This window comes from Lactuca virosa, chromosome 7 (genome assembly GCF_052849685.1).
Source record: "Lactuca virosa cultivar CGN04683 chromosome 7, Lactuca_virosa_CGN04683_v6, whole genome shotgun sequence".
NCBI lineage: Eukaryota > Viridiplantae > Streptophyta > Magnoliopsida > Asterales > Asteraceae > Lactuca > Lactuca virosa.
Genome location: NC_136432.1, coordinates 14,726,985 through 14,799,073, shown reverse-complemented (window position 1 = coordinate 14,799,073; position 72,089 = coordinate 14,726,985). Strand labels below are relative to the sequence as shown.

The window sequence follows — 72,089 nt, the reverse complement described above, 5'->3', positions numbered from 1 at the left end:
CTTTCCATCAAATCTTGGTGCATTTCGAAGGGCCAGAAGTCCTCATAGGACTTTTGAAGCTCAGCAGTCATGGTTGCAATCATTATACATGACACCTTTGTCGCGTCTCTCTCATGAACCCTGTATTCCTTGATTTGTTCGGGAGTAGCAGTTTGTTCATCAATCTCCTTCAGCTCTTTATCCAGGACATATTCTTTGTCCTCATAGCGAAGGGCCATACGAATGTTTGTTATCCAATCGTTAAATTTTGACCCATCGAAGATAGTTCTCCCAACCAAATTCATGAGGGAGAATGAGCCAGAAGGGTTGGAGCCTGAAGCATTGTTTGGGATAGACATCTGAAAAGAAAAAGAACAAATTTTAGATTAGATGAGAATCCTTAATACAACACCCAAATGAAATATTAAGGCTAGGAACCAACACAATATTTTACAATTTGGAAGAGGGATGCCGTAATCCAATTGCAAAATATTTGAAGGTAGGTAAATGACGATTTACCAATTTCCACCATGAAAAACGAAATTGATTATTAAGTTTTAATTGGATTGAAATTCCTAGATTCTTTGAGATTCATTGAACTTTTCAATGGCATGTTTAAATCTCAATTGTGCCCTTCAAGTTTGTGACTGGGATGCCGAGGATCACAAACAAGGTGTGAATAACCATGCAAATGTGCTTGGTACTCTTAATGTTACAAATCACCTAATCAATGTGCCGGTTAACCACACACTGTAGCACCTGGTTCCTGGTATGTATTTTATTTAAGTGAGTTTGCATTTTTGGCCTGGGACTCGGCGAGTTGAAGGCCCAACTCGCCGAGTAGAAGCGGGATGAGTCGCGGGATTTAAGTGATGGACTCGTCGAGTCGAGTCTCGGACTCGACGAGTAGGCCCTGTTGGGACAAAAACCCTAGATGAGGGTTTGCACCCTATTTAAACCACTTATTCAGCCTCCTTTTCGTCCCCAATGCTTCCAGAACTCCCCATAAGCAAACCCTAGCCGTTTTTTAGAAGAGCTAAAGCATTTTATTGGATCTTGCTAATTGGGACCATAAGGAGGAAGGGAAAGGGTTGAGGAAACAAGTGAAGACCAGGGGAAACCGAGTTTGTGCATCTTCTACAGTCCATTGGAGGTATAAAGCTGTAACCTTGCTCTTTCATTTGATAGATCCCTTTTTGGGGAGATTTAGGGCTTTTATAAGCCATTTTGGTAACCAACCATGATTGCAAACATGGTTGGGGGTCAAGGCTTCGGATCTAGCACTTGGGAAGAGTCACAAGGCAGATTTGGGTTGCTTTTGCACCCAAGAAAGGTCCCATGCATCATAAGAGCTTATTTTATGTCCTTTTGAGCTCAAAGTCCCATGCATGCACGTAAAGTTTGTAACTTTACGTGCTAGAACGATTGAAGGAGCTTAGATCTATCTTTTGGTCAAGGGTTGTACATCAGAAATCGAGGATTTTGGTAGTGGACGTTATCGACTCGGCGAGTCCGTTCTTGGGACTCGACGAGTCCAAGGCTTTGAGTCCCATATCTGTTGAGGGTCAAAAGGACTCAGTTGGGTGTTAGAAGGGTTGTAGCAGGACAGAAAGAGTGACCCAACGCATTGGACTTAATTTTAGATCTGGAGTTCATGGGACTCGACGAGTGCTAGAACAGACTCGGCGAGTCCAAGGCAATCTCCTTATGTTTGAAGATGAACTCGACGAGTTGTTCATACAACTCGGCGAGTCGAGGTCAGGACATGTTCATCAGTTGAAGGTAAACTCGACGAGTGTTCATACGACTCGGCAAGTCGGATGAAGGTTCATTGATGTTCGTAAGGAAGGGGAACTCGTCGAGTCGTTGCCAAACTCGACGAGTCGAGTCGTGGATAAGGACGAGTAAAGGGAAGGGACTTGACGAGTTGACGGCCCAACTCGGCGAGTCGGGTCAACTGGAAGTTGACTTTGACTTGGACTTGGTTGGGGGTAAAATAGTCATTTTACCCTAAGAGTAGATATCAGATTCTGACTGAGTGTTTTGTGGGGATTGTAGCCGGAGGATTTCCGGAGCAGCAGCAGACAGAGGTTTCCCACCCGGAGTATCAGCAGCTACTCGTACGAGGTGAGTTACCTTCCAGTAAGGGTGGGTCTAAGGCCACAATGCCGGCCCACCAAAGAGGAGTATTTAGAAGATGATTCTCTTTGCGATAAATATCTTGGTCTGGTTACATGCTTTGGCCATGAGTTTTATTTGTATGACATGTTACGTGTATGATAGGGATTGGTTTCCCTGATAGCGGTCCTTAGGACCGAAGGGTAGGTCAGTACCCAGATATGCCTGAATGTATGCTTATATCTTGTTGTTGTATGCTAGTGGTAGGGGGTGGAATAGTCCCCAGTTACCGGTTGAAAGATACTGATGATGATTACCGGTTGAAAGATACCGATGATGATTACCGGTTGAAAGATACCGATGATGATTACCGGTTGAAAGATACCGACGATGATTATCGGTTGAAAGATACCGAGGATATTGTGTGGTATGTGGTATGATGGGGAAACTCACTAAGCTTTGTGCTTACGGTTTCGGTTTTGGTTTCAGGTACCTCTTTGTCTAAGGGGAAGGAGCCGGCGGCGCAGCATCGCATCACACACACACATGATTTCTGCATGGAGCTTTCTGGGATTGTACTCTGATATGTATTATTTTATGACTTGGGTTTTCAGACATGATGCTTTGTTTTATGAGATGGCGTGTTTTCACAGTATTTCTTATGAATGTTTTTTTATGAGTCAGTTAATCAAAAAGAAATTTTTGGACTCGAAAATTGGGTCGTTACACACACGCTCCATTGATCTATGATTAACATCAAGCTACCCTTTGCCACCCTTGTTAGTCCCAGATTAGTGTGCCGGTTAACCACACACGCTCCACTAACAACTTAGCAAGGTGCAAAGTGCAATTTCATGGAATAGCACCATTTTCACATTTTTCCTAAAGTAACTAAGATTGGGAATTTAATAAAAGTTTAGTTACTTTATAATTATCATTATACTTTTAACGAGAATTAATGTCCTATCCTACCCGTTCGGCTAACGACCCTCCACCAGTCAAGGAAGCGGTGGGTGAGAGTGGACACCCATTAAATCACCATTTTATAGGCAGTAACCTTATACCCCCCTTATAGACTGGCTTCGTAAATGAGGCCTACTAACGGTAAGACTGACTTGTCTTATATATATATATATATATATATATATATATATATATATATATATATATATATATATATATATATATATATATATATATATATTAAACTTTTAATATTATAATCGTAGAAAGGTTGAATTTTAAGCTTTTAAAATTCTAAGGTTTGGAATTAAATGTTTCATTAGTGAGATTTTACAAATTCCAAAACTTGAGGGAAAGTTTTGTAACTTTCAAAACTTTTGGTTTCCATAACTTATGAAAACTTATGAGTTTTTAATGTTCATGAATGAGACTCTTCATATAACTTGAGGACAAGTTACAAAAACTCACTTCAAGAACAACTTAGATCAATTTTAACTAATCAAATTATCAAATAATACAAATAATTACTTAATTAACTTAAAATTTGACAATTGTCCTTTAATTGGATGAGGATCATCATTACCAAATCAGAAAATACATTTTTATGATTACAAAACAGTTTGTGGTAATGATCCTAGTCCAATTCTAGCCAAAACTCGAAATTCTGCAACCAGAAGCATCTACTCGACTAGTGCATGAACTGGCTCGTCGATTTGACCTTTTACTGAGTGGACTCGTCGAGTCAGTCAGTGGACTCGGCGAGTTCATCAGTCAGAGGCCAGAAAATCGATTTTTTTCCAGCTTTGAAAATAAACAAGCATCAAATATAATAGAAAACAATCCTAGGCTCTGATACCACTGTTGATTTTTAAGCACTATAACACTCCTATGGTGCACATGCAACCCTAGATGCTTTGGATCTATGTTTTATCTAATTATACATGCATTTTCAATTTTTCAAAGCATACATCCTAACTAGCATACAATGGATGATATACAATACAAAACTCATAGTTAGATGAATACCTCTTGATGTAGTTGTAGTTCTTGGCCTTGGAAAGCTTTAGCACCTCAAGTGTGATGCCTCTAATGTGTCACAAACACCAAATGCAAGAGGAGACTTAAGAGAATAGGCTAGTTAGCACAAAATCGATTATCACTCTCTTAGAATGAATGGGACAACCGATTTTGGCTCTAGGGGTGTGCTTTTATAATGTTACAAAGGCTAGGGTTTCATCGATGCAAAACCTAATGCACCATGACCCTTCATATTACTTAGGCTACATGGGTTAAACCTCCATGGACTATCCATGTTGGTTTAGCCCATCCTAATTAACCATGGATCTTTGGCCCACACTATAAGAATCATTGATTTACTTAATCAGTCCTCGTATATTTAATTAGTCTGTTTTGATCACTAAATTAATTCCAAATTAATTCTTGATCAATACTAATTAAATAATATGATTTCTCAATTAATATATTATATTTTATAATATATTAATAAATCACAAATAACCTTATTCTCAAAAGTCCATCCTATCAAATTGCACCGATGAAGGCAACCCAAAAGGACCATGATACAATCGGGTGAAGTACATCCTAGTTATAGTTATGGCCTTAGACACTAAATCCAACAATGACTTTTCAGGAAGTCAAGTGTGTATTTAAAGTTTTGGGGACAATTTTCGGATTTGGGGTTCGGTGAAATTCGCAATCGGGATGTCTTGAGTATTCTTTATGCATGGTTTGGTGGTGTTCCTTCAACATTGACAATTGAAGATCTCAACTTTCATCTACTTTTAGACCTTTGTAAGTTATAAAGTCCCAAGCTTTATTGAATTTCAACTTTGGATCTATGTGTATTTGGTGTTTTGGTCCATTTTAATGAGTTCTGAGTGAGAGTGGGGAATAAAGTTTGCAACATTATTACGCTCCAAGGTCCCAATAACATTTTATATTTCAGATCTGGACTCCAACACCTTTTGATTAGTTTAGATTGTTTTCTTGGACCTCTTGCACTAGGAAATTTTTGATCTTTTGCCTTCCCTTTCAGCGATGCAAGTTATCTTGGTCATTTAGGTCATTTTGGGTTATTAAAGTTTAGATCTTGAAAGTGTGAGACATTATTATGGATAAATCTGGAAACTTTATCCATCTATATATCATGTTGATTCAGATCTGAAGGTTGAAGACTTGGACTTAATAGATTTAGCTGAGAAAGATGCATTCTTGGTTCCCTTGGGACTTAAAGACTAGATCTTGTTGTTAGGACCATCCTAATGGATAAAGTTGGAAACTTTATCCATTATGAAGATATTTAGCAACTAGATGTGAGGTTATGGGCCTTTGTATGAAAAGATTAAGCACTTAATGAAAATTCTAACCTTCTGACCAAAAGTCACGATGAGACATAGGATGTGTCACGATGTGACGATGTCCAGAATCCAGATTGTTTTGTCATTGCATTCTCACGATTTGACCAACGAATGGTTACGACGTGACGTTGACTTTGACTAAGTTGAGCGTTGACCTTGTGCACTTAGACCGTTGACTTTTTGACCACTTTGACTTTTGGTCAAACTTGCTTAGAATTGAGTATGACTAGGGATTGGTATCGGTTTGGTTTTAGGAAGTTTGGGTTGGATGTTCAGATGCTGAGGTAGATATTGGGCTTCTATCGAGTGGTTTAGGTGACTCTTTCTCGCTGTACTTGTGGGTCGAAGGCACTAATGTCGGCCCACTGGATTATTTGTCATGGTATATTGGATGATGTTCTGTTGGTAATATGATAGACTGGTAGATGTATATGATTACTGGATTATGTATCATGGTATATCGGATGATGTTATACTGGTTATATGATAGACTGGTATATGTGTATGATCAACTGTACTTATCGGTTATTGATTATTATTGTATATGTCGACATATTATGATTTTTTGGGTTGAGGCGGTCCTGCTTTTTGATGAAGGACAGGACAACTGGGGCGGTCCGGATAGGCTATAGGCCCTACACGGCGGTCCAGTCAGGCCAAAGGCCCGGAGAGCGATCCAAATAGGTTGTAGGCCCTACGAGGCGGTCTAGTCAGGTCGAAGGCTTGTAGAGCGGTCCAGATAGGTTGTAGGCCCTGCGAGGCGGTACATTCATGCTGAAGGCTTATGTATGCATGTTGTTATATGTTTGGTGGTGTGGGGTACTTTGGGGGAACTCGCTAAGCTTTGACTTACAGTTTGATTTTATGGTTTCAGGTACATGAGTGGGCAGGGGCATGGCGAAAGCATGATTGTGCACATCATCCTGGATTTTTATATGACTTATGAGTTTGGGATACTCTGATTTATGTTTAAGGTTTTGAGAAACTATGTTTTTATATAAATTATGGATTTTAGAATGGTTTTAAATTGAAAAAATATTGGTCATGAGTTCGGGATGTTACACCAAATCAACACAACTTCACCTCTTCCTCTCACTATTTCTCTCGCTCATAAACTATTTATTGTTAGGAAGAAAACAACACCAAAGAAAAAGATGTGGCAAATTTTCTAGGGTGGAAGGCGGAAATTGCAAAGTCGGTGTTAATGTAACGAAGAGAAACGAACGTATGATCGTTCCTCCTAATTGATGATGAGTTATTAATAAAACATACGACTTCGGTCCCTAAGAATTTCCGTAAAAGACATATTAAACCTCAAAACACCAAAAGCACTAAATGCAATACTTTTAAGAATAGCAATTCAACCCCTCGATTTTACTTTTACCTTAAATGGATTTTATTTATTTTAAGAATAGCAATTAAACTATGTAAGATATTAATTAATACAATGAATGTGATATATATATATATATATATATATATATATATATATATATATATATATATATATATATATATGGAATACGATCTTTTCATTAATTACTTTTTTGAATTCTATATTAACATGTTTATTCCTTGAGTAATTTAGTCACTCTAAAATCCATAGTTGGTTATTATTGTAGGAGCAATAATGGAGTAAGACTAATATGAATTCGATTGGTTGACAAAGCGTTGTAACCGGGTTCATATGTACTTGCTAGAGAACAAGTATTGGATTGACAAGTTCAAGATCATTTCATAGATCGTTATCATAAATGATACTTCATAAAGATAAAATATTTTTACCCTTGACAATTGAGATACATAGTATTTACTACTTGAGTGTGGAAAATATTCTGCTTTAATGTAGTCAATGTTGTTCTTTAACAAGCATGGTGTTTTTTGCTTGTTCTGACTTCTTTGATCTTACAATGTCTTACTTCTAAGACTTGATTTAATTTAATGAAAACATGGGTTTTCAGTAGTGTGTAAGAGTATATAATAAGAGACAGAGGGGGGGGGGGGGGTGAATAATCTAGTTATTCTTCTTCTTTCTTTTTTAATCAAAAGTTGAGAGCAAGAAAGGGATCTCCCTTCTCCTCTCATTTGCAAGTTAGTTGCTATTTTGGTGCTGGAGTTTTTTCTCATTTTAAATCATTATTTTATATAAGTCTTAAAGGCTTAAGATCAAGTCTATACAAGTGAACGACTATCATTCTTTAGTGAATTTAGTGACTTGTTGGGTGGATACATATACAGAGCTCCTTGCTTGGATCATTTCCTTTTTCATTAACTATCAACCCTCCCTTTGAGGAGTCAAAGGACTTCAAAGTTTGTTCATCTTTTAACTCATGTATGCATGTTATTTTTCTTTCCAATCTTGCAAGATGATCCTTTGGTGAGAATAAAACTAGTTTTATGTTGTTCAAAATTGTAGTCTTCTGTTGCTAATCTTGTGTTTTTGAACCAATTTTTGAATAAAATGCCAACACCTGCAGTTTTTACATATGGAATCCATGAGCAATGGACTTTTTTTGTATTTCCTTGAATCGCCTACACCAACGAAACATTGGATGCTTATGCATGAAGCAGTTATTCTGATTGCCAACATGTTTAGTGTTGTCCTAACTCTCTTAACCAAGCATGGTTCCATAACTTTATTTCCTCTTTGAAATGGCCTGAAAGAATTTTGTACCATCAGATTATTATTATTTCACTAGTACATGATAATCATAATATAATGGTACAATTAGATCTTGATTGTCTGATGTCTGCCATTTCGGCTTGTTGGATCTACCACAGAGCCCGACTTACAAAGTATAAAGATCAAGAAACATGAAGAAAAGTTCAAAAGCTACAAATATTCAAGATTCAAGTTAAAGACAGTGAAGAATAAGAAAAAAATTAAGAAAAGTCAAAGGTGTATTATTCAAAGTTGTAATTTTTCTTTCTAGGTTATTTTACCATCTGTATGCTTGGGAGCGTAACCAAAAATTACCTTGAGGTTAAGGAAGTTTTATGGGAATGGATTCGGAGGGATGCATAAAATGAATGGCGTTCAAAATAAGTGGGAAGTGTTTATGAGGACCGTAAGTATTTAGGGCTTGGGAAGTATTTAGGATATTTAGACACAAATACATGCATTGAGGTGATGCGTAATTAGTGGGTTCAATTTAGATTGTTTTGTGTGATATTGGTGGACAAGGTTCTATGTGATATATTAGAATAAGTTTTACTTTAGGGAAAGTAATAGGCTAGTGTGGGGTATTTTGATATTGTCATATTTATACATATATTTAGGAGTTATATTACTACAATTAAGCTCTATTTTGGTGAAATGCAACGATATTTGGTACTTATAAGGTTAAACTGTATTTTGCAGCCAAAAAGGACATTCTTGAGGAAAATGAGCTGAAATTGACGAAAGTTGGATGCTTGGAGGACTGAAGCAGAAACTCGGAGCTTAAAGAAGATGAAATCGAACATTATACACTTCCCATGAGCGTAGACAACAACATGTCACGGCATGGCATTCAGAAGATTCTCAATCCCAGCATTAAAACCATCTTCACGGTGTGACATATTGCCTTTCACGTCGTGACGATGTGTCATTAGAAGACTGTTATACAGACATGCATAGTTTCCTTGGCATATATGGGATATACATGACTCCCAGGATGTCGCAGCTATTTTCCACGACGTGGTGACCATATGTTGGAAACTATATATATATATATATATATATATATATATATATATATATATATATATATGCGTGTGTGTGTGTTGTGTGTGTATATATATATATATATATATATATATATATATATATATATATATCGTTTATTTTATCAAAATCAGAATGTTGGAAGCAGAGACTTGCGATTGAAGAGAAAAAAATAACCTTATAAGAACCCTTGGAAGGTAGAAGAAGATTGGAAATCAAGAGATCAAGTGATTGAAGAAAGGAATTCACACCAGTCATTCGGTTGCTTAGATTTAATCATGTCTAGCTTTGTTTTCTATATGATTGTCTGTTTATTTTCTTCAATTATTAGTTAAATCATTGGACTTTCATTTATTAATGATGAACCCTAATACTATGTGTTAGTTTCTCTTTTCATGGATTTTATGAAGTTGGTTTAGCTTGTGTTTGATATATATCAAAGCCTAGTATGTTAAATTTTAGTCTTTGTTTCTTAGATTCCAAGTTTTGTGTAGTTGAATGATCACTTTAATTGCATGGATTTGTTACCTAGTTGTTTATGAATCTTAAATTGCTAGAGCTAGTGATTGACTAAATCTTAGAATAAGTAATAAAGATAGCTACTTTAACTATGATAGAGAACATAATTAAATCAGAATAGTGTGTTGTTTATTTGTCTAGATCATAGATTTATCATTTATAGCCCTATAATCTTAATAATCAATTTAGAGTCCCACTTGTGTAACACCATTGCATAGTAGTTCATAAATTGGTGAAAATGTTAGGAGATCAGACCGAGATTTATAATAACTTTTATATTGGTAACCAACTAAAATAAATCCATGTGTTGAAACTAACCATAGAAAAAACGGTGATTCAAAGCTAAACGGAAGTGTTTTTATTCTCTTGGTTTACAATCCTCTTTAGTTATTTGCTTGCTTTACTTTATTTTAGTTGACTGAGTAATTAAATTTATCTTAACTTGTAGACTCAGATAAAACCCTCACATTTAGTTGTTTTCTTAGTTTAGCTTTTAGTAGTTATTTTATTAATTAAATATTGTTCCCTATATTCGACACCCGACTTACTTTTCTATACTATAATTGGACTAGGTACATTGCCTAGGTGCATTTAGCTTGTTAAGTTGGTTAGGTTTATAAATTTAAAACTAGTAGGTATAATTGTGCATATCATGCTTTTGGCGCTATTGACGAGGACCGTCTTATTTAGTTTTTAGGTTAATTGCTTAAGGTTAATTGATCCCTTTTGTAGGGTAAAAACCGCAAAAAGTTAATTTTCTATATTATTTTATTTTTCTGTTTCATCAGAGTTCACGACGTGACAGTCTTCCTGTCACGACGTGAGAACTGGGTTTTTCAGTTTTTGTTTAATTCATTTTAGTTTGTTTTTACGGTTTTCGTTTGTGTTGTTTCAGTAATATATGACCAGTGGATCAAATTTCCGATCGTGCCACCACATGAAGATCCAAAATTTGCATTCTAGAAGAACAAGGATAAAAAGGTCGGCGAATCGAATAGCAAGTTTCAATCGGACAAAGTCGAAAGCTTTGATAAAACTCCCGACAAGAAAGGCACCAGATATGAACAAGAAACCAAAAGTGATTTAGAAGAAGAAGTCAAAAGCAAAGTAGAAGAGATGGCGGACATCACGACAATGACCATAGAGGAATATAATCGGCAAATGTGTTATGATAATGGGTTGAGTATCGTACCACCATCTATTCCATCTTATACAAACTTTGAGCTCAAGGGACATATCCTCACTATGCTCAAGGATATTCCACTTTTGGGGAAGGATCATGAAGACGCGTATTGAAATATTGACGAGGTCTTGGACATTGCAAACTACTTTAATGTTCCAAATGTTTCGCGAGATGTAGTGTTACTAAGGATGCTTCCAGTAACGTTTACATGAGTTGCTAATGATTGGTTGAAGTCACTCTCACCTTGTTCAATCACTACATGGACCAACCTCCGTGAAAAGCTCATCCAACAATTCAGCCCTCCTTTGAAGATAGAAAAATTAAAGAAGAATATCCAAAATCTTCAACAATTGGATGGCGAATCTCTACACGAAGCATGGGAGAGATAGAAAGGTTTACTTCAAAATTGCCCACAACATGATCTCAATGTTCAACAAGAAATCTCCATTTTTAGGATGAGATTAATGTGAGCACTCACCAACTCCTTAACTCTCAAGGATCAATGAAAAAGAAGGATCCATCGATGAACAAAGCTCTAATCGTAGAATTTGCCAAACATTCATGAGAATATCATAACCTAAGAGAAGATGTGACGAGAGGAAAAGTAAATGGAGACGCATGAAACGAGAACTTAGCGGCGCTGATGGAAAAGCTTGATAATACGGATAGTAGGATTATCAAGATGGGTTAATTCATATACACCATACAGGTGGGTTGTGACAGCTGTAGCGGGCCACATTTGAAAAAAGATTGTGACTTGGACGAGAACGGGAATTAGAAAGTGCATGTCTGCTACTCTGGTGGTAACTGATATGATGAAGATGGGAGGAAGCCAAAGAAAGAGTGGTTTCCATATGATGAATACAAGAAGGCGAAAGAAGAAACATATAGGAAAACAGGTCGAGGATATTACCAAAAGAACAACCACCGCCTGAGAAGAAACCCAATTTTGAGTCAATGTTGAATAGGTTCAAGGAATCTAGTAAGAAGAGTCATGATGCTACTGATGCCTCATTGAGAAACCAAGAAGCCTCCATAGTAAATATAGAGACTCAATTTGGGTAATTAACCAAACTTGTGCATGAAACATTAATTCTTAGCAAAACTAATCCAAAACCACAACCTCATGTAATGGCAATACCTGTTGAAGACTACATTATTCTTGAACCTTTAGTGATCCTTGATGCAGCCACAAAGTAGCCCAATCCACAGCCGAGAGAAGTAAAGTACGAAAAAGAAAACTCTTTTGCCCAGTATGCATAACGTGCAGAGCATCATGTCATGCCCTCGCCTGAGTAGAACAACACTAAGACTTCTTTAGTTCAGTTGTATCATCCCCCATTACCTTATCCTTCTCGAGCCAACCAACATCCATTAGAACAGGAGCATAAAAGATTGATTGAACAAGTGAATGAAATTCCAATTAACATACCTTTCATTGAATCCATGGCAAAAATGCCTGAATATGCAAACTTTCTTCAAGACCTACTCAACACTAGTCAAGAATTAGAAAATATGTGAAAATTTGTTCTTAATGAACAATGTTCAATGGTTGTAACAGGAGGAATACCGACCAAGATGGGAGATCCAGGACGCCTCACTTTATCATGTGAGTTTTGGAAATGCAACAAAGACTTATGCTTTGGCTGATTCAGGAGCAAGTATCAACTTGATGCCATATTCATTCTACCAAAAGCTTCACTTTCCAGAATTGAAGAACATGAGAATGGCGATTCATATGGTAAATCGTTCGGTTACTTATCCTAGGGGATTGTCGAATATTTATTGGTTAAAATTGAATTTTTTTTTCCAATTGATTTTGTTGTTTTAGATATGAAAGAGGATGAATAGGTGCCTATTATTCTTGGTTGTCCAGTACTTAATACCGCAAGAGCTTTAGTCGATATTCACGAGTCTAGGCTTACATTACGAGTAGGAAAAGAAGTAATAACTATCGGGGTCGACAAAAAGATCACACATTCACCTAATAATGATGTATTTTTCATGGAGGAAGTGAGTGAGGAAAACCATGAAGATGATAATGAGCATGAAGAGTTGGTTAAATTAATTGAAGAGGAGTTATGAGTTTAGGAGAACCCTAAAATGCAAAAAATATGTGAAGCTTACAAAGCCTAGAGCATCAATTTCAATCACCTTTGAAGTGTTTGCATTCACTACTCAAAGTGTGGAATCCAAGGAAGAGCTTAGTAATAAGAAGATGTAACAAGATAGCAAAGAGACCATAGTTTGCAAGATGGAAGTGGATATCATACAACCCGATAAGTAGAATAAGAAGAGCAAAGTGGCTGAAAAATCTCAAGGAGTCAAACACAAACAAGATCCAAGTGACAACCCAAAGAAAAAGGAAAACACGAAGAAAGCTTGTAGAAGATGGGTTACAGCTTATAAAATCAAAACGACTTGAGATGAAGGAGAAGAGGGATATTCTGCTCCCAACCGGCACAACATAGATCGGGAAGGAGCTCGGCTCAAGACTCCATCAAAAGAAGCGCTTCTCGGGAGGCAACCCGAGTTTGGTTTGCATTTTTCATACCTTTTCATTTTATTTTTATTGTTTCATTTTCGATTTTACTTCTTAGGATTAGTCGCTCGTTCATTTTCTATTTTAAACCAAGTATGGGGTCACATGAGTGTTCTAGCGAATTTTTTTTTATAGTTTTTGAAGAAAATTTTGGTTTACACAGTACTCACGGCTTGGCCATTTATTTTCATGGCGTGGGGTTCAAAGAGAGTCCCGATGAAAGTTTTCAACTCTTACGACATGAGCCATACTTGGTCACGATGTAAGAAAAGGTGGACCATATCAGTTTTACCCCTAAACTAAAGCATTTGATTATTTCTTTGTCAAAAACACTTACGATGTGAACACTCCACTATTTAGTCCCCATTTCTATTTTTGGATATTTCATTTACTTTTTTCTTCACATTTTCTTGCTAAAATTAACATCCAAGGTACGACTTACCTGCTTAATACCTTTAATTTTTCTTGTTAGTGCCTCTTAAAACTTAGGGCTCGATTTCAGCATTTTATTTGTCAAAATCATGAATTTTTATTGAGCAATAAGGCTTGCATGTTTAATTACTAGGTTTAGAACTGCAATTAGACAAAAACCCTATTCATGCTTTTTGGTTAATTTCTTCAAAACATGGACCAATTTCAGAATGCTGCCAAATTGTCCTCATGACGTGAAGCCCTTAGGCTCATAGCATGAACACTAGAAAAACAACTTGATTCTTTTCTGTTTTAACTTGATTGCTATTCCTTTCTTTTTTGTTGTGTTTGTTCTTTATTTTTGCATTATCATGGGACCAAGGAAAGCTCCACAACAAGCCCAAGGAGATTTTTCCAGCCTCCACCCGTTTTATCGGTTTCCAAACAACATTTCACACGATGTTTTGAAAAACTAAGATAACTGATTGGGATGGTCACACAAACTTGAATTTGCTATTTTAGAAACTATCGATTGGGCAAACTTACATGACATCGGAATCTTGGAAAGGCTCAACCCATACCTTACAAAGTTATATGTTGCGAATGGAATTTCAATTACTTGCAATGGTTGGAGAAACCTATTTTCCATTAAAGAACTGATCTATAAGGAGCTTTGTGTCGAATTCTTTGCTACGATGTGTTTTAAGGAAAATACGTAGGATCCTCAATATGAAAAAGCGCTTGTGTTTCGGCTTGGAGGTCAATACCTGGAGTGTAGCTTGGTTGATTTGGCCTAAAGGATGGGTTTATACGAACATCATGAAGCTTTTTGCCTCAATTTTTTACATTCTTATGGACCATAGCTAGAGATTATTCTAAAGGTGTCAATAATTATGGGTTTTAGTATACTATTGCAAAAGGTAACTACAACTCGAGTATCTCACAAGAGAGTCAAACTCGTTGTCCAATTCACAACCTTATCCACCGCCTTGTTACTTTTAGTATTAATAATAATAACCATGGCGGTAAGGTTACTAGCCTCAATCTTTTTTATCTATGGACCATCTTGGCACCGGGTGTTTTCCGCAATATCCTCCACTTTCTTGCTAAATTTTTGGGGGAGAAAATAGTTAATTCATGAGCAGGAAGCCCAATTGCGGGTGGGCATTTCGTGACGTGCTTGGCAAAATCATATGGTATATATATTCCAGGCTTGGTTCGTACGTTAACATGCATTGAAGGTAGCAATCTTACCATGAACTACTTAGAGTCAATGAGGGTGGTGGTGAACATAGAAGGAATTTATTGAATACCCCGGATGACGAGGAGTTGTGAATAGAACGCGTGGAAGAGTAAATAATGAGAGGAAGGAGAAATGTGCGAGCATGAGGAGAAGGAAGAGCACCACCACTCCCATAATAGAGGGTGTGGAGTTTCAAAGGACCTGTTTCAAAGCGGGTTGGTTTATATTTGGATAATCTTCGTGGGGGCATGAACTATCATTGTCAATCGATTGACATATTATTTTCACATTTCCACATAGATCGCCCGGAGCATATGCCGCCTCAATTGCTATACATTCCTACTTGGGGATAATTATGAACTATCGGTGATTTTGGGGCAGGAACGAGTGGTGCTAGAGACGAGGATGACGAGTGAATTTTATCCTTTTTATTTTTATTTATGGTTTTATTTGTGTTTGTTTTAATTTGTTTTATTTTGGTGTGTTTGATTTGTTTTAAAACCTTGTAATCGAATGTTTGTTTTTGTTTCCTTGTTTCAATCATAGGATTTCTTTTTATTTTTGTTGATCGCAAAAATTATTTCATTGTCGAGAAAAGTCGTAAGAGTTGAAAGTTAACAATCGAAGATCACAACTTTTCATAAGTTTGTGGTGCTTATCAAGTGAAGAAGAGATTAAGAGAGTTTTTACAGAAAAATGGAGTCTAAAAATAGCTTAGGGTCATTATGAAGTCAAGTAAAGTTTTACCAACACATGCCTTTTGGCAGAAAAAATGGAGTCTAAAAACGACGTGACTCCCATTATGTCACGATGTGATGGTTTATTCAAATTGATCTTGGATTTGAAGATTACTTTCTCACGACGTGGTGACTTTACCGTCACGTTGTGAAGCACCAGATGATAGTGATTCAAAATTTCTCACATTCGACCTCACGACGTGTTCTCTACTATTTCGCGTCGTGACTAAAGTTAATTACCTTAATTTGATTATTTTCGCAATACATTTTTCAAAGTTAAAGTTTTTGGTTTCTTTATCGGGCATATTCATGAGAAGCAGTAGGAGTCCAGTTCCAACAATTTATTTGAGATGTTGAAGCTTTCCCACCACAATTGTATTCGATCTTGCCACTACTACCCCATGAGAGTCTATTCATTTTTCCCCCGTTTATTTATTTTTATGTGCTTTTAATTTTTTTTATGCATAAAATGAGGGCATTGTATGAAATAAGTGTGGGGTAGGGGGTCGTAGAACGATTTTGAAGCATAAAAGTTATTACAAAAGTGCTAGAATTTTAAAAGAAAAATTAATTATATAGACTTGCAAATTTTGTCTGATAAATCTACTCATTTTTAAAAATTTTATATTATTGCATTTGGGTTGGTTTGCTAGTGTTATGCAGGATGATTCAATGTGAACTCTAAGATTTAGTTGAGCCAATATGTTTTAGTGTATTTATCGCTTCCCAATCCTAGTGAAATCATGAGACAAAAACGCAACCTTGGGTAGTTTAAGGGACATAAAAAGTTTAGCATCATGTACTAGAAACGTATGCATGAAAGCTTATATAGTCATTGCATTTTAGACTAATACCTTTAACCAATGAGGGTTGAAGTTAAGTTCCCTTGCTTAAGCATATATTTTTCTTTTAGGTTTTTAGTTCTGATTGAAAAAAGTGAGTTGTGAAAAAAGAAAAAAAAAGTAGCAGAAAGTTTGTTGAGCATGAAGATCAAGAAGTATGCAGAAAAGTTCAAAAGTTACAAATATTGAAGATTCAAATTGAAGAAAGTGAAGAATAAGGAAAATTTGTCAAAAGTCAAATGTGTATTATTCAAAGTTGTAGTTTTTCTTTCTAGGTTATTTTACCACACGTATTTTGGGAGCTTAACCAAAAATTACCTTGAGGTTAAGAAAGTTTTATGGGGATGGATTTGGAGGGATATATAAAATGAATCTTGTTAAAAATAAGTGGGAAGCGTTTATAAGGATCGTAAATATTTATAGCTTGGGAAGTATTTAGGATGTTTAGACACAAATGCATGCATTGAGGTGATACGTAATTAGTGGGTTCAATTCAGATTGGTTTGTGTGATATTGGTGGGCAAGGTTCTGCGTGATGTATTAAAATAAGTTTTGCTTGAGGGCAAACAAAAGACAAGTGTGGGGTATTTTGATATTTTCTTATATATACATATACATAGGCATTATTTTAATACAATTAAGCTATATTTTGGTGAAATGCAAAGATTTTTAGTACTTATAAGGTAAAATTGTATTTTGCAGCCAAAAAGAAAATTTTCAAGGAAAAGGAGATGAAATTAACGAAAGTTTGATACTTGGAGGACTGAAGGTGAAACTAGGAGCTTAAAGTAGAAGAAATCAAGCATTATACACTTCCCATGATGTGGACAACAACATGTCATAGTGTGGCATTCATAAGATTATCGATCCCAACATAATAACCATCTTCACGAGATGACATATTGCCTTTCACGTCGTGCCCACGTGTCATCAGAAGACTCCTATACGGACATGCACTGTTTCCTTGGCGCATACGGGATATACATGAATCGCATACGTGGTGACCATATTTTGGAAACTATATATATCGAGTATAATATCGAAATCAGAAGTTTAGGAGTAGAGAGTTGCGATTAAAGAGTAAAAAAATAACCTTCTAAGAACCCTTGGAAGGTAGAAGAAGATTTGAAATCAAGCGATCAAATGATTGAAGCAAGGAATTCTCATTAATCATTCGGTTTGCTTAGATTTTATCATGTCTAGCTTAGTTTTCTGTATGATTGTGTGTTTCTTTTCTACAATTATGAGCTAAATAATTAGACTTTCGTTTAGAAATGACGAACCCTAATACTATGTGTTAGTTTCGGTTTTCATGGATTTTATGAAGTTAGTTTAGCTTGTGTTTGATATATATATATATATATATATATATATATATATATATATATATATATATATATATATATATATATATATATATATATCAAAGCCTAGTATGTTAAAAGTTTCAATCTTTGTTGCTTAGATTCCAAGTTTTGTGTAGTTGATTGATCACTTTAATTTCTTCAACTTGTTACCTAGTTGTTTATGAATCTTAAATTGCTAGAGCTAATGATTGACCAAATCCTACAATAGGCAATAAAGATAGTTGCTTTCACTGTGCTACAGAACATAATTAAATCATAACTAGGTTTTACCCGCCGCGCGTTGCAGCGGCAGTAACAGGTTTAAGTTGAATTTTGACGATTGTATTGATAAAAGTTACACACTGTGGCATCTGTTGGTAGATTAATATAGAATATCGGTACCACTAAATAACTCCATTTTATACTGTCGAATGAAAATGTATTATATGCGACCGAAATCATAGGTAGGAAACGTACATAAAAATAATCACAAAAATGTACACAAAATTTACATCAAAACGTAAAGAAACTTGAATTTATATGAACGTATATATAAAAATAAGCAAGTAAGATTATTTTATTAAGTCAACGCATAGAAGTTCAAACAATAAAAAACCTAGTATATGTGATCGATTGATATGTAGGAGAAATATATAAAAATAAGCATGAAAACATTAAAAAAATTACTTTGAAATATAGATAAACTCGAATTTGTACCAATACATACATAAAAAAACAAATATATTTTTTTTAATTGACGAATGAAAGTTCTAAATATTGACAACCTCGAATTTATACCGAGTCATACATTAATATAAGCACATTAAAAATTAATTTTTTTCAGTTAACGAATAGAAGTTAATAAGAAAAATTAGATTATACAAAATTCAAAATCGATGGTCAAAGCGACATTTTACATAGTTTAAATCCAAATGAATGAAGACGCACTTTACAAAGTTTAAAGCTAAGGGGGACAAAGTGAAATTTGACAAAGTTGAGGGTGGTAATTATAGGAAAATCATATTATATATACTACAGAAAAAAAACACAAAAAACTTAGGGCAAAAGTGACAATATACAAAGTGCAAAATCGATGGGTTAAATGAGATTTTATAAAGTAGAGGGGTGTAAAATGTCATTTTATAAAATAGGGGTCAATAGCAAAAGAAACATAGAAGAAAAGGGTTTAAAATGCAAAAGTAAAGAAAATGAAAGGGATGAAAACCAAAAGAATGAACCACCAACATTAGTTTTTAGAAGATATATAATTAGTGTTTTGGTTGTTTGTCTAGATCATAGATAATTAACCTTAGATTTATCATTCATAGCCCAATAATCTTAATAATCAATTTAGTGTCCCGCTTGTGTAATACCATCGCATAGTATTGGTGAAAACGTTAGGAGATCGGACTAAGACTTATAATAACTTTATATTGGTAACCAACTAAAATAAATCCATGTCTTGAAACTAACCATAGAAAAAAAGGGCGATTCAAAGCTAAATGGAAGTGTTTTTATTCTCTTGGCTTACAATCGTGTTTAGTTATTTGCTTGCTTTAGTTTATTTTAGTTGATTGAGTAATTAAGCTAATCTGAACTTATAATGTAACATTGCAAAAACATGAGAATATTTTTCATTTTTCAAACCATTTCAAAATTCGTTAGTTACATAAAACATAGTTTCTCAAAACCATAAACATGAATCAAAGTATCCGAAAATAAAAAGTCATATAAAAATCCATGATGATGTGGATAATCAAGCGTTCACCTTCCCCTGTCCTCTGAAAGTAGCTGAAACCAAAACATCAAACTGTAAGGCAAAGCTTAGTGAGTTCCCCCAAAATACCACACACACACACAACTAATCAGATAACAACATGCATATATGAGCCTTCAGTCTGACTGGGCCGCCTCGCAGGGCCTACAACCTATCTGGACCGCTCTTCGGGCCTTTAGCCTGACTGGACAGCCTCGCATGGATGTACAGCCTATCCGGACCACCCCATGTATCTTGTCCTTTAGCACAAAGCAGGACCGCCTGAACCTGACCAAACAATAACATGTCGACATATAGAGTAACATTCAATAGCAAGCAACTACACGTAATCATATAGATCTACCAATATAACAGTTCACTACAACATTGCAACATCCTATATATACCAGGATATATAACACAACCTAGTGGGTTAGTATTGGTAACTTCGACCCACGAGTACAGTAAAGAAAACTCACCTTAATGTTAGAAAAATATTTTAACTGAATGTTGCTCCAAATACTGGCTCTACAGGTCACCTACATAACACACATGGACCAAGCCTCAATCTACTACTCAAAATATCCCAAATCACCTAAAGTCAAACTTGGTCAAAGTCAACGGTCAAAAGTCAACTACAGTTGGTCGCCACGCTGTGGCCATCCCTGGCCACGTTGTGGCTGCTAAACGACAAGTAAGACAAGTTTCTACCTAGCCGCCACGTTGTGGGGATTGGTTTGGACGGTTTAATCCATTAAGCCACTTTCCCACAACTTCTTGAGCTCTAAAGCCCATATCTGGTTCTCCCTATGGTCTTGATGGATAAAGTGTCACACCCCAAAACCGGAACGGCGGAAACGTTCTGGGGTGGAGGACGTCATGTCAAGTATCACAACATATGCAGTATAGTAATCAAAGTACAACAACCATTGCATTAATAGTAATAATTTTACATAAGTTACATTTAGCAACAACATCAAAAGTAAATACAGAGAATAACATAAACTGCAGCTTGGTACTAGGCTGACTTCGCAAAAGTTCCCGGAGTGTACCTGTCTATCAATGACCTGAGAATACAAGTTATTTTGAAAGGGAGTATCAGCATTTTAATGCTGGTGAGTTCATAAGTATTTAATGGCATTGATATAAATACATGATTTTCTTCAAAATAATCTTATAAAAGATAGTGATTTAGAATTTACAGAGTATTAGAATTTCTCCCAGAAAATCCTATATTTTCTAATAAAAGTAGTTTTCTACCAAAACTCGACTGCTCTATGTTTAAGTGCATGAGTTTCTCTACTGAAAGCAGCCTTCTACCAAGACCCAACTGTTTATTGTCTAAGGAGTATTTTCCCCTAAAAGTACTATCATTATCAAAAATAGTTTATACTTTAAGGAATATGTGAGAATATGCCAAATAAAAGTAAATAGGGAAAATAATACTTTTCTTCAGCAATGACGTTGCGGTTTTATAAAGAAATAAAATACAGACTCCAGGTGGTATTGAATGAACAACACGCCTCGGAGAGTCTAAAGAATGAAGTACAGACTTCAGGTGGTATTGAATGAACAACACGCCTCGAAAAGCCTAAATGAATGAAGTGTAGACTCCAGGTGGTATCGAATGAACAATACGCCTCGAAAAGCCTAAATGAATGAAGTGTAGACTCCAGGTGGTATCGAATGAACAATACGCCTCGAAAAGCCTAAATGAATGAAGTTTAGACTCCAGGTGGTATCGAATGAACAATACGCCTCGAAAAGCCTAAATGAATGAAGTGTAGACTCCAGGTGGTATCGAATGATCAATACGCCTCGAAAAGCCTAAATGAATGAAGTGTAGACTCTAGGTGGTATCGAATGAACAATACGCCTCGAAAAGCCTAAATGAATGAAGTGTAGACTCCAGGTGGTATCGAATGAACAATACGCCTCGAAAAGCCTAAATGAATGAAGTGTAGACTCCAGGTGGTATCGAATGAACAATACGCCTCGAAAAGCCAAAATGAATGAAGTGTAGACTCCAGGTGGTATCGAATGATCAATACGCCTCGAAAATCCTAAATGAATGAAGTGTAGACTCCAGGTGGTATCGAATGATCAATACACCTCGAAAAGCCTAAATGAATGAAGCGTATCTTTATATAGCATATAATGTATTCGTATAGACTCACGAATGAAATGACTCTTGTGTAATTCTTCGTACTAGAAATAGTAAATAGTATATCCTAACTATACCCATAATAGTTACTAGTATTTTATGTATATGAATAATGGAAGGATGCCTTTGCTACCCAAAGGTACTGAACTGACTTATAGAACTTTTATGACCATATAGGTATACATGATATATAACTAATATTTAAACGACCTTCAGACGGATAACCGATACCCTAAAGCCACATCCAAACAAGGAAAAGGAATTAAAGCGAGCTAGTCTTCCTAAGTCCTTTAAATATTTCTTATATAACTATACATATATAGGCGTGCATTTTACAATATAAAAGCATAAAAGATGTTTTGGTAAAACCTTTGAAAAAGCTTTAATAATCTAACAAGTGGTTTTCATACTTTAAAAGAGATTTGGAAACAAGACTTGAAAACCTTTAGCTGGATAAAACAGTTTAACATGCAAAAATCTATTTGCTATACGGTTATTAATCATATGTGATTGATATAATAACCTTATAGTTCAACTTGTATTCCCCCCCCCCATAAAAGCATTTAAAATCATTTAAAAGGTTGATTTAGGGGTATGAACTCACCTGACGTGGGTGATTCGGATGAACGGATGGTATAGCATGCTATGTGTCAAGTGAGGACTTGAACACACACTCGGATCGATCTAGGAGCTTGAATGGTCGGTTTTGGCCAAGAACACTAGTGTGTGTTCTTGGTGTTCTTGGTGAAACTTGAAGATCTACACAATGGAATGATTTCACGGATGAAATCATGTAAGATCACTAGCTTAAGTAAGTTATCAACTAGTTGGGACAAGAAACTTACGAGTTTTGAAGATCGGGGACGAAGATCGGGATGATAGTTGAGAGGATTCCAGCCAAAGGAAGGGAAGGAATGAACAAATGGCCAACATTCCACCATATAAGGTGGAGTTTACGGCCCACATGGAGTTTACGGCCGTAAACTCCCATGTGGTAGCCGTGAACTCCAGGTCAATGTGTTTTAGGCCCGTTCGTCGTACTATAGCTTGGGCAGATAAACCCCAACACTTATTCCTTAAGTATATTGGGCTCAGAACGCTCGAACAGACTCTAAATTGTGCTAAATGATAGCAGGAATAAGTCTGACACTAATTTGGTTTGACTGGCTGAGCTTTCAAGGCAATAGAAAATTTCGGGTTGTCACATCATCCCCCTGTTAGAGGGAATTTTGTCCCGAAATTTGAATTTAGGCAAGGAAGTAGGTATGAATAATCGAGTAAAGAGATGAGGATACTTCCTATTCGATTGGTCCTCGCGCTCCCAAGTGAACTCCGGTCCACACTTGGCGTTCCAGCGAACCTTCACGATTGGGATGTGGATTCGTTTCGTTCGCTTGACCTCTCGGTCCATGATTTCTACAGATTCTTCCACGAAGTTGAGGCTCTCATTGATTTCGATTTCGTCGAGTGGGATTACAAGAGCCTCGTCGGACAATCACTTTTTTCAAGTTTGAGACGTGGATAGATTTGGGGCGGAAATTATGGAATCCCTAAAGTAGTTGAGGTCTGGCGGATGCTGGACCAATTCAAATCAAGAATCTCTGATGGTCCTTAGCTCTTGGGAAGATAGAGCTTTTCAGTACTTAGAACATAATGTACTTCTATGGTTAGATCATCACTTGGCGTGATCGCCATTTTGAAGTTCTAAAAGTTCTCTCCTACTGGAGTGTAGTCCTCTGAGTTGGTTCTTAGAAGGCTCAGGTCGTTTTCGGATTCGCATTTCCTACTGATTGGCTTTCGGAGGTTTTCTGGATCATTGGGGGTATTGGTTATATGCTGGCCTCTATTGGTTATGTGACATTTATCTCGACCTAGTGCAAAATGGACCTGCACTTCTAACTCTTGAGGTGTTTCTAACGGAAACTCTCAAAGTTGGTGTGATAGGGGGGGTTTTACCAGACGATGCTTTCACAGTATGATCCCTAACTGGAAAGAATCATTCTCTTACTCGCTTCGCTGTTTCATGGATAACAGTCTCTGGTCAGGGCTAACTTCGTCCTTAGGGATTTTTTAAATGGTTGGCTATTTCAGGAGGTGGTTCTACTATCTCTTTAGAGATAGTATTCTTTGGAACACCTAGTAGCCCAACAAATCTCTAAGACATGCCCCATTCTCTAAGGTGTCGGCTCCCTCCAGCTCGTAGGAAGCGCGTGTTCTTGTATAACCCATCGACTAACACCTAGACCGGTGTCGAGTCTAAAATCTCTTTACGACCTGGGTTATATAGCTTGACACAACTTATCACCTACTTTCCTCAAGTATTCTTGGTCGCGAAGGTTATCCTGTGGCCCTTGGCATTCTAGTATTAACTTCGATGAATGCGGTCGATCGTCTATAGGGTGACGGTGATTTTTTCTCGCATGAGGAGGCGTTGTGTCCTAGGCACTACTTGTCTGTAACGGGATGGACGAAGTGCCTGAGTAGTGCGAGTATCCTTTGCAACTACTCTTCCTGTGTTACCGAGTTTTCTCTATCTGGATCAAATCTAGATAGCGTAAGATTCTGCTACTTAGAACCTCTGATTCCCTCATCCATTCTTCTCAGAGTTTAACCTGTCACAGCTTTCAGGTTTCTGGGCCTACTGTTGAGATGCTTAATTTGTGGGATCAAGCATGAATGGATGGTCGTAGTCAATGTTTTTGACTCTTACGACTTGAGTTACTTTTCTAACTGAGGGTGTTGGCTGCTACATTGGCTTAAACGGGATGACAACAAATTTCGAATTTGTGGTCATTTGAGTAGCTCAACCCACAGTGGTTCTCTTAACTCCAGCTCCTTTTCTATGGGAGAAAGGATGAAGGGTCTTATTATATGGTTCGTCGTAGACCTCATACTCAGCTTAATCACTAATACTCGGTGTATGCAAGTCGTATATAATTGAGATCGCCGGGATGTTCAGATGTGTGGCCCCACCCCAGACCCACAACCAAATGAGGAACAGGGAGTAGGGAGGAAGCACACATCTTAAATCTTATTGATCTAAATTATATACCACTCTAATGCATATACTCAGTAGTAGTAAGTTAATCCCATGAGTTCTTTCTCTTGATTCACGAACCTGATTGTGCGGTGCGGATGGCCTTTTTGGAGGACCTATGGGGTAGGCCTCGGGCAGTTACTGTCTTCTGAGATACCTGCAGTGCCTTTCGCTTCTGGTTCTAACTGTCTAAGGAGGGGTTGGTTAGCAGCACGTGGTACCTTTCTCCTGGGTACTTCGGAAGGTTTGGATAAGAGAGACGACTGACGGTTCGCATTAGGTTTTCTTATTAGGTTCGGAAGAACCTTTATTTGACGCATAGGCTATGGTGAAAGTTCTCTTTACACAGCACTAGGAATTTTCACATGCTCGCATCAAGTCGAACCATGATTGACTGCAGTGTCGAATTTAACAAACATCGACATGATATGGAATGAAGATCGATAGGACCATGCGCTGAACAGGGCACACAAGTTCTTAGCGTCTCGGGTTTCGTCCATGGTATCACCATCGCGGATACTTGGACTGATAGAATTGACACGAAACTCTAGGGGTCCTGATGTTTTTGGGATAATGTACTTTTCATGAATGGATTTCTCACGAGGTCTCTCTATAACCGCCTAGTATACACTAGTCATATATAATTAATATTAAAAGGACTGTTGACTGAGCAATTCCGCCCTAAATCCACAACCAAACGAGGAACAGGAGATAAGGCAGCATCACTCACTCGAGGTCTATCAATCTTAATTATAAATGGCCTTAACGTATATACTAAGCCATCATACCTTTACCTGATGGGTTTTCAAGTGTTACTACAGTGCTGCGACTTTCGCCTTAACGACGGAGTAATTACAATTAGAATTGATTTATTAAAGTTCTCAGTTAGCTACTTAGGATTGAGAGACGTACCAAAATTCTACTGGGTTCTTTGATGCTTCTCCTAGGCATTAGGGTTAAACTCCTCCTGCGTCTTTGTCATTTCTTTCAGTTGGGCAGTCCCTCTTGAAGTGCCCAATTTCACCACATAAGTGGCATACTGGACTGGTCCCCACATTGGTGGTTGATGTAGTGAACTCAATCGGGGTTCTACAGAAGCGAGCGGTATGCCCCTTCATGTTGCACCTAACGCAAAAGAGTTCTCGACAGATACCATGATGATGGTAGTTACACTTGCTGCAGCAGGGGAGGTTTCCTAGGTATGGTCTTCCAGGTGTCGAGGCAGAAGGGTTGACAGGGGTATTGACTACCTCAGCTCGTTGCCCTTTGGAAGGTCCTTGAGTTGAGGTACTTCCCTCCTCGTTCTTAAACTTTCTTTTCAGTGGATTTGGTTGGGGTTCTTGGGTGGCTTTATGTTGGGTTTTGAGCATTCTAACACTCCTATAGTGTACATGCAACCCTATAAACCTTGGATCTATGTTTTCTCTATTATACATGCAAATATTAACTATTCCAAGGTTTCATCCTAACTAGCATATTATGAAGCACCTATACTACAAAGTTCTAGTTAGATGACATACCTTTTGATGTAGCTTGATGTCTTCAAGCTTTAAGAGCTTAGCCCCAATAGTGTGGAAGCCTCAAATGGAATCACAAATCACCAAAACACCTTGGAAGAACTTGAGAGAATATGTATGCACACTAAAATCGGCGCACTCTTATTTTCACACACTTGTCCCAATTTTGTGAGCCAAGGACCCCTTTATATATTATGGAGGATTAGGGTTACATCCATGTAAACCCTAATACCCATGACCTTTCATTTACATAGCATCCATGGGTTAAAAGCTCCATGGACCATCCATGAAAGCTTAGCCCAACCTAAATGAACTTGGCCCATTCCATATATATAAGAGTCCATATTTAATTAGTTCTTTTTTATCACTTAATTAATTCTAAATTAATTCTTGATCAATACTAATTAAATAATATGATTCCATATTAATATATTAGAACTTATAATATATTAATATAAATCATAAATATACTATTCTCAAAAGACTATCCATATAAATTGTGCCGGTGAAGTGCAACCCAAATGGACCATGCCGGGTCGGGTCAAGTACATACCAAATATAGTTATGGACTTAGACATTAATCCAACAGTCTCCCACTTGGATAAGTCTAAAACTATTATTGAGTATGACTTCAAAACCTAACTGGCAATCGTAGCTCTTAAAGTCGATGTCGAACTCTGACCTTGTCAATGACTTGTCCATTAGATAAGGGATCATATATTCCTCCATTGTAGATATCATATGGACTGAGACATGGATTATAATCATTCTCTCTGTGCATTTGTTGTTTCCTAATTTTTGATTTATGATGACTGACTGATTGAACAAATCAAATCAGTCATGGCTTGGCCAAGCACTCACATGTATCATCGCTAAATCATCGAGGGGCCCACAGATATCGCTTTTATCCCGAAGGTAAAAGGAATGGATAAACTACGACTCATATGGCTTGTTCTACTACTTGTTGAATCATACACAAAGGCACGTTTTATAACATCGAGTTACCAAATGCGTTTTCATGCAATCAATGTATAACCAACTCATAGTAACAACTCATATCTCTAGGTTTGAAGAATATAAGATATTATCGTCTCATGATCACTCGTGATAAAATCCATGAAGTGATTCAAATGAGCGCGGGTTGAATCCAATACTCAGAACTTATGAGCACTCATGAGTGTTGTAGCACCACTTTGTCCACCAACTTGGACCTCTACAAACCAACCCATGACAGTCTTGATTCATATCTACTTCCAACATATGACCGACTGTGGATGGTTTGAATAACTTAATCATTCAGGAAGAGCGACTTAGTTATTCTGGAAGTCAAAACATGCAAAGTGAAACACAAGAATAAATGAATCAAATATGGTATCAAACCCTATGAATATAAATAAACACTTTTATTTATCACCATACTGATTACTCATTATTCATTGTTTCGGTTTTATCAACTTTATACTTGAATTAAAAACACTAGTTGTCCCATGCTCCAAGCATGTACACTATGTTTTTCTTAAACAATAGCTTTGCCATACACCAAGTATGCACTCTATGTTTGTCTATGATCCTTACTTTGTGAAATAAACCAATTGAACATAATTTCAATGATTCTAATTTCACACTCCCAAATCCTTATCGAAAAATGTGAGAATTTCAAATTCCTATCATTTATCGAAATCTGTTTAGATTTTAAACTTATATGCACTGACCCTCCTGTAATGAATATGTACAAAGTCACAAAGACTTGTCAACAGTCATTATACAGTATTCCAATGGAGATCAACTCCATGGAAACTAAGTCTCATATTCAAAGTACATTGCTTTGGACATGCTTCTTGCATTAAGTTTTCTAATCTTACACAGATAACTTCCACCTATGGAGACAACTCCATATTCTCATTTTGACTATCACTTCTGAATAAGAGATGCCTCTTTTCAGAATATGTCAATATGGTCCTTCTAAAATTAGCACTATACTTCCAACTGTCCCTGAGCAACCAATCTTTGGTAAACCTCAGATTGTCCTCGACAATTGCTTAATCATTTTAGTCATATCCAATTCTAGACCTTTTCCCTTCTTAATGCCTTTGGGCATTTGGAAAAATTTAGAAATGACAAATATTATAGCACATGCAATCGATCCTGTACCCAAAGCAAATGGTACACGATTCATGATGTCTCACATAAAGACATGATTCTAGACCAGTCTTTTGCTACAATAGTTTTATTTGCCATGTTTTCAAAATTTGACTATGAAGAGGGATGTCGTAATCATAATCGAATTTTGAGAACGCAATATATAGAATTTCCTTAAGTTGAACCAATCCAACATGAAATTCATATATATATTCTTGACTAAAGATGATTAAGGTCTCAATCTAAGCCTTTAGAACTGAAATGAAGTATATCCTCTCCCTTAATTATAGCAAAACAACTTTTTCAATCCCTGCAGCCTCACGAATTGAAACTTTTGTTTTCTATAATTAACATTGCTAACTTGCAACACTAACAATAGTTATCATGCTCCCACTAACATGATGATTATTAGCATAACACTTATGCTCCCACTAGCTTTGACATGTACTCAGAAATCAGCTGGACTTCTAGAAATCAATACTTTATTGACTTTCTTACCAAAGTTCAGATTTCTGATACGAGATGCTTTGATAAAACTTTATCAAAATCATACACCTTTCCTTAGATAGCATGCATGTGTGTCTAAATAATTTCAGAACTATGAAAAGGGATGCCGTAATCATAGTCTCAATTGTTTAGACCTTTTGCCATCTGCTTCAAATCTACTTGGTGGAAGTGTTTCTTCACCATCATTTTCATGAATCGGAGAGAAACCTTATGACCCTTAGATTTTATGGTGTATGTGTTCTTATCCATGTGAATCGTCAAAACCATAGTCACAAGACAAGAATAATGACAAATCCAAACTCATATGGACTGAACTTATGCAATCTTAACTTCTTGTCACCTGGCAGTACAGGGCCTGCCATTGCTTCCAAGTTGTTATGCAACCAATTGAGAACTTTCAGAACTCCTATGCAAAGCCAACTTTAACTGGAATGGGCACAGAATATGTCAACACGATAGGTTATAAACCTCAAGTCGTGTGCTAGTGAAGAACCTCAGGTTTTATTCTTGATTAGTTCTTGAAATTCTTTTTAGGATCTTTAAGACTCCCACTATCCTCTTGACATATAACACTATCTTGCCAAATATTCAAGAGATAGTGCGGATTCTTTATCAAGACAAACACTTCACATAATTGGCCTTAGTTGGTCTTTGTTTTATCCAAAACATCACAACTTACCAATTTCAAATGTACAAGAGTAGGACACTTTTACTCTTACATTTGACAAGTGTTTTAAACCTTTCTTTAAGATATGTCACTCAAGTTACAATCTTGGAGTATGACTCTAAGAATTGTTTTGGAACGAAGTATGACTCATCTTCCTGATCTAACCATTTCAACAATTCATGACTCCTCTTCTTAGTCATAAGAATGCACTAAGATGACCTTTAAAAGCTCCATGGACCATCCATGAAAGCTTAGCCCAACCTAAATGAACTTGGCCCATTCCATATATATAAGAGTCCATATTTAATTAGTTCTTTTTGATCACTTAATTAATTCTAAATTAATTCTTGATCAATACTAATTAAATAATATGATTCCATATTAATATATTAGAACTTATAATATATTAATATAAATCATAAATATACTATTCTCAAAAGACTATCCATATAAATTGTGCCGGTGAAGTGCAACCCAAATGGACCATGTCGGGTCGGGTCAAGTACATACCAAATATAGTTATGGACTTAGACATTAATCCAACACTTTACACATCGGTGCTGGTTGCTGCGGTCCATTGCTTTGATCGGGATTCCCGATAGGGCTCCTGCTAACATTGGCATTGTTAGCATTCAGGTGAGCCATGACAGCTGCTACGGCTGCTGAAACTGCAGCTCGGAACGTAGCTTCATCGAATTGAAGGACCGGTGTCTTACTAACGGGTTGGTTACGTCTCTTCGGAGGCATGGTTTTTCCTACACGAAAAGGAACACAGGCTGATGAGAGACGATGGTTAACCCTAGACGTATCTTTCTTTACTATGATAGGCGTAAATTTTTCCCGCGCCTTGATTTATGGTTATCTGAGCGTCGACCTACATCCCTATGATGCAGTCTGGGTAACAGGGTAGGAGTAAGTGTATCGGAAAGCCATAAAATGGGTGTCGTTCCTACTAAGTTATCTTTACATTAGAGAGGTTCACTCTCCGGCCTTGAAAAGATTTGAGAGGAGTTCGGAACGAAGATCATAGAAGAAAAGGCTCATGAAAACTTATGGCTAAACACTCTCAATCGAGGTTTTGAGATCCGATCTATTCGTATTAATTGCGACGGGAAAGACGATTTGCCTAACACATAGTGTGAGCAGTGTAATCACTAACTCACTAAATTGTATTACTTTATGGATTTATTAGTGTGACGATAACGAGGAAAAGACACTTCTCGGGTTCCATGTATTGGCTCCCTCTGTCCACCTCTTATCCTTGATTGGAACAGGCGTTGGTTTTCTTCGGGTATTTTCCTAGGGTTTTCTTCTCTTGCAGACATATTGAATTTCTGCTCCGCCTTACTTCTGATTCTGACTCTGAGTGTCATCACCTCATAATGGATGACTGGAATCTCGGAAGTTCAGGCGAATTTCCCACCGATGTCCCTAAAAGGTATAGGCACATGGTGGTTTCAATAGTCTCGTCCCTGTTCATTTATTTCCTAATTAGAAATCTTCTCAATGAACTTCTTTCGGGTCTGTATCGACTCTTCTACCGATTACTGAAGAGGATAGGGTTTTCTAAAGGGTTTCGTGCGAGAATGGAAATGTCTAAAGAATCCTAAGAGATTATTAAACATTTCACTGGGTGATCCATATCGAGTCCTGCTGCAATTACATAGCGTACACAAATCATATATAACTTAGATCTGATAGGCCTTCGAATATGTGATACTACTCTATATCCACATCCAAACAAGGAAAAGGAAGTAAAGCGAAACCACACATTCTTAGCCTATGAGATCCTTACTATATATAATCTTGGAAGTATACACTTTGTAATCATAGGTCTATCAATAAGGATCTTTTTAGTTCTCACGCAAGGTTATTTATGGTTCCTAAAATACCCCTATGGTATTTTAATTACATGCTTGATTCTTATCTTCTGAACATGCTTTTGGGTTTATTGTGAGTCTTTTAGTATCCTAAAATACTCCCATAGTATTTTAAACTTTATGTTTGGCTCTAGCATTCCTATTTGGTAAGTTTCAGATTTGTTGCAACACCAACATCACTCCCAAGCACACGTTAGTCGCATCTCGAATAAATATAGTTGATCAGGTTATATTTATTCCAGCTTACGATTACATAACTGCCCAGGTTTGACGGTAATGGTCAACATCCAAAGACTTTTATTCTTATTCCTCTTGTGATACTTTGTTCGGGTGTTTAGATTCTGGATGTTCTTATACTTTTGTAAAATACGGTTATATTTTAAAGTATAATTCTTGGTCAGAGTATTTTTATCCCAATGTATTTATAGGTCGTATATCTTTTATGATTTGATATACTGTGCTCACTATAAACAATGCTCTGATACCAATCTGTCACACCCCAAAACCAGAACGGCGGAAACGTTCTGGGGTGGAGGACGTCATGTCAAGTATCACAACATATGAAGCATAGTAATCAAAGTACAACAACCATTGCATTAATAGTAATAATTTTACATAGGTTACATTTAGCAACAACATCAAAAGTAAATACAGAGAATAACATAAACTGCAGCTTGGTACTAGGCTGACTTCGCAAAAGTTCCCGGAGTGTACCTGTCTATCGATGACCTGAGAATACAAGTTATTTTGAAAGCGAGTATCAGCATTTTAATGCTGGTGAGTTCATAAGTATTTAATGGCATTGATATAAATACATGATTTTCATCAAAATAATCTTATAAAAGATAGTGATTTAGAATTTACAGAGTATTATAATTTCTCCCAGAAAATCCTATATTTTCTAATAAAAGTAGTTTTCTACCAAAACTCGATTGCTCTATGTTTAAGTGCATGAGTTTCTCTACTGAAAGCAGTCTTCTACCAAGACCCAACTGTTTATTGTCTAAGGAGTATTTTCCCCTAAAAGTACTATCATTATCAAAAATAGTTTATACTTTAAGGAATTTGTGAGAATATGCCAAATAAAAGTAAATAGGGAAAATAATACTTTTCTTCAGCAATGACGTTGTGGTTTTATAAAGAAATAAAATACAGACTCCAGGTGGTATTGAATGAACAACACGCCTCGGAGAGTCTAAAGAATGAAGTACAGACTCCAGGTAGTATTGAATGAACAACACGCCTCGAAAAGCCTAAATGAATGAAGTGTAGCCTCCAGGTGGTATCGAATGAACAATACGCCTCGAAAAGCCTAAATGAATGAAGTGTAGACTCCAGGTGGTATCGAATGAACAATACGCCTCGAAAAGCCTAAATGAATGAAGTGTAGACTCCAGGTGGTATCGAATGAACAATACCCCTCGAAAAGCCTAAATGAATGAAGTGTAGACTCCAGGTGGTATCGAATGATCAATACGCCTCGAAAAGCCTAAATGAATGAAGTGTAGACTCCAGGTGGTATCGAATGATCAATACGCCTCGAAAAGCCTAAATGAATGAAGTGTATCTTTATATAGCATATAATGTATTCGTATAGACTCATGAATGAACTGACTCTTGTGTAATTCTTCGTACTAGAAATAGTAAATAGTATCTCCTAACTATACCCATAATAGTTACTAGTATTTTATGTATATGAATAATGGAAGGATGCCTTTGCTACCCAAAGGTACTGAACTGACTTATAGAACTTTTATGACCATATAGGTATACATGATATATAACTAATATTTAAACGACCTTCAGACGGATAACCGATACCCTAAAGCCACATCCAAACAAGGAAAAGGAATTAAAGCGAGCTAGCCTTCCTAAGTCCTTTAAACATTTCTTATATAACTATACATATATAGGCATGCATTTTACAATATAAAAGCATAAAAGAAGTTTTGGTAAAACCTTTGAAAAAGCTTTAATAATCTAACAAGTGGTTTTCATACTTTAAAAGAGATTTGGAAACAAGACTTGAAAACCTTTAGCTGGATAAAACAGTTTAACATGCAAAAATCTATTTGCTATACGATTATTAATCACATGTGATTGATATAATAACCTTATAGTTCAACTTGTATTCCCCCCCCCCCTCCCCCCCCCCCCCCCCCATAAAAGCATTTAAAATCATTTAAAAGGTTGATTTAGGGGTATGAACTCACCTGACGTGGGTGATTCAGATGAACGGATGGTATAGAATGATATGTGTCAAGTGAGGACTTGAACACACACTCGGATCGATCTAGGAGCTTGAATGGTCGGTTTTGGCCAAGAACACTAGTGTGTGTTCTTGGTGTTCTTGGTGAAACTTGAAGATCTACACAATGGAATAATTTCACGGATGAAATCATGTAAGATCACTAGCTTAAGTAAGTTATCAACTAGTTGGGACAAGAAACTTACGAGTTTTGAAGATCGGGGACGAAGATCGGGATGATAGTTGAGAGGATTTCAGCCAAAGGAAGGGAAGGAATGAACAAATGGCCAACATTCCACCATATAAGGTGGAGTTTACGGCCCACATGGAGTTTACGGCCGTAAACTCCCATGTGGTGGCCGTGAACTCCAGGTCAATGTGTTTCAGGCCCGTTCATCGTACTATAGCTTCGGCAGATAAACCCCAACACTTATTCCTTAAGTGTACTGGGCTCAGAACGCTCGAACAGACTCTAAATTGTGCTAAATGATAGCAGGAATAAGTCTGACACTAATTTGGTTTGACTGGCTGAGCTTTCAAGGCAATAGAAAATTTCGGGTTGTCACATAAAGTTTCCAACTTTATCCATTAAGACCCCTCAACAAGTCAAGATCCCGAACCCTAATTACTTAAGGGTGACCAAACGCATAAAGACACCCATTAAGCATGAAATCTAAAGAGTTGCTCACCCAAAGTTTCTAGAATGATTTCTTACTCTTAACAAGCCCTAAAAATCATGGTTTTATGGACATAGATGTCCAATGCATGTACCTTCCATTTTGGATCAAAAACATGGAAATAAAGATTTAAAATTGAGCATGGAACCAAAAAACTAAATAGATCCTCAGAGCTGGAACATATGACATGGATCCATAAAGTTGCTAACTTTATGAGATCCAACCTTCCATTTTCTCTCATCATGAAGATATGGGGATAAATAGCTAGATCTAGACATATATAACATAAAGATTAGATCTTGAGGACTTACAAGAGTCCAAACACGTGCTCATGGTATATGGGAAGATTTTCTCATTGCAACCAAGCTCAAAGATGTCTTCTTCTTTTAAATACCACCAAAACTCACAATAGCTTAAAGATTAGAAATGGAGGCTAGGGTTTTTTCTTGGAGGCTGAGGGATAGTGAATGAGGCTGCGGGTGGGCAACCCTAGCCATCATATTCTCTTAAATAGGGCTCAAACCCTGGACTAGGGTTTGTCATTAAACAGCGGCCACGCCGTGGCGATATATCCCATGCCATGGTGCCAACTTAAAGGCCACGAAAATTATGGCCTTGGCCACACTGTGGGATTCTATCACCACGCGGTAGCCACCAGAGATCCAACTTCAATTTATTAAAATTAAATAAAATAGACATATCTGAAACTTGGCGTTACATGTAAAATCAGATAAAACCCCCACATTTAGTTGTTTTCTTAGTTTAGCTTTTAGTAGTTATTTTATTAAATAAATATCGTTCCCTATGTTCGACACGCGACTTACTTTTCTAAACTATAACTGGACCAGGTACAATGTCTACGTGTATTTAGCTTGTTAACATGGTTAGATTTATAAATTTAAAAATAGTAGGTATAATTGTGCACATCAACCCCGTGTGTAGCTGGATGGGAAACAATGTTTATGTTACATATACAACTTTATAGACAATTGAAACCTTGTAATCGTGAATTTATAACTATACAGGATTGTTAAAGAATATTATTTTTGTCTTCTATTTGAAGAATTGTTAAATTGGATGATTATTAAATGATTAAAATTTGTCTCCTATTTTTTTGTAACTTATGTTGTATTGATACACTTTGTTCCACCTTGGTTTCATGATGCTGTTTTGGATTACAGTTTTATTAATTCAAAAATGAAATTTTTGGTCTTAATGTTTAGGACGTTACAAGTGGCTTCATTGTTTCTGATAAAAATGGAAGGGAGGGGGGGGTTATTTATTTATTTTCTATTTTGGTTTCAATTTAATAGAAAAGAAAAAAAAATAGTTATAAGGGCTAAAATTACTAAAAATATCCAAAATTAAACCACTAATACTATCATACACCCCCAGGTGGGATATTTTGAGACCACTAATAAATGTATATAAATAATGTTATCATTAATTTTATATTATTATGGAAATTACATAAAAATGTTGATGGACCGATTTTATTAATAAATGAAGATATACACTTAATCGGTTTTATCTTGTGGGTTGAGTTCCCAGTTTGACTCAAGATCTTCTATATCCCTAATATTTCTCACATTTGGTTATATTCTCATCTATATAAATACGTGATGAGAAGAAGATCCACAACACGAAAAGACATAGAGAAATTTGTTTTTTATATTGCTGAGGATTTTAGAGAAATTTCTTAAGATCAACTGAAAACCCAACCCTAATCATCAGATCCGTGAATCACAATGAAAGCAAGTATTTGATCATTTTTCTTATTTAAGTTTTCTTTTAACTAGATTCGAGATAAATATCTAAAGTTTATTCTTCCGCATTGATGTTTTTGTTTATCAAAATAACGAACACACAAAACATATTTTTGGTCCAAAACCATATATTTTTGCTAATGATATGGACTATTTTGTCCTTTTGCCTTCTATCGATATGTATTGACCTATATTATGCTTACCGAGTAATATAATTAACCAAATAAGATTTTTTTGGCCTTACATCTCTTCTCTATTCTAATAAAAGAATAGTTTTATTTTCCTTTTGACATGTGTCATCTTTTTAGACCTCTTAATTAATGCATATTTTATTCTTCTTTTGTCATGTATCACTCTATTATGTCTCCTAATTAATACTTACCACTTGTCAACCTATTGATTATTCATTTTAAATTTTAAATTTCCCACTCTATCTACATTAAATTAATAGCATTAAAATAAAATTAATACAAAATATAAAGTGATATAATTTCACATATTTATTTAAATCAATGATTATAATTTTATATAACTAAAAAAAATCTTTTAATTAATAATTTATTTAAAATAATTGATTAATAACTTTAAATTTTTATTATAAAAATTTAATTAATTTTGTAACCATGATTTTCACGGATTATAAACTAGTTTGGTGTAAATTACTCTTTATTTTATAAAGAAGATCGATGCTACTTGTGAGAAATTTTGATGGCGGTAGAGTGGTTGTCATTTTACTATAAATACATCATTTTCACCAAAAATTGCTTTAAAAGTTCATGGCATGCTAAGGTGGACCCTACTCTACTTTTATCAAATGCATGCGTAGAAATAAAGGATTATTCATGACCGTCTCGTCCATTTATAGCAGCTGATTGTAGTGTACGGAATATTTACGGAACTTGACCGAATTTATTTTTTAAGTCACAAATCCCAATGAAAAGTTTTTTATTTGCCAACTTGGAGTTTAATTGAGAGAAAATGATCCGGGTAATTAATTATTGATTTGGTTCATATTTAATTTTTTTTTATATATAAAATACTTTTGAATTTGTTGTTTGTGTTTATTATAATCTTTTGAACGGCTATCACAGGTGATCGTGGGTCAAAAAGATTATAATGAACACAAACAACAATTTGATGGTGGGTTAATGACCTAGAAAGGTAACAAGCTTTGGTATTTGTCTACATTTAGGTAATTATGTTTTTTACGTTCACATTTGACCATTGAACTTGTTTGACCTGTTCAAAATAGAGTAATACGACTGTTAATTACAGTAATATTACCCTATTATGAACATGTCAAACAAGTTTATTGGTCAAATGTGTACGAAAAAAAAAACATGGTTACCTAAATATTGACAAAAACCAAAGTTTTTTACCCGTTTTAGTAATATTGGACAATAACTGTCTCAGGGACTATGCCCTGGGATCAGGCTCCGACAGTCAATGAACAATTAGGTTAGGCTTGGTTTAACCCAGTTCAATCCCAAATAGTTATGGGCTAGGCTGTGTTGCTAGGTCTTTAAAGCACATACAACCTATCCCCTTAAGCGTATACTGTTGGATTAGGTGTCTAAGCCCATAACTATAACTGGTATGTACTTGACCCGAAAGTAGCATGATCCATTTGGGTTGCAATTCACTGGAACAATTTGATAGGATGGATATTTGAGAAAGAGGTTATTTGTGATTTATTAATATATTATAAGTATAATATATTATAAGTATAATATATTAACTGAGAAATCACATTCTTTAATTAGTATTGATCAAGAATTAATTTGGAATTAATTTAGTGATCAAAAGAGATTGATTAAATTTACGGGGACTGATTAGGTAAATCAGTAATACTTATAGTTTGGACCAATGATCCATGTTGATTAGGGTTGGACTAAACCTATATGAGAGTCCATGAAGGTTTAGCCCAAAAGGCCTATGAAATGTGAAGAGTCATGGTGAATAAGGGTTTGCATGGATGAAACCCTAGGCTATAAAAGTAACCCCTAACTCCCTAAATGGGTTCATGATTTCTAATGAAGAATACTAGCCGATTTGTGCTTCCTAGCCTCTCTCTCACAAGCCTATTTTTTTCTTGGTGTGTTGTGAAACATTTGTGGCATCACAGTTGGGGTGCTAAGCTCTTAAAGGCCAAATACAAACAAGCTACAACAAGAGGTAATCTTCTAACTAGTTTTTATGATTCATATATCAAGTTGTATGCTAGTTTAGGCTTCATGCTTTGGAAAAACAATATTGCATGTATAATTAGAGAAAACTTAGATCCAAAGCATTAGGGTTGTATGTGCACCATAGGGATGTTAGAGTACATAAAACCCATCATATACAACCTAACCCCTAACTAGCTGGACCTAAACTGGTTGGCCAAAGACTTGACCATTTCCTCATACACAAAAACCGGACAACCCAATTTCATGTCACATCAATGGATCTTATGACTACTTGCATTTAACATAAATAACCCAATATTACCAAAATGGGTAAGGAACTTTGGTTTTTGTCCATATTTAGGTAACCATGTTTTTTTCATACACATTTGACCATTAAACTTGTTTGATATGTTCAAAATAGGGTAATGTTACCGCTAATTACCAGTCATATTACCTTATTTTGAACAGGTCAAACAAATTCAATGATCAAATGTGTAAGAAAAAAACATGGTTACCTTAATGTGAACAAAACCAAAGCTTGTTACCTTTCTAGTTCATTAACCCTTTGATGGTATATTGCATTCAAAAAAGGAAAGAGGCCAAATACAACAAAAAATCAACAATTGGTTACCCTACTGAATCATTTTTATTTTTATTATTTTCTCATATATATTTTTTTTCAATAGCTACACAATATATCATAAATGGTCTTTGTGGTTTTCAAAAAATATCAATTTTACGATAACCTTTATTGGGTTACACATGTGGTCTCAGTGGTTTCTAAATGTTACGTATTTGGTCTTTTTGTTGATAAATCTAATTTTTGACTTGTTAAATTTTTATTAATGACCAATTTACCCTTGTATCAAATATGAATATATAATATATCCAAACGAACATTTATATAGTGTATATCGATTATGTATATTTAACCGCTCTTAGTGACTTTGACATTGTTCCTTTTCTTTTAGAATTGGCTTAAAAATGACTTGCTCATAATGTTATGTTTATTATATCATCATATGTTTAGGCTTTAGTAGTATCTTATCACTTCTTAGAAAAAGTAATTTATTCGTAATATTATGCTTATTAAGAAAAAAAAGTTCATAGCATAATTTCTTATTATAAAGATTCCATAATAACAAACGATACCAAATGTGAAGAAGTTATATCTCGTGAATAAATTCTTCGTAAAAATAACTTATTTAAAAAAAGCTCAAAGCATCATTTCTCATTATAAATATTCCACAATAACAAACAATACTAAGGGCGAACAAGTTATTTCCCACGAGTAATGATCAATTGTGAGCAACTTAGTGACAATATCAAAACCAAAAACAAATAGTACTAACACTGAGGAAAATAGAAGCTTTGATTAGTTTAAGGGAAAATGATCCAAGAGGGTAACCAAGTGTTAATTTTATTCACATTCGATCCCATTTATTTTTTCTGCATTCAATATACCATCGAACTTATTGTTCGTGTTCACCATAACCCTTTTGACCGCGTATCACACATGATAGCCGGTCAAAAAAGTTATGATGAACATAAACTACAAATTCGATGCTATATATATATATATATATATATATATATATATATATATATATATATATAGGGTCCGGTTCCAGTGAGGACTCATTTTAAAGTGAGGACTCGTGAGGACACCTTAAAAAAACTTTAAAAAAAAATCTAAAAAAATACAAAACATAAAATCGAGCATATAACTATGTCCGAGAGAAAAAAAAATGGAAAACAAATAGCATCATTAAAATTGATCCGTGATTCAATTTTAATTTTTTATTTTGCATCATTATGATCCATAATTCAACTTTAATAATCCAAATTTTTTTTCCAATTTTTTTTCTCTCGTACATAGATCTATGCTCGATTTTATGATTTGAATTTTTTTTTGATTTTTTTTCAATTTTTTTAAGGTATCCTCTCGAGTCCTCACATTAAAATGAGTCTCAAAGCATCATTTCTCATTATAAATATTCCACAATAACAAACAATACTAAGGGCAAACAAGTTATTTCCCACGAGTAATGATCAATTGTGAGCAACCTAGTGACAATATCAAAACCAAAAACAAATAGTACTAACAGTGAGGAAAATAGAAGCTTTGATTAGTTTAAGGGAAAATGATCCAAGAGGGTAACCAAGTGTTAATTTTATTGACATTCGATCCCATTTATTTTTTCTGCATTCAATATATCATCAAACTTATTGTTCGTGTTCACCATAACCCTTTTGACCGCGTATCACACATGATAGCCGGTCAAAAAAGTTATGGTGAACATAAACTACAAATTCGATGCTATATATATATATATATATATATATATATATATATATATATATATATATATATATATATATATATATATAGGGTCCGGTTCCAGTGAGGACTCATTTTAAAGTGAGGACTCGTGAGGACACCTTAAAAAAAATTTTAAAAAAAAATCTAAAAAAATACAAAACATAAAATCGAGCATATAACTATGTCCGGGAGAAAAAATGGAAAAAAAATAGCATCATTAAAATTGATCCGTGATTCAATTTTAATTTTTTATTTTGCATCATTATGATCCATAATTCAATTTTAATAATCCAAATTTTTTTTCCAATTTTTTTTCTCCCGTACATAGATCTATGCTCGATTTTATGAATTGAATTTTTTTTAGATTTTTTTTCAATTTTTTAAGGTATCCTCACGAGTCCTCACTTTAAAATGAGTCATCACCCGATCATGTTTATATATATATATATATATATATATATATATATATATATATATATATATATATATATATATATATATATATATATAGGGTTAGGTTCATGTGAGACCATTATATTTTGTGAGACGGAGAGACGCAATCCTAGCCACTCATTTTGTAGATAAAAAACATTTTTAAAATGCAAAGTAATTGAAAATTTTCGAAATTTATTTTTTAAATATTATTTTTTGTCACTTTTTTTATCCAAAAAAATAAAAAATAAAATAAAATAAGTAATAAAAATAAATTAAATTACCGTTTTTTTAAAATATATGTGAAATGTTCTAGTAAAATATTAGATTATTCTAGTAGAATATTAAAATATTTTACATATCTGACAAATCTAGTAGAATACTAGAATATTCTAACATTATAAATATCACATTGGAATATAAACAGTGTAATATTCTATTAGAATATTTCACGTATTTAAAAAAACGGTAATTTATTTTTATTTTTTTTACGTAAAGAAAATGACGAAAATAATAATTAGAAAAAGAATTTTCAGATTTTTCCTTTTATTTTGCATTTTATAATTATTTTTATGTTGCGTCTTATGGTCTCACAAAATTAACATGGTCTCAAATGAACCTAAACCTCTCTCTCTCTCTCTCTCTCTCTCTCTATATATATATATATATATATATATATATATATATATATATATATATATATATATATATATATATATATATGGGAAAATAAAATATACCCTTAAGGGTATATAAGCTTAGGTACTCAAACGCACCATACGACGTCGTTTTGTATCATATATATACATTCTAGTTGTCCAATATTCTTATAATTCTACTTCTAACTTAATTTACTTCAAAGATTTTTATAAATTTCATATTTATCATCCTCATACGGAACTTTCATTTTCAACTATAATATATATGGTCTAATAGGTGTTCGGAGAAAAAAAAATGTGATGTAAGAAGAAGATAATAGTGAAATTTTGAAAATCTTGAAAGTAAATCAAGTTAGGAATTGAAGTTTAAGAACATTATAATGAATATATCAAACAAGACGACGTATTATGATGAGTTTGGGTACCTAAGCTTATATATCGTTAAGGGTATATTCACTTTTGCCCATATATATATATATATATATATATATATATATATATATATATATATATATATATATATATATATGGGTGAGATCGGTTGAGAACTCATATTTTTCCGAGAACCCGAGAACTAAAAGTGGAGCGTTTGATCAAAAAAAATGATGGTAGAGATGCAAGGTGGCGTTGTTGTAAAAAATTGGAAAACTAAAGAGGCGGGGGCATGTTAATTAAATGAAATAATGGGTATTATTGGAATATTACATTATATGTTAAATCTGATTTTCTAAAACAGAATACAAAATATCCCAACGTCGCCTGCGATCTTCCCCAAGCGATCCTGGCCTTCTTCGATTCTGATGCCGACGATTCCTCCTCCCCCATAGCCGACGTCGGCGAGTTGCATCTTCAGATCGACAGATCATTGGAGATTGATGATCTACCAAAACCACCGTCGATTTCCTCGACAATCACCACTAGGTTGCAATCCACCACCGCCTTCCTCAATCGCCAATCCGGTAGGTCAGGTTCAGATTTCCTCGACAATCGCCAACGGAGTACACCGCAAGAATTGTCGTCGAGTTTTACGTATGTAATCATCATCGCCTGATTTCGATTTCATTTTCGTTTTACTTTTTCTCGTCAACATTTTTTGATTGATTTGAGGAAATTAGGGCAAAATTCGGTTTATTAACAATTTGAATTCACATTTTTCTTAGATAAATTTTGTGTTGACATGTAAAAGCTATGGTAGGCAATATCTTTCAGTACCGATGTTTGGTTCGTATTCATTCATAAATATTGTTGGTGGAAGAGAAGGCGATGATATCGGGAGCAAAAGAAACATGGTTGTGGTGTCTATTGTGGTTAAGATAGTGCAAAAACTTTATGAAGGTATACTATTTATCTAATCCTTTTATTTGAAGATTTGTAACTATATGTTCAATGATTTCTTGAACACATCTTAATTTCATTTTTATAGAATGGCAGCAGTCCAAGAAAAAGCTTAGTATTGGTGTTATATCTCCTTATGCTGCACAAGTTGTGTCAATTGAAGAGAAACTTTGTTACAAGTATGAGAAACGTGATGGATTTTCAGTAAATGTAAAGTCAATCGATGGATTTCAGGGTGGAGAAGAAGATATCATAATTTTATCTACTGTAAGATCGAATAGCCATGGGAATGTTGGATTCTCTTCTATTCATCAAAGGACTAATGTTGCCTTGACCAGAGCACAGTGGAATGCTTTGACTTTCTTAACAATTGGTATTTATAGATAGCTTCCCTTTTTTCAGAAGATGGACTACAATCCCTCGCCAGTTATTCCAAAACCGTGTTTCCTATCTTATTATTCTTTTTTATTATTCTTTTTTGAATATATAAACAATTCAATAGTAAAACAATTTGTATTCCTATCTTATTTTATACATCTTTAAGAGCTTTTGCAGTTAGGAGCTGCAGCAGTGTCATATAATGATCCATTGTTATCTGTTGATGATTTAGCTGATCAGGTTGCTGAGGTTCTTGACTATTTTGGGTAATTTTATATTTCTATAGTTTTTCAACTAATAACTTAGATATAAAGAGTCTTTTTTATTTTTATTTTTCTAGATGAATTAATTTTGCAGACGTGGTGCTGTTATGTGCACGGGAGTAACAGTTGGTGCTTATGTACTCACCTTGTTTGTTATAAAGCAAATCCTTTTTGTTTTATATATATTTCCAAAATTTATTTAAATTCTTAATTTGCAAGGTTTAATTAGTCTTTTTACATATTTTGTATAACAAATAAAATATAACACGACGTGTGCTTGGACTCATCCTTGTTTCTCCTTTATGCAAAACTCATTCATGGACAGAATGGTTGTGTAACAAGGTTAATTCTCAATGTTTTAAACTTACGTTCTCACCATACATTCAAAATAGATTGTTTTCATACCAATAGTGATGCTCATGTGGTTGGTAGATCTAAAGATGAGCGTCTCTTTTTTGGGATCTGGTGGATACATTTGTGGTTTTAAGTTTCCAAGCTCACTCCTTGTTGGTAAGAGAGTCATTTGAAATTTTTTGATAGAATCACATGTGATTCACATGTAATTCACATGAAAATCACATGTAATTCACATATGAATAAGATGTAATTCACATGTAAATCACAAGTTGGTCACATATACATATGCTTCACATGTAAATCACAATTACACGTGATTCACATATAAATCACATGTAATTCACATATGAATCATATGTGATTCACACTTAAATCACAATTACACGTGATTCACATGTAAATCACATATGAATCACATGTAAATCACAATTACACGTGATTCACATGTAATTCACCTATGAATAACCTGTAATTCACATGTAAATCACAAGTTGGTCACATATGATTCACATGTAAATCACATGTGATTCATATGTGGATCGCATGTGATTTACATATGATGTCATATGTAAATGTGATTCATATGTGAATCACATGTGATTCATATGTGAATCGCGTGTGATTCATATGTTAATCACATGAAAATCACATAAGTATTTTTGTGAGTGTTTTCGCATCAATCATTTTTTTTCTTGTATATTTGGAAGAAATTTTGGTGAATATTGAAGAGATGAAAAATGATAAATTGAAGAAAATAAGGAAATATTGACACGAAGACATGAAAACTCTTTGGAATTTGTAGCATTTTTTATTTTCTTTATTTTATTTTGTATCGAATAAAATACTTGTACTATTATGTTTATAGATTACTTAATGAAAATGAGATTTTTTATGATTTACTTACGAATATTATAGTATAAGAAATATGCATATATGCATTTGAAAAAATATGCATATACGAACCTAAAAATTTACTTTTTTTTTTTAAAAAATGCATTTTTTTTTGAAAAAATTTGAGTTTTTTTTTTAAATGCAGTTTTTTTGAAAAAAATGTAACTTTCTTTAAAAAAACATGCAGTTTTTTTGAAAAAATTGCTGTTTTTTTATTTAAAAATGCAGTTTTTTTAAAAAAATTGCAGTTTTTTTTTTTGAAAAAAATGCAGTTTTCTTTAGAAAAATTACAGTTTTTTTGAAAAAAAAATGCAGTCTTTTTTTAAAAATTGCAGTTTTTTAAAAAAATATTTTTTTTATTTTTTTTTCAAAAATTCATGTTTTCTATAAAAAATTTAAAAATCTGCATTTAAAAAAAACGAAAATTACTATATTTAAAAAAAATCAGAAAATTTGTATTATGATGTAAATTTTTAGACATTTATATTAATATATTAAATAACACAAAAAAATTAAACATTAAATGAGATTGGTAAGATGACGATCATGTCCTTAATAAATTACTTTTGATCCAACGCTCCTCTTTTAGTTCTCGGGTTCTTAAGAAACTTTGAATTCTCAAATGATCATTCCTCTATATATATATATATATATATATATATATATATATGTATATATATATATATATACACACACCTGCCCGAGTCATTCTCCCTTTGATTATCCACTTAACTCTATTGTTCGGCTTTTAGTTCTCATGTTGTATTTGTCTTTCATGGAGTTCTCATTTAGACTTTTACAAATCTGACATTTTTTTTTCAATCTTTTGACCTTTCCTTTCACAAAAGTTTCCACAAAATTATGACTATATGACACAATGATCCTTAAAGATACAACCGAGAAACAGATACAATCATATTGGAACACATATAAAAAGATTTTTTTTAAATTCAATTTATTATTTCAAAATTGGTAATTCAATTTATTATTTTATACTGATAAAACAGACACTATATTAAATCTATTAAGATTATTATATTTCATGATTAGGTTAAATTAATGTTTTGCAATAAGAAAATCAGTTGAACAATTTAGATGGAATGAAAAACATTATATGACACTATTGAGGTTTTGGTCCCTGAAATCAATTAACCTAGCTTAAAAACCTAAGTTCTCCATCGTTAGAGCATCGATTCAACCACTATATCTTTAAAAGCATCAATTCCACTTGTACAACAGCTAGTTCTAATCATAGTGGTGGTGAATCTGTTGATGATGAATTGGTGATGAATCAATGCGTGAGGTGGGAATCAGAACATGCTGTAGTAGCAGAGGCTAAAGTTGAGGCGACGATTCAGTGGTTTCTAGAAACTATTCGACGATGGCGGTCTAGAGTGGTTTAGGATTTTTCTTCAAAAGATTTTTTTTCTTACCATCAAATAAAGAAAGAGCTAGAGCAAGTGTGCTTTTATGAGAGAGAGAGAGAGAGAGAGAGAGAGAGAGAGAGAGAGAGAGAGAGAGAGAGAGAGGGGGGGGGGGGGGGAGGTGGTGGGCATTTTCTTTCTTTTCTTATTTAAAATTAATAAAAGTATTAAAACAAATGTAAAAATATACAAAAATAAATTTTCTTTCTTTTCTTATTTAAAATTAATAAAAGTATTAAAATAAATGTAAAAATATATAAAAAGAAATAAAATGGCAAAATTGACATTTCAACTACATCTCCCCCACTTGTCTCTGTTGCTAATCATCGAACCACTACGTCTCCGTCACCAGACTATCACTTCTCCGCCTCGCTTTTTCTTCGACGTTCGCTCCTCCAGCCGCCAATGACCACTCCCCCTCTCTAATATGTTCTCCACAACAATAATACCGATATTTTTCTTCTTTCTCTCTTTAACTCTCTTAGAATATTACTCTGTCTCTCATTCTTTGTGTTTATCAAGAAAGTGGTGGTTGGGTGTAAATTAATATGTTGTACAAAAGGAGTTGACGATTTACTATATCAATGATAACATTTATATTTACTTTATTGATTAAAATTACCCATTCATTTAAAGTGTCTATTGTTAGTATATAATGCAATTAATATCAATCATAATATAAGATATTATTTTTTTTCGGATTTGATATATTTTTCAAAGAATTCAGAACTTTTATTTTTATAGTCCAAATATAGTTTTTTGATATAGTATATTTGTTAGTTACTATTTTATTTTAGTATTATATTTTATTATTTGTCCATATGAGTTTTTGAACGAGTCTTTAGTTTTGCATTTTGAAAAGGAACTTGCCAAAAAAATTTAGTCTAGAAACCCTTGTGCAAGACTTCACAAAGGCAAATATCGATGAGTTCCACTTTGAATTGCGATGTAACAATATTTCTTATTAGTTTTCTAGTTTCGAACTTTTATTATGTCATAATTTTGAACCAATTTTTTTAAAGTTTTAATATCGGCCCCTGTTACTTGTGTTCTGTCCTTGGTTTTTAAGCATCAAAAACATTAGGTCAGACTTTTAGTTCCCTAACTTTTATATATATATATATATATATATATATATATATATATATATATATATATATATATGCTAAATGTGACTTGAGCATTAGAGCGTTCGCATGGGGCACTTGGAACTCAATGGAGCATTTGGGATTCATGGAGCATGTTACAAAGAAATAGATCATCCGAAAAGAAAAATGGATCTTCTGAAAAAGGAATGGATCTCCTGACAAAGGATAAGATATGCCAAAGTGACAGGAGATGTCAGCAAGTGACAGGATATGCCACTAAGTGACAGGATATGTCGTTCATGAGGTGGATGCACTATTATGGAGAGGATGCACCAACGTGGAGTCTAGATGTGTCATTTGAGATGGACGGTGGAAACTTGGAAGAGGATGCGCCAACCTAGGAGAGGTTGCTGCATCACTTGTGTAACATCCCAAAAATAGTAAGTAAAATTTTTTGTTTTAAATCAAGCAAAGCCACCAACCATTCATTTCAAAAACCATCAAAGTATGTCAGTGTATAAAATAGTTATCAAATTACAATCCAAAATCATAAAATGCAGAACACAAGTGGATGTTGTGCCATCATGTCGGGCCCTTCCCTTTCGAACCAAAAGTACCAGATAAGCATTTTAAACATAAACTGTAAGCACCAAGCTTAGTGAGTTGCCCAAAATACCACATACCATACATATAACGGGCCTCGCCCGGTACAGATCTGTTAGTAACTTGCGATGGGCCCTGCCCAACACATTCATCATGCCCCGCCTGGCATCGGGCCCCGCTTGGCATCGGTCCCCGCCCGATATACATACAAACACATACGGTACATGCAAGAGTCACATAGACAGCTAGCATCCTATAAACATAAACCAATGGGCTGACGTTGGTGCCTTCGACCTGCAAATACTGTGAGGAGACTCACCTCAATCTGATGATAAACAATCACACACTCGAGCTGCTGCTACAAAGGGTCATCAAACAAAACATATCCCAAACCGAACCTAATTAATAATTAGTTTAATCATGCATAATCAAAGGTCCAAATAAAATTCTCTCTTACTAAGAATAAAAGACCATTTTACCCTTCCCATACTAGACCCAACTAAATATGGCCCAAGGCCCAAAATGCACCTCTGGGAGTTTGCCATGTGTACTCCCTAAGTACGCCTTGTGTACTCAGTGTCCACAGAGAAGATCACGGTTAAAAGCCCATTACGCCCTACGTACACAGAGGTTAAGCCCTATGTAAACCTTTGTTGTCCTAAACCAACTTCTAAGATGTAACATCCAAAAATTCAAGACCAAAAATTTTATTTTTAATTAAGGAATTATAAAACCAATAGTTCAAAAACATTCATAATATCATCCCATGTCAAAAACCAATGTGTCACTAATCAAAACATGTCATAGTAAAACAACATTAGAGTATAACTCCCGAAGATCTCGTGGGCGGAAACCATGGTGTGATGCGCTGCAATCATGTCGGATCCTTCCCCTTCGAATAAGAGGTACCTGAAACAAACACTGAAAACCGTAAGCACAAAGCTTAGTGAGTTCTCCCACCATACCACATACCATATAACAAATACATTGCCAAGCATATCTGGGTGCTAGCCTCCCCTTCGGTCTATTTCAACCGGATAATGCCGAGCATATCTGGGTGTTGGCATCCCTTTCGGTCTATTCAACCGGATACTGCAGAGCATATTCGGGTGCTGGCATCCCCTTCGGTCTATTTCAACCAGATACTGTCGTGCATATCTGGGTGCTGGCCTCCCCTTCGGTCTATTTCAACCGGATACTGGGTCTATTTCACCCCCTACTACTACCACATAATATCGTAACAAATAAGCACATAAAATATAGCAGATAGTGGCAAGCCAGACAATTATCACAAAGACAATCATCTCTTACTACAACAACTACTAGTGGGTCGGCATTGGTGCCTTCGACCCACTCATATAGGAAGGTAACTCACCTCAACTGGGTGCCAAAATCGTACTCCTCGGATGGCTCGGGACTCCTCTCCCTAAAACATAGCAAGTCCCTTTGTTAGTTATTAGGCCCAAGTACGACTACCTTATGGCCCAACTTCTAATTCATGTCCAAAGGCAAGGCTTCCTAGTCCTTGCCCTAACGGGCCTTTTCCCCAAGCCCTAATCCATAATAAATTTAAGGCCCAAGTCCATTAGTTTAAACTTTAAGGCCCAATAAGGCCCAAGTCCATTACTTTAAACTTTAAGGCCCAATAAGACCCAAGAGGCCCAACACCATAAATCCCAGTCCTAGGCCTAGAGGCCTTTCTCCACAATGGGCCATGAGGCCCACAAATCCAGGCCCAATCACCCAAGGCCCAAAAGGTCATTTAACCATTCTGTATGTGGACGCGCGGCGTACCTGGCACGTACGCCTAGCGTACGCTGCTCTTGACGGCTTCGGGGAGGTTGACCCAATACGCGCAGCGTACCAGGGGGTACGCCCAGCGTACTGGTCAGTTTCCTTAGAACTTTCTTTGTGACTAAATCGATTAAGTCTTAACGTCCAAAACATAGATTCAGGTCTTTTAAGACGTCCTAAACCATAAAGTTATAAACTTTATGTCTTTGCATGCATAGATGGGGGTTAATACATTATTTAAGTGTCACACCCCCAAACCAGAACGGCGGAAACGTTCGGGGGCGGAGGACGTCATGTACAGTATCATAACAATGCACAATAGTAAACAAGCAACAACATCATCCATTGCATTAATAGTATAATTTAATACAAGTGTGTCCTGTGTATAGTTTGAAAGACACTAAAATATGAATAAAAATAAAAGACGAGTCTCAAATGTGCTCCGTCTTCTCAAAACCTGATCCAGTGTACCTGTCTACTGGTGACCTGAGAATACAAGTTATTTTAAAAGAGTAGATCAACATTAAAGCTGGTGAGTTCATAAGTAATTTAGTGTCAAATGTTTGATGAAAGTGTTCGTAAGTGTTTGATGTAAATGTTTGTAAGTGTTTGATGTAAATGTTGTATCTCCTAGAAAATCCTATATTTTCTACTTATAATGAAATGTAGTCTTCTACCAAGACCCGACTGTTCTGTATGTTTGTTCTTTTGTAAAAGTGAGTGTTTTTCCCAAGTATGACTATCATTACTAAAAAATAGTTTACATTACCGTTTATATGAGAAGATCACAATATGAATGTAATGGGAAAATGATGATGTACTGTAGTATTGTATATAGTAACTACCTTAAACCAATTGTTTAATTAAGGTAAAATGTGATGAGATTATAACCATACTTGATTGAATAGTAAAACACGATGATCAAAGACGTCGAAATGGTATGACATTCGTCACCCGTAGACCTGCAGGTCCCACTGTAGCTAGCAGCAATGTGTAGGATGGTCAATCCCGTATCGATCTATACACAAATCACTACTAGAAAAACAGCCTTTTACGACGCGCAATGCGCGTCGTAAAACGCTCAGACGACGCGCAAATGCGCGTCAAGAAAGGCCCTGTCATAACGAGAGACGACGCGCTATTACGCGTCGTCTATTTACGACGCGCACTTACGACACGCAATGTGTGTCAAGAAAGGCCCTGTCATAAAGAAGACGACACGCATTTGCGTGTCGTAACCTTACGACGCACATTTACGACGTGCATTGCGTATCATTAAAGCCCCTGTCATAAAGAAAGACGACACACATTTTTGCGTGTCATAAAGATAAATGTTTTAAAAATTATATATTTTGATAGATTTACTAATTTTCAAATTAAATAATACATTAAAAATCTCATAATACAAAATGAAGTACCATAAATAACAAAGATAATTCATTTCACTAATATGTCAAATACAAATAATTATTCCAATAGTGAGTAAATGTTATAAAAAAAATGAACTCAAGAGAAGCAGAATTTATATACAATTGCATTATCTAGCTTACTATGTGCCAACAACTCTCTGTGTGTTTGCTTTTGCTTGAGTCTCGTTTCCTCCAAAACTTCTAGATACAGTGGCTTGCTTCTTCCTCATTACTGTTGATGTTTTTGAGATGATTTCCTCAAATTTGTAAAAAGCTGAATTGAGCCCCTTAACCTTCCCCTCTAGCCCCCTGTATTCTATCTTCAGTTCTTTTGGATCTTCTTTTCGAATTTGAAGTTTTTTAAGGAGTTTAGGGTCATTACAGGCACCAACTAACTGTAAGTAGAACCGAATTACATTAGATGCTAATGTAATTAATTATGTTGCTAAGGATAAGTGTGGGGCTACTAGAAAGACTTATTTATATTCAGCTAGAACATAAGTATCTTTATGAATCTTAACTAACATGAGAACAAAAGGCTTATGGATGTTAATACAGAATAGTTAAGGGGCACAACCGTAAATAAACAATTAAATACTACCTGTGGGTTTGATGTTAGAACAAGGTTGCAAATGCAGCTGTAAACATGCATGAATTATAAACATCATGTAATAAAACTAATTATATTTTACTCTAAATTCAATAAAACATTACAATTATTCATTTTTTAAAGTCTCAAATCTTTAATCTTGTAATTCATTCCACTTCCATTTGTAGTATGATGAATCTGAACGCAGAAGAGAAATGGCAAAGAATTCTTTAGAGAGATATACTCACTATTATGAACGTTGGGCTACTAACCAATCGGTATACAAGGGCATAATTGTAATTTTCTATATATTTGTAAATTTATGTTTCTGATACATAATACTTTGTTTCTTTTTTTCACAATAACAGTCGAGGCAAAAAGCACTTGCGGATTTACTGCAGATGCAAACAGTTCATGTAAGTTAGAATTCCAATATTTTTTTTGGTAATATTATATTAAAAACTAAAAAGTCTTTTTTTTAGTATTTTATTGGGTTTATTAACATCTGGTAAATTTTCAGCTTGCAAAACTTAGTGAGAGGCAATGCCAACCCAAGACACAGTTGAAATTTATTCTAGAAGCTTGGTTGCAGGTATATGCTTACTTATATTTAAATTTTAATATATTTTTTTTATTCTAAATGATGGTTTTCTATTGAAGATAGTTGAATGTAGGCGTGTGTTAAAATGGACATATGCATACGGGTATTAGGTTGAGATAAATTCGTAAAATTTAATCTGTGTGTATATGATAGGGATGTAGCTTTAGAACAAGTAGAACAATTACAATATTACCCTCCAGGGAACAAATAGACTTACCACTTCAGATTCATCAGGAGTGAATTCAATAAAAGATCCAACAACCCTGTAATTTCACTTTTTGTCCCCCATAAAACCCTAAAAAGCTTTAAAAAAAATCAGCATCTGATACGTTTAAAATGAAATACTGTTATACTCCAATCAAAAACAAAAAGGAACAATGATATACTTTCGTTTAAAATGAAATGTACTCTTATCTGACATACCCTCACCTTTGTCTTTGTTCTTATCTCCTTCCTCACCTTTCTTTTTGGCATAATCTTCAACATACTTCTTTTGTTCTTCACTCAATTCACCCTGCAACCCTTCTTTCTTCCCAGCCCAGGGACTTTTTCTATTCTTCAACAACCAAGCATCAGTCGCAGGATTTTCGACCAATTACTACACAGATAAAACCATGATTCTGTTAACAATTACTGGTTTATAGTTGTATAAATATACTCTTACTTACCACTGAGGAAAGATCATATTTAAACATGTCGACTCTCTTTTCTGTTAACCAGTAATCAAGAAATGGGCCCACAAGTAGAAGGGATCCAGCATGGATAGGTGTTGTATGTCCCAACAGATTGAAAGAGCTTAATTGTACATCATATCAGTTGGTAGAGAAACCTATGCAAAACGAGACAAAAATCACAATTAATTATTGATAACTTTGAATTAAATCTCATAACATATATAATTATTGAAAAATTTGAGTTTGTTACCTTTTCAAACACTTTCTGAACATGGCTAAGAGCAACAGTTCAGTGCTGGCTATTTGTCCAGAGGCAACCTGCAACAGATTAAGGAATTAATTTTCATTATATATTTATTTATATCAAAAAGACAAACATATGTAAGTGAGAGTAAAATTACCATGTTGTCCATGTTGTATCTTGCAGCATAGCCAAGACTAGATTTGCGATGTTGACCAGCCCAGAACACTTCCCCACCTAAAGACAGGTGAGGGATCACACACTACAAGTAAAATATTACCCATGAGAAAATGCTGATATATATACAGACCTTAATTCAGCCTTCAATGCCTTCAATTCCTGGAAGATTGATTGATATGTTTGAGCTTATCACCACCTACCTTTCTGTAAATCACGAACTTGAGGACCCTTTGGAGCCCCACCATAAATGCAAGTATTCTTAATCTTTGAAGATGCGCCACATCATCAATCAAACGAAATATATATATATATATATATATATATATATATATATATATATATATATATATATATATATATATATATATATATATATATAAACTTTAATGGAAATAAAGATAAAAAATATGATATGGAATTGTACCAAGATCTAAGGCAGGAAAGACGGAAAAGATGGTTATAGGAGAGCTTCTTAGCCTTGGCCATTGGTTCCCTTGTAGATAACATAATTAACTAGTCTCTCCACCATTTTCCGTGATTCAGTTGCATGCAGCTCATCAAAAAATATTGTCTGCATGACCAAATATATCATCAAAAAGAATCAAGACTCATTGTAAAAATTTAGAAAAGTTGAATACCTTAAGAGAGAGGATGATGAGTATAAAAATGTTGAGGACAAAATTGACCACTAATGCAACTGTGGTATAAGAACTCAACAACAGTTCCAATACACGGTTGGCAACACCAGGGTGGAGAAGGTTTTCACCCATCAAACCATCTGACTTTAGTTTCACATAAGAAACTATTGTCCAATATTGGAGGCCTATAAAGCTCAACACTGTACAGACTGCTGATATTGATAAAACCCCACACCCATAGGATACAATGTAAATTTCATAAGGGCAACAAAAGTTCCAGGATTTCATGAGATAAAAATATACATGATCTCCCTTGCCCACTCAACTGCTCACTATGCAGGATTATCGAGAAGCCCACAAACTATAACTTAGTTTGTACACCTCCCCAAGGTCTGATCTCAATATAAGTGACCTGCATCAGAATATTAAAGAATAGGAAACTCATACATCAAGAAGGAACCATATCATACTTTTAAGTTTTAGCAGACAATATGATTTTCTAACCGATTATCTTCTGATGCTCTTATCACATTACTAGAAGCTATACCAACTCTAATCAAATCCAATGTGGAGAGATTCAGTGATGATACTTGTGATTAATAATATAAATCGAGCAATTCATTTTCTTCTTTGTAAATTGATAGATAGATATTCAAGGAAACACCTACCCCTTTTTGATCAGAACATTGGCTTTTGTGTCCCGTCAGCCACCAGCACAACTAAAATTCTTCTTTTTTTTCCAATTCAAAGCTTGGTCAAGTGAAAACTGGTCTGGTCCAACACAGATGGTGGAAAACAACACGAAAATTCCTCTGCAATGATGATAGGCTAGGGTTTTAGAAAGAAAGAAGAGAGGAAATGTTTAGAGAGAGAGAGAGAGAAATTGAAAATAAGGTATGGATGATTGTAATCTTCAGAGATGACGTACACTTCTCTAAACCATATCAGGGCGAACCCATACCATCTAGAACTGAAAAACAGAGGAAACGATCATCTTTTTCTTCAAGCCCATAATAAGGTTACTGTATTTTGAAAAGACGTTAAGAACAGTACCACAGCTCTGATGCATCCTCTCCTCGGCCTTAAACTCTCTTCTCTCTCTCTCTTTCTGCTCGTTTTTTCTTTTTTTTCCCATTTTCTGTTCAGTCTTGTCGCGCACACACACAGACCATCTGGGAAGTAAGACGACGTGAACGATGGTGGAGGTGATAGCCGGCGGTGGCTGGTTTAGGGCTTTTAGAGAATATGAGATATTTTTGTTCAGAGAGAGAAAGTGGAATCGATGAGATTGTAAGCTTCGGTTACTGTATACCAAAAAAGCCGATGTAACCTTGAATGAAAGTAGAATCGATAAGAATGTAGAGAGCCCCAAATTGAAACCTTGTCCAGTAGAATCGATTTGAGAGTGAGTGTTGGATTTATTGCTTCCCTTTTCTGGTTCGCTTACCCTTTAGTTACCCTAGTCGATCAATTCAAGCTTTCACGAAAAACCCTAGGTAGCAACTGATAGAGACGAGAAGGATGGGGCGAAGGTAGGATTGGATCCGATTTCAAAGAGTAACAATAGATTTCACTGAAAACCCTTTCCCAGTTCGCTTGACCTTTGGTTACCTCAGTCAATCGATTCAACCTTTCAATAAAAACCCTAGGTAGCGACCGAGAGAGGCAAGAGGGAAAGAAGAAAAAGATGCGGGGTTTTTAATTTTTTAGGATTTCATTTTCCCCCGGATGGAACGCGCGTTCCATTAAAATTTATAAAGCGACGTCTTTAGACGACACACATTTTATTATAGGTGCCCTCCGTGTTTTTTTTTTGTTTAGACACTAATTTAAGGGCACGCAATAATGCGTGACATAAATTCTTAAATTTTTTGAAGAGACGACACTTTTTTAATGTCACTCTCTTTTGCGTAACATAAATCAGTGAGTGTCATTGTTTGCGCGTTGTAAAAGGGTCTTTTTCTTGTAGTGAATTCACGCTCTCCCTCCAGGAGACTCTGGTTACAAAACATGACACAACAGTTTATTGCAATGTTATGAAGTAGTGGCTCACATTAGTGTTATAGTGTTCTTGTATTTGTATAATATGTTCTCTCTGTTCTAGTGTATAGTATGTTCCTCCCTGTTTCTCTTTATAGTATGTTCTTTCTATTTCTCGTTATAGTATGTTCTTTCTGTTTCTCGTTATAGTATGTTCTTTCTGTTTCTCGTGATAGTATGTTTGAACTGACTCATGTATGAACTGACTCTTGTATGTTTCATTGTTCTAGAAATAGTGATTAGTAATCCTCTAAACTATACCTATTATAGTTTACTAGTACCGTTGTTTGAATGACTGATCATGTTTGTACACCTTTGCTACCCAAAGGTATTGAACTGATTGGAAGAACTTTTATATCTACATACATATACATAATATATATTTAAGATTCAAACGACACTCGGACAAACAACCGATACCCTAAGTCCACAACCAAACAAGGAACAGGAAATAAAGCGAGTTATCAGTCCTAATCCTTTTCAACCTTATTTATATAACTATATCTATATAGACATGATTTTGACAATATATAAGTTTAAAAGAGTTTGATAAAGAGTTTAGCATATAAAAGAGTTTTAACCATTTGAATGGTTATTGATGACTTGATGTCAATTTATAAAATGTTTTGAAATAGTTTGTTTGATAACACAGTTTTGAAGTATAAGAAATCCACTTCTTTGATAGCACAATTTTGAAGTATAAGAAATCCACTTGTTTGATAACACAGTTTTGAAGTATAAGAAATCCACTTGTTTGATAGTTATTAATCACATGTGATTGATTCAATAACTATAATGTTTTCTACTTGTATCCCCCCCCCCCCCCATAAAAGCATTTAAAAGATAAGTTTAGGGGTATGAACTCACCTGCAGTGAGTGATTCGAATGAAAGATCGATATAGGATGCTAAGTGTCAAGTGAAGTCTTGAGCACAAACGGGTCCTATTAAGCATATAATGACACATATATCTATATAATTAGTGTATATAACAACTAATCATGTTAGGGAACAACCTTAGGGACTAGGAAACACTTGGAATGAAGTGTTACAATCACATATGATTGTATAAAAGGTGTTCACGGCCACACAAGAGTGTGTTTACGGCCAAGATGTGTTCATGGCCAATGAGTTTACGACCAACACATGAAATAGCTAGGTTGAAAGGGTTCACGGCCATGACATAAATCAAGAAGAGTTTACAGCCATACAAGGGTTTACGGCCGTAAACTCTTGATGTTCTTGCTAAAATGGTTGTTTCTTGGATGCTAATCAAGAGCTTCTAATGAATATCAAGTATATGGAAAGGATACTTACGATTTGGAAACTAAAAGGGGTGATTACGGCCTAAAGAAACTAGTGTGTGTTCTTGGTGTTCTTGAAGATCTAACCCCAAAAAGAGATGAATTCACGGATGAAATCATGGGGTTTTACTAGATCAAGAAGGATATCAACTAATATAGAAAGAATCACTTATAAATTTGACGAGAAATGGAAGTGTTCTTGATGATACTTGAGAGAGAAATGAGTGTTCTTGACTTGGAAGTGTGAGAAGTGAAGAAAAATGAAGGAATATCATACTTAAGAAGTAAGTTCACGGCTAGACAAGAGCTTACGGACGTAAGCTCTAGTTTACGGCCGTAAACTCCATGTGATGGAGTTTTCCGGCTTGAATGCTGCACAATGAACTTTAGTAGATACTTCCTAACACCCATCCTTGAATGTACTAGGCTTAGAACACTCAAACAGACCCTTAACAATGCTAAAAGATAGCAGAAACAAGTCTGACTTTTGATTGAATTGAATGGTTTTACAAGTTAGAAATTTCGGCTTGTCACATTAAGTCCTTAAACATACTTTGTGACCACCTAACACTTGCATGGTTGTGGCTTAACCAAGATCTACACAAAGTTGAAGCTCTCTACTGGTTTTTCCACGAAGTTGAAGCTCTCGTTGATCTAGATCTCATCGAGTGGGATTACAAGAGTCTCGTCGGACAGAAACTTTTTCAAGTTCGAAACGTGGAAAGTAGGGTGTACGTTACTAAGTTCGTGAGGTAGTTTGAGTTTGTAAGCTACAGGGCCGATTCTAGCGATAATCTCGAAAGGCCCTACGTATCTTGGATTTAGTTTCCCACGCTTTCCAAAGCGTATCAAGCCCTTCCAGGGTGAGACCTTCAAAAGAACTCGGTCACCAACCTGGAATTCCAAAGGTTTCCTTATCTTGTCTGTGTAGCTTTTCTGTCGGTCTCTAGAGGCTTTCAATGGTTCACGAATCTGAACAATCTTCTCTGTCGTTTCTCGTATGATCTTCGGACCTGTGAGAGTGCTATTAGGGACTCGTCCTTTAGCTAAATGTGTGTCACCCACCTCAGCCCAGCACAGAGGGGATCTACACTTTCGGCCATAGAGGGCTTAAAATGGAGCAGCCTTTATGCTCGTGTGATAACTGTTATTGTAGGAGAACTCGACAAGGGGTAAATGAGTATCCCATGCCTTCCCAAAGTCTATCACACTGGCTCGCAACATATCTTCCAAAGTTTGAATAGTCCTCTCACTTTGTCCGTCGGTTTGCGGATGGTAGGCTGTACTCATGTCCAACCTAGTTCCTAGGGACCCTTGTAGTGACTGCCATAACCTTGAAGTGAATATACTATCTCTATTAGATATAATGGATATGGGAACACCATGCAGTCGTACGATCTCCGTAATGTAGGTTCTTGTTAGTTTCTCCATCTTGTCAGTTTCTTTGATAGGCAGGAAGTGTGCGGACTTGGTTAACCTGTCTACGATCACCCAAATGGCATCGAGACCACCCGTTATCTTGGGCAACTTGGTTATGAAGTCCATCGTGATCCGCTTCCACTTCCATTCCGGTATCTCCGGTTGCTGTATTAAACCTGAGGGTTTCTGGTATTCGATTTTAACCTTGGCACAAGTAAGACACTTAATCACGAAGGTAGCAATCTCTGCTTTCATGTTAGGCCACCAGTATAACTTTTTGATATCCAGATACATCTTATCTGAACCTGGGTGGACGGAATATCGAGTGTTGTGCGCTTCGGTCATGAACAAGTCTCTGAACCCAACGTGCCTCGGTGTCCAAATCCGATCCATGAGATATAAGGCTCCACCACCCTTGACTTCCAAGTTTTTATCCATCCCTCTCAGGGATTCACCTGCCGCATTTTCAGGTTTCAAGGCTTCTAGCTGAGCCTCCTTAATTTGTGTGGACAAATGTGAATGGATAAACATAGTCAATGATTTGACTCTACGACCAGAGTATTCTTTCCAACTTAGGGCATCAGCTTCTACGTTGGCTTTACCGGGATGATAACGAATTTCGCATTCGTATTCATTGAGTAGCTCGACCCACTGTTGTTGTCTCATATTGAGCTCCTTCTGGTCGAATATATGTTGAAGGCTCTTGTGGTCTGTAAAGATAGTGCTTTTTGTACCATACAGGTAGTGTCTCCAGATCTTCAGAGCAAATACCACTGCTCCTAACTCAAGATCGTGTGTGGTGTAGTTGACTTCGTGTGTCTTTAGCTATCTTGAGGCATAGACGATGACCTTACCTCGTTGCATAAGAATACAGCCAAGCCCTTTGGTTGGATGCATCGCAATAAACCACGAAGTCTTCTATCCCTTCTGGGAGGGATAGTATCGGTGCACTACATAAGGCTCGCTTTAGCGTTTGGAACGCTTTTTCTTGTTTCTCTTCCCAGTCAAAGGCCACGTATTTCTGGGTCAATGTAGTAAGCGGTTTCGCGGTCCTAGAGAAGTTCTGAATGAACCTGCGGTAGTAGCCAGCGAGACCTAGAAATTGATGAATTTATGTAGGCGTCTTCGGTGCTGACCAGTTCTCAATGGCCTTTATTTTGGAAGGGTCCACGTGAATTCCCTCTTCGCTAACCACGTGACCCAAGAATTCGACTCTTCGAATCCAAAATTCGCATTTAGAGAACTTCACGTAGAGCTTCTCCGATCGTAATGTTTCTAAGACCTGACGTAGATGTTGACTATGCTCATCCTTACTTCGAGAGTAGATAAGTATGTCATCGATGAATACAATGACGAACTGATCCAAGTAAGGACGACCCACCCTATTCATTAAGTCCATGAATACCGCGGGTGCATTGGTCAATCCGAATGGCATCACTACAAACTCGTAGTGTCCATAACGAGTTCGGAAGGCTGTCTTGGGAACATCCTCCTCTAGCACTCGTAACTGGTGATACCCGGATCTTAGATCTATCTTTGAAAAGTAATTCGCCCCTTGCAGTTGGTCGAACAAGTTGTCTATGCGAGGTAGAGGGTAACGATTCTTGAAAGTAATCTTGTTCAATTCTTTGTAGTCGATGCAAATACGGAACAATCTGTCTTTCTTCTTCATGAACAAGGTTGGTGCTCCCCAGGGTGAGAAGCTTGTTCTAATAAAGCCCTTGCTGAGCAGTTCGTTAAGTTAACCGGATAGCTCCTGCATCTCAGCTGGTGCTATATGATAGCGCGATTTGGATACTGGGGTAGCCCCTGGAACTAAGTCGATTCTGAACTCGACTTGATGCTGTGGTGGTAATCCTGGTAGTTTTTCTGGAAAGATGTCGGGAAAGTCGCATACTACTGGGATGTTCTTTATGTCTTTCGTCTCTTGGCTCGTATCGACTACATGAGCAAGGAATGCATGACATTCCTTTCGTAAGTACTTCTGGGCTTGTATACTCGAGATGATACGAAGGTTCGTGTTGGGTTTGTCGCCATAGATAACTAGAGTTTCGTTAGACGATAGATTAAGGCGAACGACCTTCTCATAACACATGATGTCAGCACGATGAAGACTCAACCAATCCATGCCGATAATGACGTCAAAACTTTTAATTGAGACCGGCATGAGGTCGATTGGAAATGAATGGCTATCTAGAGTTAGACTACATCCTTTGTATATACTGCTAGTGCTCTCAGTTTTTCCGTTAGCCATTTCTACAGTGAACGGTTCTTTCAGTGCACGTGGTTTTTGTTTAAGTAAGTGAGCAAATTTCTGGTTCACGAAACTCCTCTCCGCTCCACTATCAAACAGTATGCATGCATATGATTTATCGAGGAGAAACGTACCGGTGACCACTATAGGGTCGGCTACTGCTTCCTCGTGGCCTATAGCCAAAACTCTTCCTACTCCACCCGCGTTCCCTGCCTTCGGGTAGTTTCTTTTGTAGTGACCCACCTCGCCACATCCGTACCAAGCCTGGCCCACACCAACACCGGGGACTTGGTTGATTGGCCTTGCCAGAGACTTGCAGAAACGGGCAGTGTGCCCCTTCCTGTTGCAGTTAGCGCACTGCATTTCCCGGCAGGGTCCATTATGGTGGAAGCTGCACTTGTTGCACTTGGGAAAGCTTCCAGGATACTGCTTCATTGGTGCAGTAGCAGTAGATGTTATCGCAGCATGAACAGCCACGGCCGGCTGCTTTTTGGCAGAGTTCTGTGCCGCTTTGTTCTTCTTGTTATCCCAGAACTTTTGCTTGTTGTCAGCGGCCTTGGATGATTCTGGGATGGCTAGGGTTGTTGTCGTTGTCGGGGTGCGGACTCCATGATCAATGAGCCGCTGTGCCAATCGCTTGGCACTGTCCAAGGTAGTGGGGTTTGAAGCTAAGACCTTCCCCTGGAATGGAGGCACCAGCCCCCAGATATACCTCTCAATTTTCTTTCCCTCAGTAGGGACCATTCCCGGACATAGTGCCTCCAGATCGCTGAATCTGGCAGTATAGGCCACTATGTTGGAGCCCTTCATGGTTAGGCTCCAAAGTTCTTGTTCCAGTTTCTGAACCTCGCCCCTCGGGTAGTACTCTTCAATCACGAGCTCCTTCAGAGCTTCCCAGCCCATAGCATTAGCCACTATTAGGGTTAGTGACTTGACATGGCTATTCCACCACGCCAGGGCTCTGTCCGCGAAGGTGCATGCAGAAAATTTAACTTTGCTCCCTTCCGGACAGGAGCAGATCTCGAAGATCGACTCTGTTTTCTCGAACCATTGCGAGAGGGCAATGATTCCACAAGTCCCGTTAAAGGTCCTGGGCTTGCAGTTTGTGAAGTCCTTATACGAGCACTCTCTAGAGCGCACTGGAGCATCACCTTGAGTGGAATGAACAGTTGTTCCACTCCCGCTAGTACCACTAGCACTAAATTGAGCTAAGGCTACCGAAACAGCCGCAGCCACTGCATCTTGGATAGCTGCTGGATTGTATTGTGGAGGAGGTGGTGGTGGTTGAGTAGGAGTTATCGGTGGATTGCGTCTCGGTGATCGGCGTGGAGGCATATTTCAACTAAAAGTTTACAAAGATGAAGATAATAGTAAGAATCAATTGTGAGTAATATGACAGTGGTACATGGACTAAGTCGCCATAGCCCAACAAAACAGATGAGAGTATGATTGAAATAGAGATCTAACAGTAGAAGGATGAAAGCATTTGGATAAAGATTTCCCAAAAGATTGGATGTTTGTCAATAATATTGGCATTAATGATGTAACAAGTTCGGGAAAAATGACCTTGAAGTGGGTCATACATCAACCATAAAAAGAAAATTTTGACAGAACTAAGACCTGATAGACTGAAAGTCCAAGATCTTAATAAGCGGGAAATTAATACTAGTGTCTATACATAGACCTAATTATATCCAAAAGACAAAGTAGAGTAGACTCTACTTGCGACGAGAACCGCTCGGATGAGCCTTTGTTTCTGCCTGATGACGTTCCATGTCCAGCATACGCCTTTCGAATGTTGCCTGGCATGCTCGAAGTTCCCTGACTTCAGCTTGGGTTGCAGTAAGTTCTCTCTGCAGGACCTCATTGTGGTCCAGAGTTCTCCCATGAGCAGCTTGTAGATGGTGAATGTGGACTATATTGACTCCCGCATCGGCATCAACTTCCATGACTCGGTTGATGGCTGCCCTACCATATTCGTCATTTCTAGCAACCCTGTGAACCAGAATAGGCAGGACTCTGTCTGCTGAGCCTCCCTCACTCAGATTGTAGAAGCTTCTGTCCCCGTTGTATGGTAAGGGTGTTGGATAAGGTGTCTAAGTCCATAACTATTTCTGGTATGTACTTGACCCGACCCGGCATGGTCCATTTGGGTTGCATGGCATCATGCATTTGGATAGACTAAATGAGAGAAATAACACTTGTGGTTTATTAATATATTATAAGTTCTAATATATTAATAGTATTATTTAATTAGTATTGATCAAGAATTAATCTAGGATTAATTAAGTGATCAAAAGATGACTAATTAAATATATGGGTTGATCATGTAAATCATCCATAACTTGTATAGTGGGCTAAAAGGCTCCATGGATAATCAAGTTGGGTTAAACCCATTGAATGCTCCATGGAGGCTCCATGGGAGTTACAAACCCATGGGTCATGGAAATGAAGAGTCATGCCACATTAGGGTTTACATGGTGTAACCCTAGATGTGACACACTATATAAGCAACATGTTCTCCACCAAAATTGGGACACTAAGAAACAAGAGGGCTAGAGCCGATTTTGCAAGTGTAAGATTCTCTCAAAGTTTACTCCTTTGCATTTGGTGTTGTGTGAAGCATTTGAGGCATCATACTTGGGGTGCTAGGCTCACAAGGTTTCAAGGATCATAATCAACAACAAGGTAAGTTATTCTATCTTTCATTCAAGTTAAAAATGTTCCCCATGTATGCTAGATAGGAATATAACCTTGGAATTCAACTTTGCATGATTATTAGACAAACATAGATCCAAGGTTATTAGGGTTGCATGTGCACTTAGGAAGTGTTAGAATGCTCAAAACCCATCAGTGGTATCAGAGCCTAGGTTTCTTTGTTTTTTTTTTTTTTTTTTTTTTTTTTTTTTTTGTGCAAACAGCTTGAAAAAAAATCGTTTTTTCTGTTTTCTGCTCGTATGAAAGTTTGCACATTTGTTGCTAGAAATGGACTAGAAACATTACCCTAAACTGTTTTGATGTTTTAAAGTTTGTTTTAGATGGTGTAATGTTTATGCTAATCCATTTACAATGGCAATTATTAAAATTACAAGTTTTTTTAAGTGTAATTTTTTATTCTTGAAAGTGTTCATATTCATGTTCTTGAACTTATGAAGATTAGATGATCATAGGAATTGTTTGTAACCTTCATGGTAGTTTAATTCATGATCATAATGTGTTTTAATGGAGTCCATAACTTGTCCTCAAGTTATGGAAAACCAAAAGTCTCACTTTTATTAAAGCCATTAAAAGAACACAAGAGTTATAAAAATGAAGAGTCTTCATTTTTATTACTCAATTAATTCATAAGTTATAAGAAATGAAAAGTTTTGGAAGTTTACAAAACTTGCCCTCAAGTTTTGGAACATGTAAAGTCTTGATTAAAACTTTAGTTCCAACCCTTAGAATTTTAAAAGTTAAAATTCAACCCTTATACTTTATAATATTATAAGTTACTAATATATATATATATATATATATATATATATATATATATATATATATATATATATGTATAACGTCAAGTCGTCTTACCGCTAGTACGCCTCATTCACGAAGCCGGTCTATAAGGGGGGTATAAGGTTGTTGCCTATAAAATAGCAACTTAATGGGTGTCCACTCTCACCCACCGCTTCCTTGATCGGTGGAGGGTCGTTAGCCGAACGGGTAAGACAAGGACTTATAAATTCTCATTAAAAGTATGATGAATATTATAAAGTAACTAAATGCTTTTATTAAATTCCCAATCTTAGTTACTTTAGGAAAATGTGAATAAGGTGCTAACCCATGAAATTACACTTTACACTTTGTTTAAGTCATTGGTGGAGCGTGTGTGGTTTACCGGCACATCGATTGAGTGATAAACCTTGAGGGTACCAAGTGATTTGCATGGTTACTTCACACCTCGTTTTGTGATCCTCGGTATCCCAGTCACAAAACTTGGAGGGCACACTCGAGATTGAAACATGCCTTTGAAAAGTTCATTGAATCTCAAAAGAATCTAGGAATTTCTAAGAACCATTTAAAAACCTAATATTTATATTTCGTTTTTCATGGTGGAAATTGGTGAATCGTCATTCACCTACCTTTCAAATATATTATAGCTTGGATTACGGCATACCTCTTCTAAGTTATAATATATTGTGATTGGATCCTAGCCTTAATATTACATTTGGGTGTTTTATTAAGGACTCTCTTAATATCTAAACTAATATGTTCTCTTCTTTCAGATGTCTTCAAACAATGTTGCTTCTGGCTCTAATCCTAATGGCTCCTTTACCCTTATGAACTTGTGTGGGAAAGTCACTTTTGATGGATCCAACTTCAATGAATGGATCAGAAACATCAGGATGATTACCCGCTACGAGGACAAAGAATATGTCCTTGACAAGGAGCTTAAGGAGATTGATGAGACCACTGCAACTCCCCAGGAGATCGCTGACTTCCGGGCACATGAAAGGGATGCTACAAAAGTGGCATGCATCATGTTGGCCACCATGACAGCGGAACTCCAAAAGTCCTATGAGGACTTCTACCCTTTTGAAATGCACCAAGATCTGATGGAAAGATACCATCAAAGTGCACGACAAGAGAGGTATGAAATCATATGCTCTGTCATAACAACCATGATGAAGAACGGGGAATCCGTCACGAGCCACATGCAGAAAATGCAAAGGTATGTGGATCGGTTGCTGAAGCTTAATGTGAACTTCCCTGAGGAGCTTGCAATAGATATCATTTTGCACTCCTTACCATCGTGCTATGATCAATTCCGCATGACATATCACATGAATAAGGAAGAGGTCACACTCAGCAAACTTCAGGGACTCCTCAATACCGCAGAAACAGGTCTTAAGGGTAAGTCGGTTGTTAACACTCCTACTCCAAACTCCGCCCCGATTTTGGCAATCGGGAAAGGTATAGGGAAGAAGAGGAAGAGCTCTTCGAAGGGTACCAAGGCTAGGACCCTTGATGGCTCTTCTTCAAGTGGAACCAAGAAAGGTTTTGTCACTCCTTCTTATGACCCTAAAGAGGCTGAATGCTTCTATTGCCATGAAAAGTCACATTGGAAGCGAAACTGCCCAAAGTACCAGCAAGATGTGAAGGATGGGAAAGTTAAACCCAACCATGCAGGTATTTACACTATCTTATCTAATAACTCACCCCATTCTAACTCTTGGGACCTTGATACCGGTTGTGGTATTCATATATGTTCTGATTTGCAGGGACTAAGAAGAAGTGAGAATGTGGAGCATGGAAGAATAAACTTAATCATGGGGAATAGGAAAGCTTTACCTGTCACCAAGATTGGAGTTTATACTTTATCGCTAAGTAGTGGGTTTAGTTTAGATTTGAATAAATGTTGTTATTCGCCAGAAATGGCAAGAAATATTATTTCCTTTCATGCATTGTATAAACAAGGTTTCACCTTTTCATTTGATAATGAAGTTGGTTCGATTAATGCTTTCTTTAATAATGTTCTTTATTTTAAAGCATTATCTTGTGATGGTGTGTATGAAACTGTATTTGTGGTTGATAACTTAGGAAATAATGTATTGTGTATTGATTCTGTTAATGATAATAACTTGGATAAAGCATCATTATGGCATTGTCGTCTTGGACATATAAGCAAGAAACGCATAGGCCAACTCCAAAAGGATGGAGTATTGGAGTCATTTGACCTAAAGTCAGATGATAGTTGCGAATCATGCTTACTTGGAAAAATGACAAAGTCACCCTTCACAGGTTCTTGTGAGAGGGGTGAAGGTTTGTTGGATCTTATACACACGGATGTGTGTGGGCCCTTCAAACATGCCACAAGGGATGCTAATCGTTATTATTTGACTTTTACTGATGATTACAATAGATATGGATATGTCTACTTAATCAAGCATAAGTCAGAGACTTTTGAGAGGTTTAAAGAGTTTAAATAGGAAGTCGAGAATCAATTGGGCAGGAACATTAAGATGCTTCGATCCGATCGAGGTGGTGAGTATCTTAGTTCAGAGTTCCTCGACTATCTTAGGGAATGTGGGATTGTCTCACAATTGACACCTCCCAAGACACCGCAGTTGAATGGTGTAGCTGAGAGGCGTAATCGAACCTTGTTGGATATGGTTCGTTCCATGATGAGTCGAGCTTCGCTACCAATCTCATTTTGGGGGTATGCCTTAGAGACTGCCGCCCATATCCTTAATCTAGTTCCCACAAAGAAAGTTGCCAAAACTCCTCATGAGATGTGGACTGGTAAAGTACCCAAACTAGACCACATTAAGATTTGGGGTTGCGAGGCTTTCGTGAGACGCGAGACTCATGATAAGCTCGAACCTCGAAGTCAGAGGTGTATTTTCATCGGCTACCCACAGAAATCCTTTGGTTACCTCTTCTACAGACCTAGTGAGAATGTGGTCTTTGTAGCTAGGAGGGCTTTCTTTCAAGAGAGAGAGTTCATAAGCCAAGGAGACAGTGGGAGGCAAGTTGACCTTGAAGAAATTCAAGAGTCAAGTGGTGAAGGAACTTCAAACCCTAGCACTCAGCTTGAGGAGGAAACTTCTGTTGAGCCAATTGATAAGTCTGTACCTCTGGTTGCAAAGGGTTTCTCACAAACTCCGGGAGTTGATTATGATGAGACCTTTTCTCCAGTGGCCAAGATTAAGTCTATTAGGGTTCTGTTAGCCATAGCTGCATTACATGACTATGAAATATGGAAAATGGATGTCAAAACCGCTTTCCTTAATGGAAAGTTGGCTGAGGATGTTTACATGAGTCAGCCAGAGGGTTTTGTCAATACAGAGTACCCTAATAAAGTGTGTAAGCTTGAGAAATCCATTTATGGGTTAAAGCAAGCACCTCGCAGATGGAATCTTTGCTTTGATGAGAAAGTCAAAGAATTTGGCTTTTCTAGGAGTGAAGATGAATCTTGTGTATATGTCAAGGCTAGTGGGAGTATAGTTAGCTTTTTAGTATTGTATGTGGATGACATACTACTCATAGGAAATGACATCCCAACTCTGCAGGAAGTTAAGTCCTGGCTTGGGAAGTGTTTCTCTATGAAGGACCTAGGAGAAGCTGCCTATATTCTAGGGATAAGGATCTTGAGAGACCGGAGTAAAAGACTAATTGGACTTAGTCAGAGTACCTACTTAGATAAGGTGTTGAAGAGATTCGGCATGCAGGACTCCAAGAAAGGAGAGTTACCCATCCAAAGTAACGCCAGATTGAGTAAGACACAAAGCCCTAGTACTGAGGCTGAGATAGCAGAAATGAGTCGAATACCTTATGCTTCGGCTGTAGGATCGATCATGTATGCTATGACGTGTACTCGACCTGATGTAGCCTTTTCTTTGAGCATGGTTAGCAGGTATCAGGGGAACCCTGGCAAGGCACACTGGACTGCGGTAAAGAATATCCTCAAGTACATACGGAGGACTAAGGACTGGGTCCTTACCCTCGGTGGGAGTGAAGACTTGAGAGTTGTAGGGTATAGTGATGCTAGCTTTCAGACTGATAGGGATAATTTCCGCTCTCAGTCAGGCTGGGTCTTTACCTTAAATGGAGGAGCAATTTCTTGGAAGAGTTCCAATCAAGAGACAGTGGCTGATTCAACTTGCGAATCAGAGTATATAGCTGCCAGCGAGGCAGCAAAGGAGGCGATATGGCTGAAGAACTTCATTGGAGACCTTGGAGTTGTACCAGCTATTAAAGAGCCAATGGAAATTTTCTGTGATAGTGAAAGTGCAGTTGCCTTAGCCAAGGAACCAAGGGATCACGGGAGATCCAGACACATCGACAGAAAATACCATTTCATCAGACATCGAATAGAAGAAGGACTCCTCGTGGCAAAGAGGGTATCATCGGATGAGGATCCAACAGATCCCCTCACGAAGGGACTGACTCGGGTTAAGCATCTCCAGCATGCTCGGAGCATAGGGCTGAAGGATGATATTAGATTTAGTAGTTAGATAACCTTGAAATTTGTAAAGTGTAATTGACATTAGATGATGAATAAAAGGTGTTTTATTTATGAGTAAAGTGTTGCTATCTCTTGTCGATCGTTTACTATATTTCTTTTGCATGTTTTGACTTCCAGAATAATTATGTTTGGTATATCATATTATTCGAACGTCCACAGTCGGTCATATGTCGGAAGTAGGTATGAATCAAGACTGTCATGATTGGTTGCAGAGGTCTAAGTTGTTGGACGTGGCTACAACACTCATGAGTACTCATAAGTTCTGAGCATTGGACTCAACCCATGCTCACTGGAATCACTTCATGGAATTTATCTCGAGTGATCGTGAGACGGTAATACCATATAAGTCTTCAAACGTAGATATATGATTTGTTACTTATGAGTTGGTTATGCATTGATTGTACGAAAACGCATTGGTAACTCGATGTTATAAAACGTGCTCTTGTGTATAATTCAATGAGTAGTAGCACAAACATATGAGTCGAAGTTTATCTGTTCCTTCTTGGATTAGAAGCTGATATCTGGGCCCCTCGATGATTTTGTTTTGACCTATGTACCGGGCCCGGTCAGAACTAAGTTGATGTGTTCAATTGAGTTCTATGTCAAACAAATCGGAAATCGGGAAACAAACTGTTGGACACAAAGTAAGACACTGTTCCATGTATTTGTTCGGCTGATATCTAGAACATAGGATTATATGATCACTTATCTGAAATGGCGTATCATCATCTTCTCAGTTCCGAGAAACCTTGAAAAGAGCTACGATTGCTGATCGGTTCCTGAAGTCATACTTGTAGTTATAGTTATTAGACTTATCCAAGTGGGAGACTGTTGGATAAGGTGTCTAAGTCCATAACTATTTCTGGTATGTACTTGACCCGACCCGGCATGGTCCATTTGGGTTGCATGGCATCATGCATTTAGATAGACTAAATGAGAGAAATAACACTTGTGGTTTATTAATATATTATAAGTTCTAATATATTAATAGTATTATTTAATTAGTATTGATCAAGAATTAATCTAGGATTAATTAAGTGATCAAAAGATGACTAATTAAATATATGGGTTGATCATGTAAATCATCCATAACTTGTATAGTGGGCTAAAAGGCTCCATGGATAATCAAGTTGGGTTAAACCCATTGAATGCTCCATGGAGGCTCCATGGGAGTTACAAACCCATGGGTCATGGAAATGAAGAGTCATGCCACATTAGGGTTTACATGGTGTAACCCTAGATGTGACACACTATATAAGCAACATGTTCTCCACCAAAATTGGGACACTAAGAAACAAGAGGGCTAGAGCCGATTTTGCAAGTGTAAGATTCTCTCAAAGTTTACTCCTTTGCATTTGGTGTTGTGTGAAGCATTTGAGGCATCACACTTGGGGTGCTAGGCTCACAAGGTTTCAAGGATCATAATCAACAACAAGGTAAGTTATTCTATCTTTCATTCAAGTTAAAAATGTTCCCCATGTATGCTAGATAGGAATATAACCTTGGAATTCAACTTTGCATGATTATTAGACAAACATAGATCCCAGGTTATTAGGGTTGCATGCACACTTAGGAAGTGTTAGAATGCTCAAAACCCCATCAAATGGTTGACCCTGATCTTGACTCCATCTGCCCAAGTTCTCAGCCCACAGAGGCGTCGGGCCTTGAAAAGTCGGACGAGGGTTAGGATTTGGGATTAGAGCCACTAAGGGTAGATCGTTGACTTCTGGCTCGGAGTCAGAATCATCCGGGAAGTCTTCTGCGAAGTCATCATCCAATGGAATTGCATGATTCTCTTCTGGCTCTGCATCGAGCCATCCACCATTACCTTGGTTGGGAAAGTACGAGTCACCGGAGAGATGGAATCCAGCCATGTTATCTACGCGACGATAAGGATAAAAGAGATAGTTAATAGACGTACTACTTACGATAATTAGAGGATGATCCTTACTAGTTACTTTAATACTTGCGTAGTGCATACCAGTCATATGTAACCAAAACAGGATAGACCTTCGAATAAGTCACCCTAACTCTAAGACCACAACCAAACAAGGAACAAGAAGTAAAGCAAAGATCACAGATTCTAAGTCTATGACACCCTAGTCACATATAACCTTAGTGTATCCACTCAGCAACTATTGACCTACTAATAAAGACCTTTTAGTTCTCAAATAAGTAATTATAGTAACACAAAATACTCCTATAGTATTTTAAGTTTATGGTCTGTTCTAAAGTTTTCATTGTAGTAGTGTTGGTAAGTTTTTAAACTTGCTGCAACACCACAACCATTCCTAGGCACATGCTAATCACTTCTCAGAAAGATATAGTTGATCATGCTATATCACTCCCAGATCTGATTATACGTCCCCAAGCCTACTTGTGCTGTCCAACAACCGCAATACTTTTGTTATGTTCTAGTATGACACTGTTTTTAGTATGAATGCATGTATGTATACTTTGGTTAAATATTTTATTACTTAAAAGTATAAACTCTTGGTCAGAGTATTTTAATCCCGATGTGTTTATAGTTGTATATCTTTTATGGGTTGATATACTCAATTCACTATAAACAAAGCTCTGATATCAATCTGTCGCACCCCCAAACCAGAACGGCGGAAACGTTCGGGGGCGGAGGACGTCATGTACAGTATCATAACAATGCACAATAGTAAACAAGCAACAACATCATCC

At 36.3% G+C, this 72,089-nt stretch overlaps 2 long non-coding RNA genes and 1 other non-coding gene across 7 annotated transcripts; 1 reads left to right on the top strand and 2 right to left on the bottom strand.

Moving 5' to 3' along the window:
• Window positions 1-11,163: 11,163 nt before the first annotated feature.
• On the bottom strand, window positions 11,164-11,270 carry LOC145128068 (small nucleolar RNA R71). Its single transcript, XR_013716670.1, has one exon. It is a non-coding gene; the product is annotated as a small nucleolar RNA R71 (small nucleolar RNA).
• A 40,185-nt stretch (window positions 11,271-51,455) lies between these two features.
• On the bottom strand, window positions 51,456-56,084 carry LOC145123882 (uncharacterized). 5 transcript variants are annotated; one of them, XR_013715390.1, is made up of 11 exons: window positions 55,301-56,084; window positions 55,041-55,184; window positions 54,373-54,784; window positions 54,159-54,305; window positions 53,865-53,998; window positions 53,715-53,791; window positions 53,564-53,631; window positions 53,308-53,468; window positions 53,069-53,237; window positions 52,857-52,961; window positions 51,456-51,844 (listed from the first exon to the last, which is right to left on the bottom strand). It is a non-coding gene; the product is annotated as an uncharacterized LOC145123882 (long non-coding RNA). The 5 variants fall into 5 exon arrangements; XR_013715394.1 differs by having other exon boundaries at window positions 52,857-52,942; XR_013715393.1 differs by having other exon boundaries at window positions 52,857-52,934.
• LOC145123881 (uncharacterized) lies at window positions 52,227-52,738 on the top strand. Its single transcript, XR_013715389.1, has 4 exons — window positions 52,227-52,316; window positions 52,407-52,454; window positions 52,559-52,630; window positions 52,699-52,738. It is a non-coding gene; the product is annotated as an uncharacterized LOC145123881 (long non-coding RNA).
• Window positions 56,085-72,089: the final 16,005 nt, after the last annotated feature.